The 72,089-nt window shown below is 41.9% G+C and overlaps 1 protein-coding gene across 1 annotated transcript; it reads right to left on the reverse strand.

Annotated features, from left to right (window-relative positions):
- Positions 1-11,904: 11,904 nt before the first annotated feature.
- On the reverse strand, positions 11,905-54,729 carry FAM174B (family with sequence similarity 174 member B). Its single transcript, XM_069982907.1, has 3 exons — positions 54,330-54,729; positions 21,737-21,874; positions 11,905-12,935 (listed from the first exon to the last, which is right to left on the reverse strand). The coding sequence occupies exons 1-3, from the start codon at positions 54,596-54,598 to the stop codon at positions 12,932-12,934; spliced, it is 411 nt and encodes a 136-aa protein (XP_069839008.1). The 5' UTR covers positions 54,599-54,729; the 3' UTR covers positions 11,905-12,931.
- Positions 54,730-72,089: the final 17,360 nt, after the last annotated feature.

A 72,089-nucleotide genomic window follows, 5' to 3' on the forward strand; every position in this document is an offset into this window, starting at 1 on the left:
GAGTAGTCACAAAGCCTTGACTCCTTTATATGTTATTCATGAAGAAGCAATAAAGATTGAAGAATTCTTTACACACTTGTGGAATTGGAAACTTTATTTTGCCTTCACCAAGGATGGAAGGTAATGCTTGAACAGGGCAATTTATGGTGGAGCTGGATAGTGCATATACTTATTATTATAAGCTACAGGTCTTCTATACATAACCTACCTACACCATTTCAGGTTTTGCCCCAGGTAGCAGAAACCTAGAATCGGGCCTGATGGCCTGATAACCCCTCCCAAATTGACAGACAGCAACAATTGTTTATCAAAAATGGCTGCTGATTAACCCCTTAAGGTCAAAGCCAATTTGCGTATTTGCACTTTTGCTTTTTCCAATTTATGTTTAAAAGGCCATAGCGCTTGCATTTTTTCACCTAGAGACCCACATGAGCCCTTATTCTTTGCGAAACCAATTGTACTTTGCAATGACAGGCATTATTTTTCCATAACATATGCTGCGAAACCTGAAAAAAAAAATCATTTGAGCTGTCAAATTGAAAAAAAAAAGGAATTAGTTTTGATTTCGGGGAGTTTTGCACCATTCACCCTATGGTAAAACTGACTTGTTATTCATGTTCCTAAAGTTGTTACGATTACAACGATATATAACATGTATAACTTTTATGTTATCTGATAGCTTGTAAAAAATTCAAACCATTGTTAACAAATATATGTTCCTTAAAATCGCTCTCTTCCCAGGCTTACAGCGCTGTGTGAGGTGTCATTTTTTGCGCCATGACATGTACTTTCTATAGGTACCTTGATTGTGCATATGCAACTTTTTGATCGCTTTTTATTACATTTTTTTCTGGATTTGATGCGACCAAAAATGCGCAATTTTGCACTTTGGGATTTTTTTGCGCTGACGCCATTTACCGTACGAGATCAGGAATGTGATTAATAGTTCGGGCAATTACGCACGCGGCGATAACAAACATGTTTATTTGTTTATTTATTTATATTTATAAAATGGGAAAAGGGGGGTGATTTGGACTTTTATTAGGGGAGGGGATTTTTTTATTAATAAAAAAACATTTTAAATTTTATTTTTACTTTAACTAGAAGTCTGCCTGGGGGACTTGTATATACACAGCATCTCTCATAGAGATCAATGCTGTGTATATACACAGCAAAGATCCATCAGATCAGTGATAGATTGCTTTGGTCTGCTGCAAGCCATAGCAATCCATTGCCGAGCCGGGATCAGCATCATTGCGACACTGAGGCCCGGCACGGGCAGAATAACGGATTTCCCCCCCACGATCGCATTGCGGGGAGGGAGATCCGTCCCACTAGACACCAGACATGTGGATCTAAGCATCTAAGTGCAGCTGTCAGGTTTGACAGCTGCATTTAGATGCTTAATTAGCCGGCGCGGCAACGGGACCCGCGTCGGCTAATAGAGGCGCTCCCCAGCTATACATATCAGCCGGGAGCCCCTCTCTGAACAACCCCCACGGCACCATGATGTATCAGATACGTCATGGGTTGCTAAGGGGTTAAAGATGAGCAAAGCGAATCTGACAATGCCAGATTCCCTGTGAATAGCGCTGTCAATTTGCTTTATTCTGCAAAGAGAATTCACAGCAAATCCTTACCAAATTCAACAAATATGCTGGCTGCACATATTAACTTACAGTACTGTCACTTGACTGGACCCATCCAATCACCTGCAAGCCCCTCTGTGATGTCAGCACCCCTCCCTCAATATAGGGTGATTGGCTTCCTGGAGGCAGGCAGCTAGCTGTGTGTAGTGGAGAGTAGGTTGCAGTAGGAAGTTAGTGCAGAGCAGGGAGAGCAATAGCGATACATAGGGAAAGAGAGGAGAGGCTAGGAGGTTAGTTTGTGAGTTGATTGTGGGTAGATTATGGGTGGTTTTCTGTTGGAGCCTTGCAGCCAGTGTCCAGTACACAAAGTAACTGGGTGCTGGTTGTGCATTATAGCAAGTCACTGGGTGTGCATAACACGTGAATGGGTACTGTGAGGACAATGTTTCACTGAGCTGAGGGGGGCCGGCGGGGGTGATCTTTGCTTAGGGGACAGAAGGTTGCAGGTAGCTGGGGGAGCATGGAGGGGGTGATCCCTTTGGTGGACAGACGGACTGCTGCAGCAGCGGGACGGAATGGAGGAACAGATTATGGCGGAATGGCGGACAGTTTATGAGACGCAACATTGCCAACTTTACAGAGACCTGAATACTCCATGCTGTAGTAAGTGCAGGGAAAATGCACTATAGGTGCATTTCCTATAATAAGTTCCTATTAGTAATTTTTAGCACATTTGTTGGGCAATAATATAATAATTATTTTACCTGGACTTCCCCTTTCAAAACAACCTCTGACATGTCATAGAGACATGTTCAAAGTTGTGGTCGGTGGGAGTTTGGCTGCTTAGACCCCCCCCCTCCCTGATTGTTGGAAGTGTGGTCACCTCTCACATCTCATTTACTACAGTTTATGCCAGTTAGCAGGTATAAATTGTAGTTCCTGGATTTCTAAAGACATCTTAATAAATAATTTTTACCTCACCATGGTCCCCCAGTGTCCTCCTGCAGTGTCTTTGTGTCCCTCACTAAACACTGCTACTTCTAAGACAGAGTTCTCCTGGCAGTAGCAGCCCACTCAGCCGAGCAAAAGTGGGGAATTCCGCAGAGTATACCTATGTCTATGGGAGGCACGCGTGCCTCCTCTCCCTGTGATGAAGAGTGTGCACGGAGCCTTATGGTGCATTTACACAGAGATTTATCTGACACATTTTGGAAGCCAAAGCCAGGAACAGACTGTAAACAGGGAGCAGGTCATGAAGGAAAGACTGAAATTTCTCCTCTTTTCAAATCCAGTCCTGGCTTTGGCTTCCAAAATCTGTCAGATAAACCTTTAAAGTGGTTACCCAGGCTTAGGTCAGTTTTAGAGCTGAACTGTAGTACCACACCCAACCTGGGAACTGGGCTGGTGCTTTTATGGCAAGACAGTAGCTGCTTTTTTTCTAACCTTGGATAACCTCTTTAAGGCCCATGTATGAATTGTCATTGTAAACTCCATTATGAGTATTTTTCCTGATTAAAGGAAACACTTTTTTTAATGATTAGAGCCAGATACTGAAGCATATTTGTGTGTTTTTTAACTGCTTCTAGTCTCTGTATTTTTTTTCAACAGCATTAAAGATGCATTACAGCAAGCCCCAAGGACATAGGAACACTAAACAGGACCGGGCCCTATTCACATCTAGGCATGGTCTGTGGCTTATAAAGAGAGAGGAAGAGGCTGACCATATGACCTATGTAATTACTCAGCATATTAAAGTGTCAACTTAATTCATCTCTGACAGACAACTGTATATATACATACACATTATATACATTATATATATATATATATATATACACATATATATACATATATACACATATATATACATACACACACACACACACACACACATATACACCTACAACACAAAACATTGGAATCAATTAGTCCACAGATGCAATGATAATCAAATGAATGTAGTAGGTTTCTTTTGTGACTCATAAATGAATCATGTTATCTCTATACACAAATAAACACAGATGTACAGTACATGGTTTTGATCAGGAAACAAAAAAGCAACAAGTTATATTTCTAAAGAATGTTTTATTAACAGCTTGAATTGATCATGGTAATACAAAGTATAGCCTCAAAACCTTTCAAATATAATAAAGATATGGTTTCCATATAATCTTTAACATTTGCTTTGGATTGTACTTTACATTCATACATCTGGAAGAAAAGGAGCATCCTTGAATGTACAGATTGTTTACAAAGCAGCAGGGTGGCGCTGCACCAAAGGTCAAAGACGTTTACTGTTCGCATAAATAGGAGGACATACATTTAGAAATAGATTTTAACATATCACTATATACACTTTCTTCTTATATAAATTAAAAAAATAAACCACCTCTATCCCATGAAACTCTATGTAACTCTATAGTTAACTTATATAATAACGCCCACCCTCACCTCTAACAAAACAAGCACACAAGGAAAAAGAAAAATCGGGGAGGAAGGGGGGGGGGGATTTGCTTTGGAGACCCATCCAGCATATCATATAAGCAGCAGACTGAATAAATGGGGTTCTCAGCTATTATAGAACTTGATGTTCATTTCCATTATCCGTACACTGGAGGTTTATCACACTTTGCTCCACCAGGATTTCTGCGTTAGTTACGTTAGTGTCCTTGTGTATCACTGCCTAAAGGTGTTATCCAGCGCTACAAAAACATGGCCACTTTCTTCCAGAGACAGCCCCACTCTTGTCTCCAGCTCGGGCGGGATTTTGCTGCTCAGTTTCATTGAAGTGAATGGAGCTTAAATGGGTTATCCAGCGCTACAAAAACATGCCCACTTTTCCCCCTACTGTTGTCTTCAGTTCAGGTGCAGTTTGCAATTAAGCTCTATTTATTTCAATGGAACTGAGTTTTAAAAGCCCACCCAAACTGGAGACAACACTAGGGGGAAAGTGGCCATGTTTTTGTAGCGCTGGATAACCCCTTTAATTGCAAACCTGAACTAGAGACAAGAGTTGTGTTGTTTCTGAAAGAAAGTGGCCATGTTTTTGTAGCCCTCGATAACCCCTTTAAAGTGCTTGTCTTAGAATTTTGAAAAGCACCCCATTCCAAGCATCTCTGCTTTGTATACTTCTACTGTCAAAGAGGAGAATAAGAAAATATACATACATACACATACATATGCTAAAGGAAAGTATAGAAGCAAGTATTTAACACAGTAATTTGACACTTACTTTTAAGCCCTCTTCCTATTCCCAGTATCTATGTAAAGCTTATTTTGAGATGTGTCCCTACTTCTATGTGTTACACTGCTAAAATGGGGGCTTTTAGGTTTATACATGTAAACTATATAAAAGGAAAATACATCTGTAACAATATCATCGTATTTGTGCTTTGGCTGTAAAGTGGCAAGTCCAAACAATTGGTTCAGTGGAGCAGATTTCTCTAACCCAGATTTAAAAGTAGTATATTGTTACCTCTTGACGCAGAAAATAGGTAGCCTGGAATTGTTTTAAATCCATTGAATTGGCTTAGTTGGTGTCTAAAATTATTGAAAAATTTGTGGCAGAGAGCTTGAATTTTTCGCAATGGATCCACAAGAGATTTTTATAATGGGAAAAAAACTCAAAGTTCATTGACTGTGCTCATGTTGTGCCTCGTGTAATGCATATAAAAACAAACAAAAAAAATCTTTGAGCACCAGTGTCAGCCAGAACACATGAGGTATGTTCACATGATTTTTTTTTTCTTTCAATTTTTTAGTTTTTAAAATGACATCAGTCATTTCCCGATTAGGACGCCCGTCATTACAATGACTGCTATTGGTACAATATTCTAGTTCGGGTGGACTAATTGCCCTTTGGCCATTGAATTTAATATTAAAGAGCTAGAAAAAATAAAAACTGTATGAACTAAATAAGAATGTCCAATGTTTACAAAAGGTTTGGACATGAATAATTGTCATGATCGTTATTTTGAAGTTTGCGCAAACATCATTCCATTGACTTCAATGCATTCCACTGAGGTCAATTAAAATGTTGCAATAACAAACGTTATAATGTTGTACTAGCTCCTTTTTTTTTTTTCAACATAGTGTGAACATTGCCATAGACAATAGAGTAAATCCTCTGGCCTAGTTCCATCCAACCTTTTTAAGCCTATCACAAGGTATGGGCTGTGAAACCCTACACTGGAAATGATTCTGGCACATCACAGTCTAGATGACTGATCACAGATCAAACAGATTACCGCACCTTTCCATCTGGAATGCTAAACTAAAAAGCACTGGCATTCATTTGCTTTCTTGTCTCAAAATAAGCAACACTGTTACTTTAAACACAGACATGCCGTTACAAAACGCACAGGAAGTCTGCAGCCAGCTTGCTTCATTTGCTTAAATGAACTGGTAATTAAAGCACAGATGAGGTCTTGCAGTCATTAAATAGCTAATCAAAAAGGAATGACAAAGTACTTGTACTCTATTTTTAGCTTGTTTTCCCTACAACCACACAAAATGAAACACACCAAAAGAAAAGAAAAAAAAAAAAAACACAGGGTAAGACAACACAGATCACTTAGCAGCAAACAGAAAGAATTACAATCACATCCTTGTGGATATTCGGCAGTGTCACACACTTGCCAGAAAGGAAGAGCATCATCCTTTAGCCCAGCTGTTAACTCTTTCCTAGTACACTGTACATAGACTTTGTGCTACAAAAGGGTTAAACAAGCCTGCAATCAATTTGTAACACAAACAATAGATGTTATAAATAGCATTACTGGGTCAACTATTGCGGGCCAAACGCACTTGTATCATGCCTGCAGTGTAACTAAACTGGCTGTCTGTCTGCAATAAGAATAAATCACTCTAGGGCTGGCACATCAGCGTCACATGACTTGGCATTTTTGCAACAAGTCACACAGCTTTCAGTCTTGCCATTAATTGAAATGTTTCTGTCAACTTCCATTAAGGGGGAACTCCAGAGGAAAAAAAAATTAGAAATCTAATTTAACTTTCAGCCAACTGTTGACTTGAAACCCAATTAATTTCTTTGGAGTACCCCTTTAAGTAGTAGATGTCATTAGCGAAAACTTTTGATATGTCGGAAAGACACATGAAATGTGTCTCAGATACAGAGCGGGGAGAGGAGTATGCAGCAGTGTGGTTGTTTCCTCACTCATTCTACTGGTTGGTCAGGGTCTGAACACTCATCACATGTCAAAAAAATGTTTATTATTGACAGGCGCCCTTTAATAATTGTTCAACAGGATCAGCTCTTCAAGAACACACAGCCAACCATTTTAACAAGTTATGTTGTGTGACTCCTGTTGGATATAGATGGCCCCTACCGCTGTATAACATAGATGTAACCACAACAGTGGGTAGTAAAGAATTACTAGTTAGGAAATAAGGACTTCTGAAGTGACGCCAATACTTTGATGTCAGACGGTATTCAGACCAAGGTGGAAGGAGACTTCTAATACCTTAAGGACCCAATCACACAACCAAGTCATGTATCCATGTACTGACATGTAATATGGCTGTGGGCCAATACTACACTTCTTTATTCAGGCTTTATTTAGTTTTATACAAAACTTTATACAAGGGGTTATCCAGCGCTACAAAAACATGGCCACTTTCCCCCTACTGTTGTCTCCAGTTTGGGTGGGGTTTTGAAACTCTGTTCCATTGAAGTAAATGGAGCTTAATTGCAAACCACACCTGAACTGGAGACAACAGTAGGGGGAAAAGTGGCCATGTTTTTGTAGCGCTGGATAACCCATTTAATGATTGGCTTTTGAGTCCCACTGTCTGTGTACTCTGTGTAGAAGGTGGAGACAGCCCAAGGACTGCCTGGAAAACATGGATACACCTCCTCCACGGAAATCGGCAGACATCGATATTCAAGACAGAGATCATTTAGCTTCGCTCATCTCTAGCCACAATAAACTCTAGCATATTCCACTGAATGTTGTATTGTAGGGTTACTTTGCCCTAAAATAACTGGTTCTGAAAGAGAGGTCAATGCCTCATGGAGGCTTCACAAAGCAAGATAGAGGACTGACAAGCCCATAGAGACTCTATGTGATGCATATACAGCCTTCACTGCCAGGTGCATGCATGAAAGGGATATTCTAGATAGTTTTTTTCTTCTTTTTTTTTTTTTTAGATACGAGTGAATTTACAACATAAACGAAGCAAAGCGCTTTGTTAGCTCAGCAGTCAGCTGCCTTTGAACTCTGTGCCACTCCTCCCCGACTCCCGAGCTAACAAAGCGCTTGGCTTTGTTTATCCTGTAAATTCACTCATATCTCTCTCTCTCTCTATTTATTGTTGGGGCCACAGCGAAAACAAAAACTAAGTGTAAACTCACATATCTGGGTCCCCCAGACCTCCTATCTCAACTGCCAGTTCCCTGCTCAACCAGTTCGCTGGTTGCTACATGCGAGACGGACCATACGGCCAATCAGACTGAGGGGGGAAACCACTGCAGTGAGTGACTGGCTGAACAGGCCATCACTCCCGAGATGTGTGACCAGTGTCATCACAAGACGAGGAGCTCTGAATAACCCAGTTAGAGAGTATGTGTGACTTTTTATTTTTATTGCAGTGCCAGCAACATATAGGAAACAAATAGTATCCAGAAATGCCCTGTAAGTCAGTATTTTCTTGCTCCATTGACACATCAGAAATCACCACAGTAGATATAAAATGTAAAGCTGTAGCTTTAAATTCCATCACAATATATATAAATGTATACATATAATACAGCATAAAATATTATACTTACATATTATCTCCTACATATATTACCCCATTCATACCAACACCCACATTATTGCTTACATTTACAAATAGAACACATTTCACATATTATTGAGCTGATCCTTATTAATTATTACATTAATACTCAAAACTCAGTAGAGAAAAAGAGGAAAACCATTAGCATAGAAGAACTTCATATCCCCAGATAAATTTAAAGGGATTATCCAGGCTTTGAAAAACATGGCTACTTTTCTTCCAGCACCACTCCTGTCCTCAATTTCGGTGGGAGTTTTAAGCTAAATTGTAATACCGCACACAACCTGAAGACAGGGGTGGTGCTGTTTTTGAAAGAAAGTGGCAATGCTATTTCTAATTCTGGATTACACCTGTAAGACACTCATTTTATATTTAAGGCAAAGATCATGTCAACAAAACATAGATAAGTCAAAGTAAATAATTAGCATGAGTAGGCAATAATTCAGTGAGAGCTTTTGCCTACTCATAGCTAAAAAAAAAACATGTAAGACATAGAGCCTTCCCCTAGTCAAATCACATGGTTTTTGAAAAATAAGGCTAATATAATGGCAATGTAGTATTAATAATAGTACAGTGAGAATATTATTCACCAAATGTCAGGTGGCCTTACATACAGGGCTGCTATAAGCCACTGGTGGTCCTGTGTCCATGGCAGCAGTGTGAATATCAGCAAAGTACATTTCAACTAATTTCTTCCAACTAAGGCTATGTTCACACATAGCATTTAATTAGCGCTATTTTACCATGATTGGTAAATTTGCGTCAAGATAACGCTAATTAACCGCTAAGATTTATTTAGATTGCACTCTCAGAACATCCAGGTCTCCCTTCTACATCTGTCTGAATGAACCACATTTCCTTTAATGTTACAGAGTAGGCATTTGGCAAGGCAGAACTCACATGTGAAATACAAAAGTCTACCACTGATTGTTTCAAGATAAGTTATGTAAGGGTCAAGCATCAGTCTGCAGGAAGGTCACATACAGTAGATGAAAGTCTGTGTAATGTTACAGAAGATCAATAATTATACAGGTGGAACAAATACTCCTTTCTTCCACTAACGTGGATGTGTGCCAGACTCCAGCCCTCATGTGAAAGCAATGTGGTAGAATTTTTTTTTTTTTAACTATTTTGAATTCTTGTGGCCCTGAACACCATTTGCACGCAGCCAGTGACTCATCTGCATGACATTTTTTATTTAAAGTTTAATTATCTTTTCAGGTGATAAACTGTCCTGTGTATGTATAAAAGGGGCAGGACTAAAAACCCACTACTGCAAGCCTACCTCACTGTAGCAAACCTTCAGGAATTCCCACACCATCACTGAGCAGTCTAGCATGTGAATCCAGCATTTTCTGTGGCCAGAAAGTCTGCACATTGCACCGGATGTTTCTAGCTCTCCCTGCTTACTCCTCCCCCTCTGCCCCTCCCCCATTTCATAGGCTCTCATGAGCAGTGCAAACCTATCTTCACTTTGTTGTAGACGGCTTTTCAGTGATAATGAACAGATAAAGAAAAGAGGAAGGGAGCAGCTTTAGGAGTACAGATGGAAGCTGTGTTGCCTAATACTCTATTACAGAGTTTCTTTCTGCAAAAGTTGTTTTAAAATGACAGTTACATTTTGAGGATAAATCCCTATTCTGAAAAACAGCAATAGATTAAATAAAACTCACTGTGGAAGGGCCAAGGCACATACATCAATACTTAGAATATCATGATAGTACAGTTATACATCACTATAAAAATACTGCAAGGAACCTGATGCAATCCCACCAGGTATCAAATCTTGTTAAAAAAAAAAAAAACACAATTATTTGAGGCTATGAGGTTAGGTAACCACCTATGGAATCATTGAAGTACTTTGCGTATGTTTCCTAGGTCTTCTTATATGAACACATCCATAAAATCACAGGGGAAAGATAGAAAATCATGCAAGTCATCAGAAGGGTATACAGGCTCTGGATGGATCTGCAGCGTGTGTTTTAGGGTGGGTTCATACTACGGAATTCTCACGGATAAACTCAGCGAAATTCCGTCGGCTGTCCGTGCGCACAGCCGCGCGCCTTTCCGCCAGCTCCATAGACACCATTCTATGGGCCGGCGTATTCCGCTATCTGCCAAAGGAAGTGACATGTCCCTTCTTTCGGCGGATAGCGGAATACGCCGGCCCATAGAATGATGTCTATGGACCCGGTGGAAAGGCGCGTGGCCGTGCGTGCGGACAGCCGACGGAATTCCGCGGACAATATCCACGAGAATTCTGTAGTATGAACCCACCCTTACTTAGATTCCTGACAAAGTACTGCTATCCTGATGGAAATATACACATATTTCTTGTAATAAAAGGTCCATATTGTGAACTAACTCCCACATATCAAAAATAAACAAGGACATTACAAATTGCTTTAATTAAAACTTATTGTTATGGTTCTACAGCTTATCAGAATTTTGTAGTCTGATCTCACAGTTATATTGACTATACCTTGAATGTTAGCTAGTAGATATGAGCAAACCTCGAGCACACTCAGTTCATCCGAACACTCTGAAGAAGTTGGATGCAGCCCTAGGGAGTCTGGGAAAACATGCATACAGCCTATGGGAATATCTATGTTTTCCAACTTCTTCAGCCACCAGTAATCAAATGCAAAGCGTTTGGCTTCAGATGAACCTCAGCTTGCTGGAGGTTTGCTTATCTAACTTATTAGTAAGTTAGAAACAGGACACAGATGGAAGGAAGTATGACTGTAAGCAGTCTTTTGTTTATAGCCTATGACATTAGAGACATCTACGTCTGTTAAGAACAACACTTATTTTTATGGTTGTGAATGTGGAAATGTGTACTGGAAATCCTTACCTAGCACAGTAATATCCTCATCTCCAGACGCTAATCTAGAAAGTGCTGCATTTTAGAGATCACAGCTTCACTCTTACACAAGTGTATAGTTTGTGGTCAGTTCTCCCACCTTTAAAAGTTACTGTTGCATTTGCAGTAATTCTTTGCCACCTGGGACATAGACTTTGTCAACTATGCTTTACTTTACTATTAATAGATAACATATATATTACATACTATATAGTTAACATAGAAAATATTACAATATATTAATGTAAATTATGATTCCATATGCCATAGTGACCTATTCTGATAGGAGGAAATGTGATAAAACAAGTCGGAAAAAAAAAACACATTACTCATCTGATAAATCTCCTGCCAATCGGATGATCCCCACTAAGCTGCCTGTATACGGCTGCAACTAATTACCGTCCACAGTAATGTACAGTGCAAGACCACACCATAGGTATATGGACGGCAACACTCTAGTAACAGGATTTGTCTGGTCAGTAATGTTTTTTTATTATTATTTAAATCACTTTTTCGCCTTTAATTTTTTTTGCTTTTAGGCTGGGTTCACACTGCGTTTTTGCAATCCGTTTAACGGATCAGTTTCTTTTAATGGACAAAAAAAAAAAAAAATAGTGTCAGCAATGTTTGTGTCCGTCAAAAAAAAACGGATCAGTTTTGATCCGTTTTTTTTTTTATAATGGACGTCAATGGAAAAATGGATCAAAACGGATGCACACAACTGCATCCGTTTTTGCAATCCGTTTTTCATCAGTTTTTTCAAAAAACGGATTGCAAAAATGCAGTGTGAACCCAGCCTTATTTCAAAACACCTGTAAATATGTAGGCCTAAATATTATCTGTTCTAAACAGGTTCCAATTCCAAAAATGTGTAAAACAAAAAGGCCACCATTGGCAGCAACTCAATAACAGGATATTAGAGATGATCATTTGGTACACATTCATCCACTTCTGAAAGGTATGTAAAATATCACTAGATGCAAAAACAAAAAATAACACTTTACTTTCATTGAAACCACAGGAAAACGTTCCGGTACCATATGTTATGAACAAATATGTGCATACAGGTCGGTGATGATTATAGTTGGATTAGGCAGAGCAACTATGTGAGGCCAAGATTCATTGAAATGTAGCCAACACCAAATGTAGCCAAATGGTTCTCAGATGTCAGATTTATGGTGATCTCAATTTGTAGACATGTAACTGGAGTGTATATAGTATTATGGTAGTGCTTCATTCCTAGACTCTCTCTTTTAAAATTGTGTAATTTCTTCTTGTGTAGCATCTTACAGGAGCTGATGGTAGATGATGTCAAAGGAACGCGGATGTTTCCAGTCATTTTAATATTGTGTAAGGTCTTCTTAAATGCAGCAGGTCTTTGGTTTGTTTTATAAAAAATATATATTATTACAGACAACCACCCCCGAACACACAGAAGGGAATGATCCAGTTAGACGATAGCCCATGCTTCCTTCCCCACTCTGTCTGAAGTCTTCAGGTATTGTACATAAACGTGGACTTTTAGTTTAAGGAGAAACTCATCTATCCTTGTCTTTTCTTTGCAGATGAAGGTGCATAAAGAAATTATTCTCATCTTTTTTTTCCCCCTTAAGATAAAAAGTTTCCAAACTCTGCTTCGAACTATAATTGTATCCAGATGTCGTAAGATTAGATGTTCTTACCTGCCACGGGGAAAAAAAAATAGATCAAAAGGAGAAGATGTAATAGATTATACAACTCAAAACTGTGTTAATTACTTCGATTGTGGTTGACGTCTAATGGAAGGCCAACAATGACATTCTTCAAGGAAATTATAGGCATGCAAGACATTTTATTAAAACTATTAAAGGAGAAGTCCGGCAAAAATTATTAAAGCATTGTATTGCCCTACAAAAGTTATCCAAATTACCAGTATACACTTATTACAGGAAATGCTTATAAAGTGCTTTTTTCCCTGCACTACTGCATCAAGGCTTCACTTCCTGGGTAACATGGTGATGTCACTTCCTGGATAACATGGTGATGTCATGACCCAACTCCCAGAGCTGTGCGGGCTGTGGCTGCTGATTTTTAAATAGAAGTAATTTACAAACCTGTATAACTTTATAACACCAGTTGATTTGAAAACAAAAATACATTCTCCAGAGTACCCTTTTAAATAATAAAAAAAGTTACAACAAATATTACCCCTAATTTCACATGTTACACATGCGAATATTGTGGAGGAAAATGTCTCCTTCATGCAAACATGGCCTTACAGTGACTTAGTCTGCTGACAATATTTGTTCAATACTTGTTTAGTCACAGTCATATGCCTCTGCATTGCTGATGTCACCCGTTTACATACAGTACACTAAAGCTTCTGGCAATACAAGATTATATATTATACATGTTAGGTTTTGCAGACGTTTCAGTATTTGTCTTTGCAATAGTATATGGAAACAATACAGGGCTCGGTTTTGGAATGAAACAATAGACAATTTAAAGAAAATGTAAAGAAAAACAAAACAAAAACGCACCAATACTCTATTTTAGGTATATTATGTAAATTTTCAAAAAGAAAACTAGTTGCCTAAAAACATTTACTAGCATCATGGGCCAGAATTTAACAAGCTCCTTAACACAACATATGGTGAAATGGTAAAAAGCAGAGAATCCAACAATTCAGCATCATGTGAATTCTTTTATGAGGAGGACATATTTCATGCAACGGAGCAACAAATCATCCCATAGGCCAACAGATGAGTACGAAGAGCTAAAACAGGAGTAAAGGCATGTGGGATTCAGACTGTGATGTTGCATAAGATACGTCCTATATTACAATACATGTCAGCTTTATCCTGTATTTCTCTATTATGTTCATATTTATTGGGTATATGCATATCAAGTGTATGAGGCTGGTAAAAAGATTGGGGGCTGGATACAGTGCTTCAAGGGGCTGGATACAGTGCTTCAAGGGGCTGGATACAGTGCTTCAAACACTACTAGCTCAGTAAGCACTTAGCAGAAACATGCAACAGATGTAGAAGAAATGTATACCACACAGCAATGTAAAAAAGTATGGCATAAACATATAGCAGCAGAAAAACTAGTCATAGTGCTGCAACACTTTTCTTTCCACTTCTCAAAGTGATTGCCAGAATGGGTGGTTTGATGATACTCTGCCATTTTACCAGTGACAAATTACAAAAAGAATGTATGTGGAAGAGACATGTCAATGCTCAATCACAAATATTGCATTCTATTGACTATTTCTCTCATGCTAACATACGCAGAGCAGCCAAAATAATAAAATTGGTGGTGAGCAAACATACAGAAAATTTCTACAAATCTAACAAGTCAGCCATTGACAGGTTTACTTTCAAAGTGCTCTAACGGCACAGGAAATTCAGGTATGATAATAGAACTGTATTCATCCCTATCAAATGTATTTAATGGAGGATAACTAGTAAGCCAGAAACGGGGTATCCATGGGGGCAAAGGTTAGTCTCACATCTTATAAAATAGTAGCACAAACTGCTAAACATGTTAAAGCTGGCTATAATGGAAAGTTGTCACCTCATACGGTGTATCGTAGTTTGCTGTGTGTACAGGGCTACGCAGGTGTCAGAGTGACCATGCTGACCACTATCCACTGCCAAAAGGGGCTACCATACAATGTGATCATTAGAAATTAGCTATCAGGCGATGGAAGAGGAAAAGATCATAGCAAAATGGAAAGAAGGTAATCTGGCAGATGCAGTGTGATGCGGAGGCCAATATTCTGCTGGGAAACCTTGGATCTGTGCAGTCATGTGCAAGAAAAGCAACCAATACATTTTGATCCTTTGTACAACTGATTGAAAACCACTGACTTACAAAAGAAAACCTACAAAAAAATAAAATGATGTGGCCAAACCCATGACCGGTGCAGTAAAACGCACAACATGCAACCAGTATTGAAGTATAGCAGGGGAAAAAAAACAGATGAGTTCACATTCTGCTTTACATTTTGTTCTCCTTCAGAAAATCATGGAATTTTTTTTCTATAGGAAACATGCAATATTCAAACCCTGGATCATATTTAGATATTCTAGCATAATACACAATACATCAGGCTCCTTCCCACCCAAACAGTTGTCTTCATTTGGCAGGAGTCATAACATTTCAATCAACAGTTGAGGCCATCTTGAAGCAATAAATGAAAAATTACAATGATTACTGATACTTAAGAAAACAAGTCATATTTCCTTACATCTACAGTCATCCCAAGTGTTTATAGCGAAGTCTTAGAACCATCTACACAGAATATTATTGCTTAACTTGGCACAGTCCTTCAATATACTTTACTAATGTATCTACCTGCAAATAGCATTAAGATTGCTAGAATAATGATATCAATACATTTTGTGCTGATCCAGTTTATACCTCTAAGGCAGTTCAAGGTAGTTCAAGTAAACTACCACAGCACACTAATATACCATACATCAGGGTACTTTAAACAGATACTATACTAGCATATAAATGCCGTGGTATAACAATTAAAACAGGTATCAATGTAACAGGCACCTCGGAAGCCTCCAGTGATGTCAATGTCAAATAATGGACACTAGTATTAGAGTTCTCTTATGAAAGCGGGCAATGCATCCCACTGTAAACCCTTAAGTTCCACCACCAAAATATCCCTCTAAGGCTAGGTGGAAATGTAATATGGACAGGGCCTAACATGCTTTGCTACTTTGTTTTTACCATACAGAAGGAATCCAATGTACTGTATGTATTGCACACTTACTACTAAGAAGTAGATCTATCTTGCAATATTGTACATCCAATAGATAAAATGTACAGGTTTTTGGGCATCATGTGCAAAGCATAGTCATGTATATAAAGCCTGTGACACACATAGTTTCCCTTTAAAACTGTTGGGCCTAACAGCAGGTTAGTAGAATATAACCTGCAGTTTTGTTGCAATAGGACTGGGGATGCTGAGAAGGTAGTATTTCTTACCTTCATCCTCAGCGCTGTTTTCCCTGAAATCCTTTGTTTTATTAACATGTTAATTAGGTGGTTTGGTGCACTGGGGGTGGTACTACAGCCCTTGGTGCACTGGGGGTGGTACAACAGCCCTTGGTGCACTGATCACCCCAACCACTCCTTCTTCATAAGTATTCAGGCAGTGCTTTTCAGTGACATCACTTCACCCACTTATCGTTGCAGAGCGCCAAAGTAACATTTATAAGTAGGGGCAGGTGGATCATTGCACCAAGGGCTGTAGTACTGTATTTCAGGAAAACAGCATTGAGGGTCAAGGTAAAAAAAATGCCTTCTTCCTCAGCGTCCCCTAAGCACATAACAGCAGGCTAATTTCCCTTTAAATTACAGTGCTTGCTCGTACACATCTACCTGGCTTTGATTGACAGTAGGCCCAGAGGCAATGAATAAGTTGGGCTTACTAACCCTAAACCTTGCTGTGCTGGAAAATGCCCCCTAGGCACTTGAGTCTAATTTACATGTATTAAAAAAAAGGTTTTTATCTTGGCACTGGAGAGGACAAAGCACAAGGGAACCTGTAACCAAAACAATGCTATCTAACCTATCACCATCATGTTATAGAGAAGGAAGAACTGAACAGAATGATATAGATCTTTGTGGAAAAAGATTCAGTATAACTTGTAACATGTTGATTGAAATTCCCGATAATTTGGGGATAAGGAGTCCAGTGGGCGGTGTCACTCAATGAACTGGACTCTTTAGCATGGAAACGGATTTCAATCAATAAATTACAAGTTATGCTGAATCTTTTCACATAAAGATATGTATCAATCCGCTCAGCTCCTTCTGCTTTATAACATGATGCCAATAGCTTAAGTAGCATTTTCATGGTAACAGGTTCTCTTTAAGGCATGCCAGGAATCCTAATGACTAACCTGCCTAGTCATGGGCTCATCTATGCCCCTCTTTCCCTGTGGATAGCCCACGAAGTTTAAAATAATTTTCCAACATAAGAAAAAGGGGGGGTTTATTTTAAAAATAGTGCCACAGTTATCCATAGGCAATGTCTAGCATTGCGGCTTAGACCATTCAGTTGATCATGAATAGAGATGAGCGAACTGGGTTCGGGTTCGAGTCGATCCGAACCCGAACGTTCGGCATTTGATTAGCGGGGGCTGCTGAACTTTGCTAAAGCTCTAAGGTTGTCTGGAAAACATGGATACAGCCAATGACTATATCCATGTTTTCCACATAGCCTTAGGGCTTTATCCAACTTCAGTAGCCACCGCTAATCAAATGCCGAAAGTTTGGGTTCGGATCGACTCGAGCATGCTCGAGGTTCGCTCATCTCTAAACATGAACAACCTTTGTAAAAAGTAGCAAACCCCTATATATATTGCAGTGAAATGATAGAATCAGGTATTTGATCAAATCACTAAGGGATTTGATCAAATCACGGGAAATGATGAAATGACTGCGCCGTTCCATAATTTCCCTAGGAAATTGATCGAATCACTTTCAGGGAAATGATGGAAGGAACTCTATCATTTCTCCCTACAAGATAAAATTCGCTTACCGTATTGCCTCTCTGCTACCCCCAGCCTGTCTGCTCTGCTCCCTGTCCGCCTCCTCTCTGCTCCTTGTTCCACTCATTTTCACTACTACACACCTTCTTGCTCCCCCGGCCCGTCCGCTCCGCTGTATGCCTGCTGGGAGGTGTGCCACTCCGCTCGACCGTCTGCCCCGCCCTGCGACATGCCTCCTGCTCTCTCGGCCTGTCCACCCCAATGCCATATGCCTGCCAGGAGTTCCCACTGTATGCCTGCCACTCCGCTCCCCCTTCCACCTCCAAATGTAGAGCCGGACGACTCCTCAATCGTTCATTACATCACTTCCCTGAAAGGGGTCAGTGATTTGATCAAATCCCTAGGGAAATGATGCAACGGCACGGTCATTTCATCATTTCCCGGGATTTGATCAAATCCCTGGATTCTATCATTTCACTGCAACATATATATTGTTGTTGGAGCACAGAGTCTAGTACCATATGAGTTAATAGTCCACTGACTGACCTTTTCTACATGATTATTCTATTTTATATATCCAGTAAATACAAAGGCATTTGCACATTTTAAGCTTCATTGACTAACACATATGAACGCCTCATACAAATTCTGACCTCCAACACTCGCATAGCCCAAGCTTGGGTTTCACAAAGATCAATAGAATATTCTCTTTTCCACACTGATCAAAAAAGACATCTTTTTTTACCTCTACAAGCTTCTCCCATAGTCAGATAAAGCTGTGTTACATCTGAAGGAGAGGTCATTCTCCAGGAGGACATTCTTCTCAGCTGTTTACTAAGGGCATCACAGTGAATGGATGCTCCTCATGAATCTACCATGACTGCGGGTCTCCGAGGACAAATCCTGCAAAGTATTAGTCTTTAAAGTGAATGCACCACCTAGATATTTTTTTACTGATTGGAACCAGATGCTGAAACCTGTTCTTTGTTTCTAACCTGATTCTAATTTCTGATAGTAAATTTTATTTATTTTTAGTGCATTATTTAGTGAGGCGGCCATCTTGCCTAGAATATGTATTACAGCATTTGGAGATATGATTACAGCAAACTTTGTGGATCTAAGCACAATAGTCTGTAGCAGACCCTAATAAGTTGTATGGGAAAGGTTTCTAGACATGACTGTGACCCACAGTGTTGGAGGAAGGACATGGAGCTGACCATCACCTATTGTGAATGATGATAGACCCTGTGCTATCTATATACTAGTGTTGATAAGTACATACTTTTTACAGTGGATACAAGTGTATAATTTATGTACCTAAAAAACTGATTAAAAAAAAACTATAGAAGAATATGGAAAATTTAATTGTATGCCATATTCCAATGCTGCTAGGAGAGGATACGAAGTGTCACAGTTACCCCTACCCGTGCCTGCCATGAGAGGCAGGACTGGCCTAGTGACCCCAGCCGAGCTCCGGGATGTCTGGTACTGCACACATCACGACCCGGCTGATGGACTGGCTTCTTACCCAGTCAATGACTGGGGCGGGACACTGCTTTAGTCACTGATTGGCTGAGCGGACAGGCATTCCCCCACCCAAGTTGTGACGTCCGACTGGGGTCCGGGGCCAGTCCCACCACTCACCGCGGGGAGTGGTAAGTTTGTACTCCTGATTAAATTTCCGCCCTGCCCTGCAAGATTATTAAATTGTCCGGACTTCTCCTTTAAAAGGTGTGTCAGGAAAGGGAAAGGGAAACATCAAAATCATGTATAACACAAAAATGATAGCAAATTTACATAACAATCAAACCAAACCACCTATTTTGCATTTTTGATAGACAATACAGTTATAGGTGATTGCAGCAAAGACATGTATTATTTGGGGTGTCAGTGTTTCCTTTTCTTTTTCTTCTTTCTTAGTGCATTGTATTTTTTACACATTTTTGTTTATTTCTTACTAAGAAATATTTACAAAATAACGTCATTAGAATCTCTGGGGACAAACAGTTTATTTTTATTAGTACAACTCTCTATAGCAACATCTACATCTGTAAAAGCCACTATAAACTGCGAGAACGCTCTCAGAGAGAGCTGATACGGATCTACTAAGAAATAGTATTTCTGCCATTAGGAGGGTACCTGGTGATCAATAGCCCAATAGACACAAACAATACTAAATCTCTTATGTCTTCTTTCCAGGGTCAGAGACTATGATAATTTAGAAAGAGAAATAGAACGGTAAACCACTCACCATACCTATCTGACAAGGGGTGTTCAGGGTTGGAGCCAAAAAAAAACACACTTAAAAGGTGTTTTGGCCAAAAGTATTTTTTTTATATGTTATTACTTTTGGAAAGTTATACAAAATTCCTAATGTACATTCATTATGGGAAATTCACATATAGTGTTATTTCCCTTAATTTCAGCATTTTATGATCTACTAAATTAAAGTGACTCTGTACTTACAATCTGACCCCCCAAACCACTTGAACCTTCAGATAGCTGCTTTTAAACCAAAATCTGTCCTGGGGTCCAGTCGGCAGGTGATGCAGTTATTGTCCTAAAAAAACAACTTTTGAACTGGCAGCCCTGTGCCTAAAGGTCGGGGCTTAGATTGTGTATGCGTTAGGCTGGCACACCCTCTCTGTCCCTCCTCCCGGCTTCCTCATCATTAGGAATGCTCCAGGCAGATTGTCTCCTATTCCTCAGCTGTGTGAATACTGAACATGGGCTGGACCGTTAAGACACCTGTGCAATGTTCAGACAGGAGAAAATGTTCCAGTGGCATTCCTAATGATGAAGAGGGTGGGGAGGAGGGACGGAGGGGTGGTGCAAAGTTAGGACACAGATACTCTAAGCCCTGGCCGTTGGGCATGAGACTGCAAGTTTAAAAGTTGTTTTTTTTAGGACAATAACTTCATTACCTGCCGAACGGACCCCAGGACAGATCTTGGATTAAAAGCAGCTATCCAAAGGTACAAGTGGTTTGGGGGGGTCAGATTGTGGGTACAGAATCCCTTTAAAGGGAAATAGCCCTATATGTGCATTTCCCATAATTAATGTACATTAAGAATTTGTCTAACTTTCCATAAGTAATAACATATTAAAAAGTACTTTTGTACACTAGTAAACATATGGAGGAGTCAATAAAATGGCTCCAGCGAGATACACAATACACAGTCACAAAAGTACAACAGGAATTTTTAGTATCCACAGAAGTTGTCTCAGTAATGAGGTCTAATGTTCTTCATGATGATTGTGCTACTCATGGTGTGTTTGGGTATGTGCACACTACGGAATCCAGGCGGATCCCCCATAGACTACGCTCTATGCATAGGCAGATTCGGCCATCTGGCCAAAGAACAAACAGGTTAATTCTTCGGGTGGACGGCTGTGCATAGAATGGAGTCTATGGGGACAGCGGGAATTCAAGTGGGAGCGCGGTGGGGGGGGGGGGGGGGGGGGGGTTCGAGCGACAGAATCCGTGGTGGGTGATCTGTCCGAATTCCGTTTTGTACACATACCCTTACAGAGAAATAAGAGTGCAGGATCAGTGGGTGGAGACTTTCTGCCAATATCATTTACACACAAAAAAGCAGAGATTCTGCTCTCCCACTTCTCTGCAGAACAACCTAAGAAGCAACACTAGCATGAAGAACATTAAGGAGCAGTACTAAGCAGTGTAAAGCTGGGTATTTTGCACTTGTGGTGAGAAAGCTACTGTGAATACTATCTGAAATAAACACAGGACTGTGTTCAAATTCCTTCTTAGTACGTAATCAAACTAATAATTGAAAAATAATCAAAAAGTGGCCTAAATATATACATTAAATTAAAAAATGCGGAAAGAAACAGAAAACACCACAAACAATAAATAAAAACACAACGTTTGCAGCATCAAAATATATTTTCAGCTGACCCACAAGATGAACTCTCAATCAAATACATTAATACATGGCATGCCAAATAGCAACTGGATATTGTACCTGTATCTATATTTCACATCAAACACTGTGGAGTCTTCATCCTCAAAATTGTCCTCATTGAGAGGAGCCATTTCTACTCGCTCAGCTGGAGTTGTTATGATGTCATATTTACGGGTTTTCCGTATCCTCTTTCCAGACCTAGGAACAGAAAAAGTAAACATTTTAGTAAGTAAGACAAACTAATGTTTCACGAACAGTCCTTTTTAAAGGGGTACTGTAGAGAAAAATCTAGGTAAAAATCCAGGGGGGACGGGGAGTGGCGGGAACGTAACAGTGAAGCGATACTTAACTGTCCCGCAGCAACACCAGCTAATTGTGAGCCTACAGTCTCCTGTAACTCCTAGTTCCTGTGTCATCATGACATAGGATCAACCTGCTTAGCCAGCCCGCAACTATATGGGTGTTTTGGCTGAGCAGGCATTTCTGAGCGGGGATGTGACCTCACAGGACTGGGAGATACAGGAGATTGGAGTGCTGGCACTGTGAAGGCACTGGGATGGGCAAGTATAATTTCCTTATTATGTTACCACCACCCCCTGCCCTTCCTGGATTTTTACCTTTATATCTTGCAACAGTTACTCCTATCAGGGCAAGACACATTTCACACAAAGGTCGGTGGGGCAGGAAGCAGCCTAAGATACCCGGCCGATCCTATACAGCCAGGAGCACAAAATATGTCTGCTCTGTGTGCCTGTATAAGGCAAGAACAGACAAACTTGCTTAGAAAAATTATTAAAGGGGTTATCTGGTGTAAGATTTAAATATATTGCTGCTCATATATAGAAAACAAAAAAAAGAGCCTTTACTTACCTCTCCGTGCTCCCCTGGTTCCTCCTCTGATCCCACTGATTTTCTATATAACAGCAGCAGTATATTAAAAGTTAACACCAAATAACCCCTTTAATGTGCACAATTATTTATACTATAATATAATTATAATAATATTATTATTATTAATGCCCCTAAAGTGAATACAACTTATGTCAACAAGTTTTGTTGTTAGTATATTGAAATCAATGACCAATTTGGTTAACATTCATCATATGAAATCACAATATATGTAACAATAAAGGCATGTCCAGGAAGGGAAAACTAGAGGCAACAAGCTAGATGTGTTGAAATCAGCTTCCCCTGAAATAATGTACAGTTCTGGACAAATCAATTTGTTGCATTGAAGAATGTTGCATGCAATGTTTTTTAATTGGATGCCACCACACCTGAGAAAGCCGGGCTTCTTTATGTCCAAAATTAGCTGTCGATGCAATGTTGTTTGAAATTTGTGATACACATATATAAATAAAGAAATGGAGAACACCATTCTGAGTAGTTTTTTTTATGTATAACAGATAAAGCTTTACTGCTGAATACAAGATTGGCAAAAAAAAGAAACAGGAGGGAATAGTTAACACACTTGCACAACAGGCTCTGTATCTCCGTCCTCTCGAAATTAGGTCATAAAAATGTCAGGCCATTTAAGAAAAATCAAATGCTCTTAAACCCAGTGTTAAGTAGTCACACAGCGTGTGTAAATCAAGCATATAAAAGATGTTCCCTTGGGCAACTGGATTAAATATTGTCCTGCTCGTGACAATCTGTTTATTGCTATGTCCGTCTCTCCTTACTAGGAAGATTACAGGAGACGTAAAACTTCCAAGGTTGTTATCACGAGCAACGGAGATGAATCTATAGCTAGAATTTCAAAGGCAAAAACCTACAACTTGTTTCCTTCCCTAATAGGAAAATCATGACTACCAGAAGTCGAGAGACAAAATGATGGTAAATGTTCTCCATTGGGGTGCACATGGAAAAGGACTAGGTTTTCTAGGAAATGCAACTGTTAAGTTAAACATTTACTGGCACATCATAGACTATCTGGTGTGCAGCTCGAATGTCCCTGAGATAGGAGGAAAATGCTGGCTGTGATTAAAAAAAAAATATATATATATATATATATATATATATATATATATATATATATATATATATATAGAGCCTTCAATTTTTTATTAAGAGAGTCATATTCACAGTAAGCAAACTGGATGCACAGCACAGGGCTATTTTAGTACAGTAAAAAATAAAATAAAAAGGACTATTCAATCTACACTCACCGGCCACTTTATTAGGTACACCTGTCCAACTGCACGTTACCACTTAATTTCTAATCAGCCAATCACATGGCGGCAAGTGCATTTAGGCATGTAGACATGGTCAAGACAATCTCCTGCAGTTCAAACCGAGCATCAGTATGGGGAAGAAAGGTGATTTGAGTGCCTTTGAACGTGGCATGGTTGTTGGTGCCAGAAGGGCTGGTCTAAGTATTTCAGAAACTGCTGATCTACTGGGATTTTCACGCACAACCATCTCTAGGGTTTACAGAGAATGGTCTGAAAAAGAATAAACATCCAGTGAGCAGCAGTTCTGTGGGCGGAAATGCCTTGTTGATGCCAGAGGTCAGGAGAATGGGCAGACTGGTTCGAGCTGATAGAAAGGCAACAGTGACTCAAATAGCCAACCGTTACAACCAAGGTAGGCAGAAGAGCATCTCTGAACGCACAGTACGTCCAACTTTGAGGCAGATGGGCTACAGCAGCAGAAGACCACACCGGGTGCCACTCCTTTCAGCTAAGAACAGGAAACTGAGGCTACAATTTGCACAAGCTCATCGAAATTGGACAGTAGAAGATTGGAAAAACATTGCCTGGTCTGAGGAGTCTCGATTTCTGCTTGAACATGACAATGAGTTCACTGTAAAAGGGGGTCCAACCCGTTACTAGCATGGTGTACCTAATAAAGTGGCCGGTGAGTGTACCTTCTGATATACGTTGTCTCATCTACATTGTAAATTACATTATGTTTGTATGTTTGATTGGGAAAAATCAAATTAGTTTTTTACTTTTTTAATAGTGCACTTTAAAACTTTTTTTTTATTTTTTCAAATCAGTTTAAAGAAGTACTGTCAATCTTTTTTTTTATTGCATGATGGACATTTAGTATTAAGCAATCAGTGTTGCTCCTAGATTTGTCCAAATATGAAATCTAGTCAAAAAGTAAATAAATAAATAAAACTGTAGTTATACTCTTTAGAAGAAGACAGGTTGGTTTTCTTTTTATCAATAAAATTCCTACCATTATAATTAATAGTATAAGCAAATGTAAGAAACTTTGTAATATATCTTATCAGAGAGAAACTATTCTTTCACTTATGAGGCTCCTCCAAACTCCCACCATTTTTTTTATCCAGGGTAAAACAGGGTAAAACAGTTATGTCTTCCAGTTTTGTCTTTCAAAACTCACTAAGTAGCTCGCTAAGGGATCAGGATTCATTTCTACAAGCATACAAGTCTATAGAGAGGAGGGAGATGGGAATGACGAGAGCCTAAAGCAATCAGAACTTACTGTATTAGGCTGTGTTCACACATCCATAACATACAGCTGGCATACGGACCGTATATCACAGACTGAACTCTTCACCTCTTACAGGACAACTAGCATCATAATTTATAACGTGCTTCTGTCAGTTCAACAGTACTGAGTTTAAACTGTCCCGGAGCTTAATGTATCATAATAAAGTAGGAGTTCAGTCTGTGATATAGGTCTCACCCAAAGGCTTGGTTTACTGCTTTGACTGCTTGATATTGTTCTATAATGTCTTCCATGCTTAGATTATAGTAAAAAATAAATAAATAAATAAATAAGAGGGCAGGATCCCTTCTTCTAAATGTGTGTAGTGTATGAGAGCCATTATAGCTCAGTGAAACCTGAAAATTAGAGATGATGGCTTCAATGGAGAAACGAAAAAAAAAAAAAAAATCCATATGGTATTCTGAAAAGTTACCTGAAATGAGAGGTACGCTTTAATGTAAGCCATCATTCTGCTGCATCAGGAATAGCTACATATATTCATACATAGACATTTCTAAAGCTGTTTCACAGCTACTACTAAAAACAAAGAGTACTTTACACAGATAACTCGCACTAGTAGGACAATGCAATACACAGATGTGCAAAAGGAAGCAGAAGAAAACATAGGATGTTCACACTGAAAAGCCTTAGCAACGTGTCCATACCCTTAAACCAGACATGTATATTGGGCACACATGCTTAGCACTCACAACCTTTACTATTTATTGGCACCTTCTAGGTAACAGTCTCCTGACACATGAACGATCTACAAAACTTAGTTAAGACTTCACAGGGAAAAAAAAAAAAGTTACAACATTAAACTAATCCAAAATTTTCAATGAAAATGAAAAGTTTGCACAAACTTTGCCATGAACAAAGCTGTTTTTTTTATTTTATTTCTAGAGCATTTTGTAGTTTACTTATTCTGGATTCAATGCAACTTTTTCCACTCTAACCCATTTCCATCATTACAGTCTACAGTGTGAAATTTTAACCCGGGGGTGTTTTGCTGAATTTTGAGTCATATGTAGCTTTTCACAGTAATCTGTAAAGTGTCATGTGGTGAAATAAACATAGGCAACAAAGGAAATAATAAATATCTACTGACTGGTCTTTTTGTGCCATTTTTGTATTGAACTTATTTTTACATCCAGATTAAAAGCGGAAAATGAAACGGCACTGTCAGTAAAAAGAAATTAGAGGTAGAGAAAAATGATGCCATGTGTGATACATTACCCAGTAATTATACAGTATAACACATAGAAACTGAACAGTGACTTCAAGGCTAAAGCCGAATTACAATTTTGTTGCAGTATTTTGCTTCTTTCTCACCTTAGGCTACGTTCACACAGAGCAAAAGGGGCGGATTACGCGAAGAAATATTTCCGCCTGAAATCCACTGATGCTGAATTCCGAGCAGAATATAAGCAGAATGTAAGCAGAATCCCTGCGTATTCCGCTAGGAAAGTGTTCAGCTCGTAATCAGCTCTTGACAAATTCAGCGCGGAATACTCGAGGAATCCGCACTGAATCCGCATGCATTCAGCGCTGAAATTCAGCGAGTATTTGGCGAGTAAACTAGACTATACCAGAATATATACTAGAATCCTTCTCCCCCCCTTTTTTCCCCATTTCCGCGCTGATTCAGCGCGTAATTTCCGCTTGTATTGCGCTTGTATTCCGCGCTGAATACGCGCGTATTCCGCGCTGAAACAGAAAATCAGAGCCCCATTGGTTTGTATAGGCTTCTGCTAGCGGAAGAATGAACATGTTCATTCTTCTGGGGGAAAGCGGATTAGTTCAGTGTGGAAATTCCACTGTGTGAACTGCAGAGCAGAATTTCCATTCAACACAATGGAAATTAGCTCTGCACCTATTTTAACGGCTGAAATTTCAGCGCTGATTCAGCGCAGAAATTCAGCTTCTTTTGCTCTGTGTGAACGAGCCCTTACAGTAAGCTACAAACATAAGTGTGTGTCATAAAAAAATGACCGCTCGCTTAATTTAGACATTAAAAGGGAATGTTCCACTAGGTACATAGCTTGGTGTTTTTTACATGAACGTACCGGTGTCGGCTCGGGGATGCCAGTGCCGCGGTCCCACACTGAGCACCATCCGGGCATGAAGTACGGGAGGCAGGCCTACCGGCCCCCACTGTGAGGGTTTCCCCTCTTCGACATGGCTACATTAAACTCAATGGAGCTGCGTCACAGAGGAACGGGGAGATCACACTGGGGGCCGGCAGGATTATCACTGTGTAGTAAAGAAAATAATCATAAACCGATTGTGGTCTTTAAACAAATATAACAGCGATGCATGCTGACGTCTGTAAGGAAAGTAATAACTTTTAAACTTGTGTCCATGCTCCCCTGGTATCCTGCAGCTTCTACCCCAAGTTTTCTGCTCCCCTTAGCCGCCTCTGATACTTCAGGCCCTGTACCTGTAATGACAGGCCGCTCAGCCAATCACTTGCCAATGGGCTGTCCCATCTCAGACAGAGATTGGCTGAGTGGCCTGTTACTGAAGAGATGGGGCCAGAACTGTCAGAAGTGGCTGCAGGAAGCAGAAAAAGCAAGGAAAAGGAACCAGGACACTGTAGAGTCTGGACAGGTAAGTATAAACTATGGGGGAGATTTATCAAAGGGTGTAAATTTTAGACTGGTGCAAACTGCCAACAGGAACCAATCACAGCTCATCTTTCCTTTCAGCACTGCCTAAAGCTGAGCTGTGATTGGTTGCTGTGGGCAGTTTGCACCAGTCTAAATTTTACACCCTTTGATAAATCTCCCCCTATGTGTGCAGAATGGATATGCAGAATGAACAGAATTGTAAGAGGATTAGAGATGAGCGAACCTCAAGCATGCTCGAGTCCATCTGAACCAGATTGTTCGGCATTTGATTAGCGGTGGCTGCTGAAGTTGGATAAAGCCCTAAGGCTATGTGGAAATCATGGATATAGTCATTGGCTGTATCCATGTTTTCCAGACAACCTTAGGGCTTTATCCAACTTCAGCAGCCACCGCTAATCAAATGCCAAACGATTGGGTTCAGATGGACTCGAGCATGCTTGAGGTTCGCTCATCTCTAATCCTCTTACAATTCTGTTCATTCTGCATATCCATTCTGCACACATAGGGGGAGTTTTATCAAAGGGTGTAAAATTTAGACTGGTGCAAACTGCCCACAGCAACCAAAATTTTACACCCTTTGATACATCTCCCCCTATGTGTGCAGAATGGATATGCAGAATGAACAGAATTGTAAGAGGATTAGAGATGAGCGAACCTCAATCATACTCGAGTCCATCCGAACCCAATCGTTTGGCATTTAATTAGCTGGGGCTGCTGAAGTTGGATAAAGCCCTAAGGTTGTCTGGAAAACATGGATACAGCCAATGACTATATCCATGATTTCCACATAGCCTTAGGGCTTTATCCAACTTCAGCAGCCACCGCTAATCAAATGCCGAACAATCTGGTTCAGATGGACTCGAGCATGCTCCAGGTTCGCTCATCTCTAAAGAGGATCAATAAATATAACACTTTATTATATCTTCATAAAAAAAGAGGAGAAATGGCAAATATATAACAGAACAATGCTGAAAACAGAGTGACTTTTCCCATCACTATAGGCAGTGCATGCTGGGCAAATTGTAAATGGGATCTTAAAAAAATCACGCACCATCTTCCTCTATCCAGATCTAGCAGCTCCTACAAACAACCCCACATACTGTACACGAGCAGCCATGATACTAAGCATATAACTTTGTATAGAAATCATTGTATAAAAGGTAATGTGCCGTTTTTGATTGGGATGGCTTACTGGTTACTGTAAAAAAAAAAAGTAAGGAAACAAATTTATTTCTGGACATCTTTCAAATGATATAATAAATATTAGAAGTCCAAACCTGGGGAACAGCAGTCATTTTCCCCTCTTGGGTGCTGGGATCTAAAGATGTTGACGGTAATTTAAAAGGTGGCACTCTGGCACTTTAAAACTTTTTATAAAGTGCTGCCCTTATATACAACATAATAAATATCTTATTCTTACGTCATCACGCTCTCTCATGACTCGTGCAGTGTCTACGGGTCTCTAGCTGACCCTACGGCGGCAGCAGCGGTCAGCTGAGGACTCAGAGACACTAAAAAAGAACATGGGGAGAGTGTGGTGAGGTAAGAATATCTTATCTGTTATGCTAATATTGTGGAGCACTAGGGACATGACAACCACAAGTGCACCGATCTGTCCCTTGGCACACAGCTGATATTCAGTAGGAGAGGCAGGCCAGCTCGGGGCAGAAAAGCACACTTAAACAACTTATAAGCGTAGGTATTAAACTTAATATCACAAATAACAGCGTCAAAGTTGAAGGTAAAAAAAAATTAGGTTTCTATTATACAGGGTGATTTTTAACGATTAATGACTAATGATAGCAAACGAGATTGTTTATCGTTAACCTGAAACCGTTCACCATATTACACAGAGCGATAGTTGTTAGTTACGATTGTTACTATGATCGTTATTGCGATTGTTACTATGATCGTTTACTCCTTCTGATCCCAGCAAAACAATGAACAATGTGCAATTATACTGAACGATTAGTGAACAATGTCGACTGATCGTTGCCTTCTATTCCACAGTACGATTATCGACCGTGGTATAGGGCCTTAAAATGTATGAAAAAGTTTTTTTAGGGTCTTTTTTATATATATATATATATATGGTCCTTGGATTGATTTATAAAATTCATATGAAAATTCAATAATAAAATTGTGAAAGATTTTTTTAAAGCTGGTAAATTTTTCCCCAAAACTAGTTCCGACTCCAACTTCAAAGCCCTGGTACCAAGAGGTAAAATCGGGGTTGGGTAACCCTTTACAGGGCGAGTGCTCCAGATTACCCCAAGCGAGGAGGATTAGCCGACATACTGCATACCAGGAGGCATAATATTATGACATTGCTGCCTACTTGATAACACCGCAACCTTCTGATCAAATCAGTGAGAATCGGTACCAGAGATCATCAAGGATGGGTGAGATTGCTGGTTTATATATTTCACTTTCCATTGATGTCTGCTGTGGTATATGATGGCATTACTGTATTGTAGATTATGAGCAGTGGTGATGGCTCCATAGTGGTCAAAGTGCCCACAATTGTGTCATTGGGAATATTTTATATGGACAATTAAAAGTTAAATTTTTGATGTTTACCCCTGTGAATATATTAATGTCTTCCCAAGAACTGGTGGAGCCTCATAGGTAGAAAAGCCTGCTGTAACAGAAATAATGGTTGGTGAAATATAGCTCAGCCTGTTATAGTTCTCTTGTGACGCCAGTGCTAACTCGGAATACAGGTGTGATGGTATACCTGCTTGTTGTGTGTGGCTGGCTATACCCTTCCCCAATGGTCGGTGACCTGTCGGGTTGTGATGGGTCCCTTGGGCACTTATCACGGTGGTCCGAAGTGCAGTTATGACCCACCCGGACTGTCGGTAGCGGTACTGACAGTAGAGTAGCGTAGCAGTGCTGACTTAGTTGCATGCTGAGAAGAGTAGAGAGAGTTCAGAGGAGTAGGTCATGATTGTTTCAACCCAATGAAGTACTGGAGAAGGAAGGAGGAGGAAGAAGAAAAAGAAAGAACAAAATACTTCTGCCCATGTTTTGACCTTTGTGGCTATACCACCTTTTGCCCTGCAGTGTCGAGTTACCTGTCCTATCAGGGTGACACAAGCCTCAGTCCTAGTTACCAAAGTTGAGCAAAGTGTCCGAGGGTGTCCCGGTATCACCTGCGTCTGCTCTAAGATACTGTCCTGCACTTGCAAATGTTCACGGCGTTGGTTTGGGTGATCCCTGACATCTCTGTAGGTGTTTAGCACTGCATCGTGAGGATAAGTTTTGCCTCAGAAAAGAAAGTTTATCTGTTCTTCATAAGAGTACACTACAGCTGGTCTATACTGGACAGGGAACCTAGCAGAGCCATGCTCCTGGCTAAGCTCAGCAGGGATGCCTGATCTGTGTGTCTTGCTCCTCAGAGAAATAAGAACTAACTAACTAAGTGTGGGTCTACACTTCCTATCCCCATGTGACAACTTCCTACAGGGTGTGTAACAGCTCCTGTGAGTGGTGGTGAAGAGAAAGCGAGAGGAAAGGAGGATAGAGATAGGTAGAGAAGAGCAGCAACTCTCATTGGTTTCATAACAGGGGAGGTAGGGACAAGACACAACAGTGAGCCCTAAAGCCGAGCCCACCCACTGTCCCTACCTACTTGCCTCAAACTGCCTAGGTAGCTGTGGACAACCACGAAGGCGGTCCCTGCTCTGGTGCAAGTGAAACACAGAACAAGACAGACAAGCAAACATAAAAGATAGTCAGCAAGCCAAAGTCAAAACCAAATGGGCAATGCAGTAAAAAAAAAAAAAAAAAAATCAGTAAACAATCGGATAGTCAAAGGTCAGGCGGGAGGTCAGATAACAGGTTGAGCAGAGGAAATAGGAAAGGGAATCGCAGAAATAGACAGGGGGAGCTGGGATCAGGGTATGAACCTTAATAGCCAGTGCTGAGAGACTGGCTCAGCTTTCTTTTATGAGGACCAAGAGCCCGGCCCGGATCCCCATTGGAACGGCGCTCTGATCCTCCACGTACTGGACAGGCAGAGGAACAAGTCAGTCAAGAGACCTGCTCAGCTGAAGTAATCAAGTCCTGCAGAGCTCTGTGTAACTCCTGTATTGCTGGACGCTGAGAAGCAATCAGATGTGTTACACAAAAGCAAAAACCAGGCCCAGTTCACACAAGGCTACTGCACATTCCTGACAATCATACAATACAGTAACCCTTACATGAATACAGCTGCGCAACATACATACATACATGAATATACATAATACTGACATCTAGTGGCAAACTTATACATGACTTCATCACCACTTTACATATATATATAAAAATGTATAGATATTCCAATTGTATATGCAAAGAAAACAATAACACAAACGGCGCTGCATGTGCAGGTCAAAACACACTTTGGAGAAACATGCATATGTGTGCAAATGCACGCTCATCTGAGTGGGTCGTACACAATTAGGCACGACTCTAATAAGCGCTCTGGATCAACGGGGGATGCTGCGTTCCGATTCTCCAAAGTGGATCCTCGGTGTCAATCACAATAGTGGTAAAAGGAAGAGGTTGGTGGGATTCGTCTGGCGCGAACACCCCTTTTGGAACACCGGCCACGTTCCCCTGTTCCTTCTCTGAATGAAGAGAACTCCTGGCACTGGAGTTAAGTCAAATTCAGGCTTTTTTTTTAATGCAACGCGTTTCGAGGGTGCAATCCCCTCTTCATCAGGCATCATGGAGGGGATTACACCCTCGAAACGCGTTGCATCAATTAAAAGCCTGAATTTGTTTCACACCAGTGCCAGGAGTTCTCTTCATTCAGAGAAAGAACAGGGGAACCTGGCCTGTGTTCCAAAAGGGGTGTTTGCGCCAGACGAATCCCACCAACCTCTTCCTTCTACCACTATTGTACATATTCCAATTGGATTTTAAACCTATAGCAATTTGTCTAAGCATCTACTCAGACACTAAGACAATATGCATAAAAATCTTTTTCTTACGTGCCAACTTTGATGCCAAAAAAAGCCAGGCCCTGGAGAGAAGGAAATGTACACTGTTCTGTGTTTTATTAAGCTGTACTGGTAATAACACTATGGTAATAACACTAGCAGTCCACTTGGTTACTTACAGCCTGTTTAGATTTCATTACTGAGCTCTCATCCAGACTGGGACTACAGTAAAAGGAGGTGTTAAAACCTCCATACAAAGGCTGTATATGCTACTATCAATAACTACCAATAAGGTTTCTGTTATCTTTAGCTATCACTTCTTTTGTGCACATCACTTCTTTCATGAATGTTCTCCGCAGTGTGTAATAGGAGTCTAGTGAGATTTTAGCTTTCCACATGCTGGTAAAACCTATCCAATTTTATATACGAGAAAGCTGCAAACAGTTCTAACGCTCTTTAACACAATTGGTTTCATTTATCAAAATTTCCTCAAAAATGGTCTTACAGCCCAAAGCAGCAAGAGACCATGTCCAATATACTGATCTCATCGGAAGAACGGTACATAAAATGATTCGTTGCCGAGAACAAAACTGCTATTTTTTTTCAAGATCAACCATATTAGCAGCAAGCATCACAGTTCTCCTTGAACGCTGCCAGTATTAAGGGTAATTTGTCTTCATGAGACAACATATTGATAAGGCTGCCTTCACACACTACAGCCGTTTGGTTTTTAACTATACAACTACCACACAAAAAAAAAAAAAAAAAATTGACATTTGTATATGCTGTTTTTGCTATTGAGACGTTCCAGGAGATACACTGAAGGTGAGTGCTATGGCTGTGTGTACATTACTTCACTGGGAAACATTTTTATTCACTGAAAGTGACAAAAAAAAAACTTTTATATGGAATGACTACCTTGAAAATACAGTGGATATAAAACAGATTGTCTAGGGTTATTTTCAGTATACAAAGACGGCTCTTTGGTTCGATGAAACTGTAAGAATTTTCAATGGACACGCTGTGAAATTTCGTATCAGGAAATAGGAAATATGGATAGTTTTCCGGACCCATAAGGTTATATTAGGCATGGACACCCTTCATTTTTTTTTTTTTCTGAAGGGTGTTCATTTTGAAAATGGGCATGGGAAAAATAGAGCAGGTCCAATTCTGGACAACTCTGACTACACATCCAGAAACTAGCTAGATTTCCGGATGTATTGGTAGGCCCCATCCCAGGCCGGGAAAGTGCCAGGCCGTGCTTAGCTGTCACATGCTGGACCCCACTTAGCCACCATGTACTGCTACTGGCCACTGTTACTGTATGCACCTGTAAGCCGTGCAGCAGGGGAGTATGGCTTTTTATTTTCAGTTTTTACTATCAGTTAATACTGATGAATTCCTGAAGCTTCCTGAAACACTTCTTGATCACTATTTCCGGACAGCAGAAATGGACACAGACATGTGGCTAAACTAGTTAAAGCAAAATGTACCACCCGCTCTGCTGTAGTGCACACATCTTTGCGGCACGGTCCTTTTTTGAAAACCCAACCGTTCCTGCGATCTGCGCCCATAAAGAAACCAGCACAGACTATGGTACCCAGGCAACGTCTTTCAAAAATGGAGCGCTCCACTCCAATTTTTTTTTTTTTTTTTGAGTAAGTGAAATAGTACATTAGCTTTAAGGTACAGGTACATTCTGTGTTCCCAGGCTTTAAAACTACAAATCAGTACATATACTGTGCAAGGAGCAGGATGGGCCGTCGGTTGTCACACAGTTTCTTATCACTCCTGTCTCTTTAATCAGTAGTTTATATAGTCTGACGTTCCGATGGGGTCTTTTAATGACTTCTTGGTGTACTCCGGATGTTAGGTCTGCCTACAGTATTTCAGAAGGAAGGATTTCTTTGCCTAGAAGCACTGACCACAAAATCTAGCTGCAATAACAGTGTCCAAAGGCCTTATTATTCCCATAGCTTATACAGCTATTACTAAATACTTTGCATCCAATTGGCACTCTCACTTCTCACAGCTTGGATTGCAAACACAATCAAGTTCATTTGCTAGATATGCCTTGGTTACATGGCATTTATAGGAAACAGCCTACAACATTTGCCTTGTGAAGCAGAAAGGGAAGGAAGGACAAATAACTATGAAGAAAATCAGTTTTTCATCTTTCAAACTAGATTGGCTTGTAATTAGGCATAATAATCAATAGTGACCCTCTGAGCTAAAAGCCACTCTAAAAAAGGAAAATCTTAATATAAAAAGGAACAGTCTTCCTGTATGATTTTGTTCTCTTACTAAAACAATATGTTAAGTGTTATAAATCTACCTGTTCAGACCTAGGGGTGGTCCTCGGTGTGCAGGGTATGACCGAGGCCACGCTTTGGCCATGATCTTTGCTTATTTTGTGTTGCCTTGCTTTGAGGCTGAACTCAGTCCGAGTTTTGTTAATTGGTTTCATCTGACATATCCGCTGAGTTTTTCTCGCAACTTAGGCCATGTTCACACAACGCAAGTTAAGTATTAATCACGGACGTTGTTGCCGATTTTCAACAAAGGTTGTGATTAATATGGTGATTACTTTGTGCTGCAGCTAGAGGGAATCCCAAAGGGAGTGTATACACACAGTATAAACTCTGTCCGGGATTGCTAGTGGCCACGCAAAAAACTGACATTCATTGCTATTCATTGAAGAGAACCCGTCAGTTCACACAATGGAGCGTGCAGCTCCGGCCGCACGCTCCATTGTGTGTAGTGGTGAATTCGGATGCGGGCGCACACTGATGCGCCTGCATCCAAATTCAGCAGAAGTAAACATCATACGGCAGATACAGGTCATAGAATAGCCGGTGTTACACGTAGTGTGAACATGGCCTTAAAATGTACCTTTCGTCAGAACTTTCAAAATCTAAATCAACAGTAGATGTGAAATAAAACAAGTTTGCAATTTACATTTATTATTATTATTATTATTTTTGTTGTTATCATGCTGTAAAACAAAGCTGAACTTACCAGAAATCCAGGTCCAGTCTCATGAAGGCAGATTTTCTGACTTGTGCTGGTTGTAAAAAAACAGACTAAAGCACAGGAATTCCGGCCAGTAGAGAGAGTCATGGCTCAAAGTGTCCATCAGTCACATGACTGCCTTCTCTCTGTGAGCGCTCAGATGGCCTGGAGTACACAGGATTTCCTGTTTTCTGACTTTTTTTCCCCCTCAAAGAGTCAGAAAACAGGAAGTGCCGTGATCTCCATAAGAAAAAAAAAATAATGAATGTAAATTGCAAATTTTCTTTATATCACATCTACTTTTGGTTTAGATTTTGAAAGTTATAACGACAGTGACACTTTACTGTATTCCTAGGAAAATATTCAATTCTACCCTAAGAAATGGCACCGTGTTCCTAGATCTATAACAGAAAACACCTATGAAGTTCTATGTGCCCCAAATAATAATCATGAATCACTCAAAATGTCAACAATTATAACAAAGCTTTAACCCATAGCTGCACCAGGACGTTACTGAACGTCCTCGTGCCGCTATGGGAGTTCAGAGGGGGGTCGCGCGGCGACCCCCCTCTGAACTGCCGCGATCCCGGGTGCTGCATGTAGCCCGGGATCGCGGCTATTAGTGGGCACGGTCCGATCGCCGTGCCCGCTAATCAAGTACTTAGAAGCAGCTGTCAAAGTTGACAGCTGCTTCTAAATACTTGCTAATCTCCATACCTGGTGGTCTAGTGGGGGAATCGCCCCCCTGCGGCGCGATTGCGGGGGGGCTATCCCCGCATCCATCCCGGGCCGGGGTCTGCGCCGTAATGGCGCTGATCCCGGCTCGGCATTCTATTGCTTTTGGCTGCAGCAGCCAAAAGCAATAGAACACCGATCTCATGGATTCATGCAGTATAACTATACAGGGGGGCTTCTAGTATATGTGTAAAGTAAAAGAAAAATGTATTTTTAATAACACAAAATCCCCTCCCCTAATAAAAGTCTGAATCACCCCCCTTTCCCCATTTTATAAATAAAAATAAATAAATTAATAAATAAACAAACATGTTTGCTATCGCCACGTGCGTAATCGCCCGAACTATTAATCACATTCCTGATCTCACACGGTAAACGGCGTCAGCGCAAAAAAATCCCAAAGTGCAAAATTGCACATTTTTGGTTGCATCAAATCCAGAATAATTGTAATAAAAAGCGATCAAAAAGTCATATATGCGCAATCAAGGTACCGATAGAAAGATCACATCATGGCGCAAAAAATGACACCTCACACAGACCCATAGACCAAAGGATAAAAGCGCTATAAGCCTGGGAATGGAGAGATTTTAAGGAACATATATTTTCTTTAAAAGGTTTTAATTTTTTACAAGCCATCAAATCAAATAAAAGTTATACATGTTACATATCGTTGTAATTGTAACAACTTAAGGAACATATATAATGAGTCAGTTTTACCCCAGGGCGAACGGAGTAAAAACAACCCCCCCCCCCCCCCCCCCCAAATAAAAAAAAATACAATTTTTGTTTTCAATTTCACCACACATATAATTTTTTTCTGGTTTCCCAGCACATTTTTGGCAAAAATTACATCTGCCATAGCAAAGTATAATTAGTTGCACAAAAAATAAGGGCTCATTTGGGTCTCTAGGTGGAAAAATGCAGGCGCTATGGCCTTATATACACGAGGAGGGAAAAACGAAAACGCAAAAATGAAAACTGGCTGTGTCCCCTAAGGGTTAATAAATCCATCACAAAATAACACATAAAAACAAGACCTGGGAGGTGAGAGACCCCACTACTGGGACAGAAATAGCATGATAATCATTTAAAGTGCATGTGCATATATTCTGTATAGCATGCATTTATGCTGTGGGAGTTTACTATGAGGTTTACATATATGCACATGCACTTTAAATGATTATCATGCTATTTCTGTTTCAGTAGTGGGGTCTTCCACCTCCCAGGTCTTGTTTTATGTGTTATTTTGTGATGGATTTAATAAAGCTTTTGTTATAACTTTTGACGCTAAGTTTTGTTTTGCTTATCTCTGTGACTGACAGATCTTACAGCAATTCAGTTCCTCATTGTCAGCTGTGTATGCTCGGGAATCAGAAGGCTGCTCCAATTAGATTCTGGATCAGGCTCCTGGTTCCCTATAAGTTGTACCAGTGAATTGCTGGTTATTCAGTATAGCTTCCCTATCCTGCATTCCCGCTCTCCTGCATCTGTGTGTTACCTCTGTTTTTCTGTCCCTATTGCATTGTCTATCCTTACCTGCCGCCTGCCCTGACTTTTTGCCTGATTGAAATGCAGACAAATGGTTCCACACCTCAAAAATGTTTTTTTTTTTTCATTCTGAATAACATGTAAAACAAATGAAACAAACACTTAGAAAGCTGCATATGTCATATTATAAGTTAATGTAGAGTATAGCAATCAGCATGTGGAGTATAATGTATAGTAAGTGCAAAAAAATGAAACATTTTCAACAGGCTAGAAAAGAGAAGCAGGGCTGCTGTCAGAGGTCTGTGTGGTAACCAATCAGGAAGTGAGAATCACAGAGCTGTGCAGGAGGACAGTGACAGAAACTTTTCTACACAGCAGTGCAGGCACATTATAGCAGCAGTGTGTATAGCTGAGCGTTAGTGTAGGCACATTATAGCAGAAATGGAGATGATGGGAAACAAAAGAGCTCACAGATTGCAGAGAGGAATGAGCAGGACATATATGGGCAAAGTTTAGCAGCACTCTCTGTCTGGGGAGAGAGGGGTTACAGCTATGAAGAGATTACCTCCACAGTCCTGTCCCCTGATGTAAGCCCCAGTCTGAAGGGCATCTGCTATGATTTGGAAGGTGAAGGAGACTTCCTGGGCCAGAGTACAGTGCTGTAGACCCCGCTATGCAGACCATGCACCTCCCTAACTTTCCCTCCCACCCAGTACAGGGAGCTCTTAAACCAAAGCAATGCTCTTAAACCAAATTACAATTTTGAAAAACTTTGGGCTCTTCTTGCAAAACACTCTTAATCCAAGTTACTCTTAAACCAAGGTAACACTGTATATGTATAGTGAACAGTTATTAGGAACCCTCTATTTATACAAGTATCAAGGAATATCGGGTTTGAGTTATGAAGTTGAAGTCAAAGCCAGTAGAAATATATATTAAAGCTAATGTATCATCAATACATTCGCTAGTTTTACACATGGATAGACCAGCGCTGGCGTGGAGAAGCTGGTGCTGGCCCGCCCCCAGTGGGAAGAAACCCCCGTCTCTGTATGATGCGGCTCCATTGATTCTAATGGAGCCGTGTCAGAGGGGCGGGGGTTTCCTCCCACAAGGGGCGGGCCAGTCTGCCTCCAGTGCTTCCCCCCTGGCCGCTGAACTTTCTCATCACTTACTGGTCTTGTCTTGACACAAGGAAGCACCAATCACCTGGGATTGATTAATCCTGCCACTGCCTTGTGTTGAGAGGAGACCCAGAAATTATGAGCGGCCACCATAACGACAGCAGTAGCAGGGATACAAACCAACCTGGCCACCACCCCTTTAATTGAAGGCAATGTAGACAATAACTCCACAAGTTAGATTCCTATTAGACAAAGCGATTTTTAATGGTTACGATTGCTAACAAGGGCTTGTGGGAACATCCTGAAACTGTTCACCACAACACACATAACTAGATGTTACTTGTGATTGTTAATACAATCGTTTACTCCTACTGATCCCAGCAGAAGAATGAACAATGTGTACATTTAGCAAACAATTAGCAAACAACTAGTGAACAATTAACAATGATTATAGGGTCAGCTTAAAGTGTAAATGTCATTTTTCAGAAATAAATATCAACAAAAATGACTTTACGAAAGTCAGTAATAGGTTTTTATTAATCAAAAGAGTTTTCTTCTGCACTCAGAAAGCTGTTTACCTACCCGAAGAAGCAGGATTTCTGTGTTAAAGTGTCACTGTTGTGAATTTTTTTTTTTTTTTTTTTTTGCAGAAATCAATAGTACAGGCGATTTTAAGAAACTTTGTAATTGGGTTTATTAGCCGAAAAATGCAGTTTTATCATGAAAAAGCAGTTTGAAGCTCTCCCCCTGTCTTCATTGTTCTCCTATGGAGAGAGCTAAATAAAAGACCAAATCAGGACAACAAAGAGTTAATCTACAAATACGTCACCCTCTATCTCCTCTGACAGTCACCACTGACCTCTCTGAGCTCTGATTACAGCGTTCACCCAGCTCCTGCCTGTAATCCCTTTGTTCTCAGCTTTCTGATGTCGGCTAACTCCCTCCCTCCTTCCTCCCCCCCCCCCTCCCCTCTCCCTAGAACAGACTGGGTACATCTAATGCAACAAGTCACAATTTCCTGATTTTCTGCAGTGGATGGAAAAGAGGAGGGAGGGGGGGACCTGGGAAAAGGCTTTTTGAATGCAGATACTGGCATATTTGGCTAATAAACCCAATTACAAAGTTTCTTAAAACCGCATGGACTATTGATTTCTGAAAAAAATAAATAAATAAATAAAATACGACAATGACTCTTTAATTATGCTCTATAGAGAGGGGAGGGGCTGAGGGGGAGGAGTGAACTCGGAGTGGAATAAAGTCAGAACTGCAAAACACTACATCCTGCAATCTTCTCTCACCAAGCTCCCAGATAAGCACTGACCTTCCTGACCTCTGAATCCGGCGGTTTATGTGCCCAGACAGTCTGCAAATTGTACAGCTTTTTGTCTGTTCTCCCTGCTCACTCATCCCCTTCAACCCCGCCCCCTTCATAAGTTATAATGTACTCAGCAAACCCGTCTTTACTTTGCATACTGATAATGAGCAGATAAGAAGTGTGTGTGTCGGGGTGTGTCTGGGCTCTGAGAAAACAGCTTTGTATAGAGGATTTTTTTTTTGCCTAATAAAACCTATTACAGAAGTTCGTAAAATCGCAATAAAAATTATTATAAAAAGATGCCATTGTTGCCTGCATAAACATGAAACAAAATTCAAATGATATAACAATTTTCCGCACAATAATCGTCCTTTGTAATAGGGCCCTTAGTCTACAGCTTTCAAGGAAATTCTCAGTTTAGAATCTTGAATGAAAAATAAATTAAAAATAAAATTGAAAAAATAAAATGCCAAATCCCTAATACTGGAAAGGTTAGAATTTAACTAGTGGTGATACTGGGAGCGGAGAATCCCAAAGCAAACAGCACCAAGATTAAAGTCGTCAGAAACAGTGACAGTACGTTAGATTCTGCTGTCACAGGCCCATCTGCTCTAGCTGATTGATGATTTCTATATTAATTTTGCTTGAGTTTAGATAAGACGCTTGTGTTCTTTCCCCTATAGCTTTCATTCCAATTGGCAAAGCAGAATGTAGTGAGATTTGTTCCTGAGGCTCAGTTATTATTCTTAGTTTAAGTAATCCATGATGTTGCTGTAACAGAGGTCTCCGACAAGACTGGCGCACAAAGCAAGGAGGCCTCACATCCTGTGACGTCACTACAATTACTGTTTAGAAAGAAAAACACAGGATAAAAACAGAGCTACTTTAACCCTCCTTGGTCTGACAGGCTGAGGGGTTTGCCAGACTCTAGAAAGTAGCCAGGTCTACATAGAAGTGCAGGAAGTAGGATAGAAACCAATTATCTCTACTGTACACAAAGACTAGAGTTCCCATTGTCCTTCTTATCAGGGAAAGATAGAAACAGTAACCATAAGTGCCAGGGCTTTATTACACAGGGCGATTATTTGCCGAATCGGGCAGAATCGTGTAATAAAGACAGAGTAGTTGATCATTGTTGTCTTTCAAAAAGTTTGAAAATGTAATGGGGAAGCGGGGAAGTAAAAAAATCATTACGGGCAGGGGGTGAGGGAAAATTTAAAAAAAGCTATAGTCACCTGTCCCGCTGCCCATGCAGAGTCCAACTCCTTGACCCTGCTGGCTGTCTTCTGCACTCCCCGCCAGCTAAGTCATGACCCAGCTGTCGGATTCCCCACTCAGCCAGTTGCTGCAGTCACTTATTGGCTAAGCGGGCTAAATCCCACCCGACTGACGTTAAACCTGGGTCGTGACACTACCCATAATCCGGGAGATGACAGCCAGTGGGGTCTGGGAGCTGCGTGATGCGGTGCAGAGTGGCAGTGAGAGCAGTAAGCATAGTGTCTTTTTTATTTTATTTTCACCACCTGCCCTTAATGATTCCCCATTCACTCCCGCCCCTTTGTCACATGACCTGGACGATCGCCCAATGCAAGTCTATGCGCTTGTTCCACCGAACCGTCATGATAAAATGGTGATAAAATTTTTGAAGATTGTACTTCTCCTGATCAGTTGTGGTCTGTGCACTCAGACCACAACCGGTCAAACCTTGTGATAATCCCTGACATATAAGTTTTTGACAGGTACTCTTTAAAGGAGAAGTCCGGTGAAAATATTTGTTAAAGTATTGTATTGCCCTCCAAAAGTTATACAAATCACCAATATACACTTATGGAAATGCACATAAAGTGCTTTTTTTCCCTGCACTTACTACTGCATCAAGGCTTCACTTTCTGGATAAAATGGTGATGTCACGACCCGACTCCCAGAGCTGTGCGGGCTGTGGCTGCTGGAGAGGATGATGGCAGGGGGACACTGAGCATCCCTCTGACTTCTCCTTTAAGGATTCAAATACAGATTCTTACATTTGTGTCACTGTCGTTATAACTTTCAAAATCTAAATCAACAATAGATGTGATATAAAGCAAGTTTGCAATTTACATTATTATCATCATCATTTAGTCATCATGCTTTAAAATAAAGCTATAATTGAAATCCAGGCCTCCTGAAGGCAGCCTTTTATTCTTGTGATGGTTTCAGGAACTTCTCCCAGTTTCCCAGGATTGGATCCAGCTTCACTGCTTTTTTACTGCAATTTTATTTTTACCACAAATCAATTCATCATGATATTATCTATCCTGTACTATGAACACCACGCTAGTGTTGCCATAGTTACAGTGAGCTGAGTGTTTATGTGAATAAAAGGCGCCCAGTGACGGAGAGCCTGCAGATAACGTGGTCTCTAAGGGTCCCGACTGCTGGACTCGCACTTGTCCCAACTTCGGGGTACTTTAGCTTTACCTTTTATACTAGTATTTTGGGTGCTATACTATTGGTAACCGCGAATGCGGTAACATACAACTAACTACCCTATTCCAGTGTATATACCTGCGCTTTGCACTTTAGAAGATCGCTGTTGGGTCCTAAAGTCCTTTAAGGATCCTTATTGTTTTATGCACCTACTCCACACGCTGTGTGGATGATCCTGTGTGGAGCTTCAGTATTGGATCTATGCTTGATATAGTGTTGTGCCTATGTTTTGCACAACACAATAAGGTGAGTGCATTGAGAGAGTACCTCTGCACGTTAATTCTACTTACTACTACAATATTGCACTAGGAAGCGCCTTTTTTCCTTCTTTCTCTTTTGCTATGTGAATAGAAGCAACAGAAGAGATAGTTATTGGACGCTGTGTATAGCCAGCTGTACCCTCAGGGAGGACTTTGCATGATACCGGACTGGATTGGAAAATGTGCATGATACTGATTGAGATTTTTCTTTTGGTCAAAGCACTATGAACCAGATATGCAAGGTGCAAAGATATGCACTGAAAACATGGAATTGAAGGTGCAGGGCAAGAACTGGTAAACGTAAAACCATTATAAAATCTACACACATTCACAGAAGCACCTCTGCTAGATTGCACTACTACTCCCCACAGAACTCCTGGAACTGCTCAAGCATGAAGAAACATTTTATTAAGTAATGATAAGAAATGTTTGTTTTCATGACAATGTTACAATGTACAACAGCTGCAAAATGCGGCTGCACCTTCTCTTAATCATCTACTGGTGAGGTCCCTGTCCAAACGCTAAGAGCAATTTCATGCTTTGTTGTCCTACAAATGAGCTCTGAACAGAAATAAAATACTCAATCCTCCGGGATTATAAACAAGACTCACAGAATGTGAAAGCCACCACTTACATTTCCTAATATAAGAAAACAAAACAAAGGGCAATGTAAATGTATCTGTAACATACTCTTCAGTTGGACATTTCTCTTCCTACCTTAAGGGCCTTTTGCACAGGCCGATCATTGGGCAAATGAGCCTTCCTAGGCCTCACGACTGATTCTAGAAACAGCAATCTGGACGGTGATATCATACGATATACATCTTTTCCTAACATAAATGGTGGCTCAGTGGTTAGCACTGTGTTCCTGCAGTGATTGGGTCCTGGGTTTAAATTTGACCAGATAGTTTCCAGAATCATAGTCTATACAGAAAACGGCAACAAGGTATTTTCATGGGCAATAGCTCCATTGGCCCCAGAAACCACAAATTAAAGGGGTTATCCAGGCTTAGAAGAATAGGTCTACTTTGTTCTAAAAACAGCATGACTCTAGCACAACTCCATGTCTCAACGATCGCAATAACAATTTTTCTCACAAATTTTCTAACAATTTATTCGTCTAAACGCTGATCATTATAAAAACCAAATTGTTGCTTCAAAATCGTTAAACGATCCATTGGGCGAATTATCGCTTCGTGTAAATGAAGCATTAGTTGCAGCCGTTCATCGCCGCCGGATGTCATCTTCTGCGGCAAACCAGATACATTACATACCTGGCTCCTGCAGCAGCAATTTCACGGCATGAGTGACTGCCCAATCAACCAGTCAGCGACTGCCCAATCAACCAGTCAGTGACTGGGGTGGTGTTCCGCCCCAGTCACTGATTGGCTGGGCAGGCAATCACACAGCTGAGGTCGCATGTGCATGGGACTTCTCCTTTAATTGCAAAACACCACACAAATAACAGCACCTCAAATTAAAGCCACATAAATGTTTTATATAGGTTGAGTACAGGAAACACCACTATTTGAGTTGCACAAAAAGTGAATGAATGGTTGCTACATGTGTGGTTCCCACAGTGAAGCATGGAGGAGTATGTGTTATAGTGTGGGCGTGCTTTGCTGGTGACACTGGCGATTTATGTAAAATGTAAGGCATGACTACCAGAGCAGTCTGCAGTGACACGCCGTCCCATCTGGTTTGCACCTAAGCCCCTATTCCCCAAGCGGATAAGTGCAGGGGGGCCACAGCGATGTGCAGGGGGGCTGCCCGGGTGATCGCTAGATCATCCGGCCAGCCCATAGAGGATAGCTTCGATCTGCTACCGCCACTCCTAATTTACGGGGCGACGGCAGCAGATCACTGCCATCCTGGTAGTTTGTCTTTCAACAATTGCAATGATCAGCCAACATTGTTCATGACGGCTGATCATTGCCTTCTATTACACAAGACCATTATCGGCCGTTACACAAGACGATATTGGCCGATAATTGTCTCGTGTAATATTGCCTTTAGTGGAGTCATCTTTTGTTTTTCAACAGCACAATGACTCCAAACACATTTCTTGGCTTGGTAGGAGCTATTTGACCAAGATAAGTGATGGAGGATTGCATCAGATGATATCGCCTTCACAATCACCTGGAACGAAAGCCAATTGAGATGACTTGAGATGATCTGGACTGCAGCGTAAAGAAAAAGCAGACAAAAGTGTTCAGCAGCTCTGGGAACTTCTTCAAGTCTGCTGGAAAAACATTCTAGGTAACTAAGTAATGAAGCGACTTAGAGAATGACAAGTAAGAAAAAGCTAAAACTGGCAAGTATTAAACAAAAATGCAGGTTACCATTTACTACTGCATATGGCCCACCACAACAAAACCACGTATGTTTTTAACCTTATACAGCCTGTGCAATAAAACACATATGCACAGAGAAAAAGATGCACATCGTCAAAAGAAAGTACATAGATTATAGTGTAATGGTAAATCGGCCACAGAGAATTCCAGTCTTTTTTTTTTTTTTGGGGGGGGGGGGGGTCTCAAACAGATGGTCTCAGGAGGCTATATTGTATAATAATGCAATAAAATAATAACGAAATTGGTTCAAAAAGAATCTCCCTCTATTTTCTGAACACCTGCAGATCAAGATGCAGCTGCAGTACGCATAGGTTATCCAGCTGTCTTTTCAAAGAAGGTTACGTTATCCTCTCCCAATGTGTTATCCATATGGCGGTTCAGATTTCATTCCTGTATATGGAGTAAGGGATGCACAATCTGCAGCCTATGACTCATATATAGTAATAGAAATTTTATAATCCTAAAACATGAGATTGAGTAAATGAAATAAGAAATAGTAAAAAAAAAAAAAAAAAAAAACACTACAGAGTTGTAGTTTTAGGCTATGTTTTCACACAGTATTTTTTCTCAGTATTTTTCAACCAAAACCAGGAGTGAATTGAAAAACACAGAAAGGCTATGTTCACTCACCGTTGAAATTCAGTGGATAGTCGTCATTTAATGGTAAATAACGGCTGTTTTTTTTAAAAAAATAATGGTAATTATTTTCCATTAAATGACGGCCATCCACTAAATTTCAACAGTGAGTGAACATAGCCTTGGGCAAAAATACTGTGTGAACATAGCCTTAGGTTGGATTTACATACTGTATTTTGGGCCAGAATTGAAAATCATTCGTTGAATGATATGATTTTTTTAAGCAGCCAGTAAAGTTAGTTATTGGACGCACATCTCTCAGTATATGTGATCTTAAAAATATTTGTGAACTGATTCATCTACCAAAAATGACTCCTTACCCCAGATAGGTAGCTCAAAAATCTTTGCCACTAGGTGTCTCTTCTCTGCGCCTGTTGTCAAAGGGAATCCATCTTTATTAACAAAGACAGAACACAGAAAGTGGGCAACACTTAGCATGTGCTATGCACAGAAAGGAAGAGGGTAAAAAAAAACAAAAAAAAAAAAACATGACCCCCCCAAGCTGTGTGCATGCAGGAAGAGGCTTTTTCATCTGGACTCTGGACCTACCCTGTCCATGAAAAGTAAGCAGCAGATCAATGGCTATAAAAGGTAAATCAACACTTCCCTTTCATCTCAGCAGCAGCAGTTCAATGCTTAATCTAACCTCAACCTTGCTGTTTTGCGGTTACTTTTATTTCTGTTCATTCCAGAGCATTTCTCCCAGAATATATAGAATAAGTGCTGTGACAAAGTAGTAACTGTGGAAAAAGTAGATAACAGCATAAAACAGGCAGTGTAATAATGAAAAAAAAAAAATTCTGTTTGTTCCAGCATGGCAACTTAACAACTTTTGTTAAGTTGCCATACTGGAATAAACAGATTTTTTTTCAATTATTACAGTGCCTGTTGGATGCTGTTATTTATTTTTTCCTATGTTTATGGTCTCACACAGGACACTGGGACTAGTAACTAGGTCATCCCAGATCCCACTACTATGTTTTTTATACACTGAAGTAAGAACTTGTTTAATTTCTCTGCACCAGAAGGGATTTGCCGGACACTAGACCGCCTTCTGGTCACCTCACAATGAACACTTTACTGCCTGGTGTCATGTTGCAATATACAAAGCTTTTAATGGAAAAGGAAACCAATCTTCATAAACTGAATTTGAAGTTCAAGATCTCTTGGCCACAGGGGATACAAAGAGTATCTCTCCTTCTGACTGTGAGCACACAGTATTCCAAGACTCTTAATGTGCCTCTGAAAATTCTTGTTTACTTAAAAGGGGTACTTCAGAGGGGGGGGGGGGGGAATCTAATCAACTGGAGTCAGAAAGTTATACAGATTTGTAATTTACTTCTATTTAGAAATCTCAAGCATTCCAATACTTATCAGCTGTTGTATGTGCTGCAGGAAGTGGCGTATTCTTTCCACCTATTTCTGTGTCAGGAACTGTCAAGAGCAGTAGGAAATCCCTATAGAAAACCTCTACTGCTTTAGACAGTTCTTGACATGGGCAGAGGCGGTAGCAGAGAGCACCATGTCATACTGGAAAGATTACGCTATATTTTTCCCTTCAGAGCACCCTTTTAATATCTGAGCACCACTAAATTAAAAGCTATGTGAATAACCTGAGAAATGCCGCTGGAAGCAGATGATAAATACACTACATAATAGCAGAAAAAGTTACAGTATTCAGAATGTGTCTCATGACAGAAGACAAATAAAAGCATCAGACAGAAGGCACAAGTCACAGAGTAACTTTACCCAACAGATGTTCTGACTCCATGTAGCATTAAATCACTAGATTTATTTACGGTGAATAGAGGCAATCGTAGCTCATTCAGCTTACATGTAATGTAATATCAGCCCAGTAATCCCCATCCGCAGAGCACAATACACACAGTGTCACCTATCCATCCTAGGGATAAAGGAAGTAATGCTGAAAGATTGCGTCTGGATGGTAAATACAAGCTTTTAAAGGGGTATTTCAGGAAAAACACAGGATAGGGGAAAAGTAGGCGATTGCGCGGGGTGCGGGATGCGGATGTCCTAATCCTGAACCCCCCCCCCCCCCCCCCCCCGGCGATCTCAGTATCGGACCCCATTGGCTTTGTTATGAATAGAGCCCTAGGTCGGCACATGACCCCGTGGCTCTATTCATTCCTATGGAGCGTCGGAATGAATAGAGCCGTAGGTCGCGTGCCGACCCAGGGCTCTATTCATAAAGTCAACGGGGTTTGATACTGATATCGCCAGGGAGTTCAGGGGTCCGACCCCGCGCGATCTTGTACTTTTCCCCTATCCTGTAGATAGTGGAGAAGTAAATTTTCCCCGGTATACTCCTTTTTACCCTATTTCTCTAAATTGTATGAGCGTATGGCTTCATTCGCATGTCTGTACGTGTTATAGGGCCATGATCACCATTCACCAATGGATGGGTCCGTGCATTGCCAATGACTACGGGTCCCGCCCCCAGTGCACCAAATCACCTCATTTACATATTGATTAATGAGAAAATTTAGAGAAAAAAATGGAGGATGAAGATTAGAAAATTATCTTCATTCTTAGGTTCCCACAAGGCAGAGAAAACTAAGGGCAGGTTAGAGAGTCTTCTAGTCTGCTGTTAGTCTCTCTGTCTGAGGAGGGAAGACAAAGCATCACTGGGCAGGCACTGTCATTAATACGTGTCCACAGGTCTGAAAGCCAACTCCTCACATCACCGAGTGCTAACAGATCTAAAACAGATCATCCTTTTAAGAATAGGCTGACACTTTAATAATACACTTCAAATGAAACTAAAGGGTTAATCTAGAGAATACACTGTATATAGGAATGTACAGATGGCTGTATTGTTTCCCATCTCAGCCCCTGCAGCCATCATCTCCAGCACTTAGGGACTGAACTGTAATAAACTCTACATAGGGAAGTTTATACACTTCCAGTGATCTTTCCTTTTAACCCTGACTTCATACAACTATCGTGGGACTACTACTGCTAAAGGTCCAGAAACCAGCTAATATAATGATGTAACATATACTCTTTCAGTATTAAAGGGGTGCCCTGGCTATTAAAAAGTTCATTCTGATGCGGCTGTATAGAACATAATAAATACAAAGGGGGAGATTTATCAAAGATGGTGTAAAGTGAAACTGGCTCAGTTGCCCCTAGCAACCAATCAGATTCCACCTTTCATTTTCAAAAGAGTCTGTGAGAAATGAAAGGTGGAATCTGATTGGTTGCTAGGGGCAACTGAGCCAGTGTCACTTCACACTATCTTTGATAAATCTCCCCCCTTATTCTTACATGCCTACACTGCCCCCGGGGTCCTCCTGCAGTATCTTTAGGTACTCCGCTGACCGGAGACAACAACACTTATTTCTGCAGTGACAGCCCGCGCAGCCAATCACGGGCCACAGCACTGTCCAGCTTCAGTCGGTGATTGCTGAGCAGGTTGTCACTGCCGAGACAAGTCCATTTTAGAAGTGGCAGTGGGGGAGTTCAGCAAGGAACCTAAAGACATGACAGAAGGACCCTGGGACAGTGTGATAGGCGAGAATAGGCTGGTTAATATGTTCTGTGCAGCCCCAGCTCTATATCACATTTTTTAAATGGTCGGAGTACCCCTTTAAAAGCAACTCTGTACCCACAATCTGTCCCCCCCAAACCACTTGTACCTTCAGATAGCTGCTTTTAATCCAAGATCTGTCCTGCAGTCCGTTTGGCAGCTCAGCCCATCAGTGAGTGGAGCGGCATCCTGCCCCAGTCACTGACTAGCTGAGCAACCAATCCATCAGCCAGATCGTGACGTCGGCTTTGGTGGAGATCCCAAAGTCCGGAGCGGCAAGGAGAGAGGTGAGTGTGGCCGGACTTGGCGTATAAGTACGTAATTCATCTCCATAAAATGTCGAAAAACTCTGTAAAAAATCATCCATCCATACAGCCTAGATTATACTCCAGAGCTGTATTCACTATTCAGCAAAATCTCCCATCGGCTACTGCTGGCACAGTGTATGAACAAAACTTGATCTGCACTCGGAGGGCGCTGCAGAGTAATCTCCATGATAAACTATCCTCCTGGCACATGGGAGTTCAGCTCAGCTTGTTGCTCTGGGGTAGAATACTGGATTTACAAGTAATAAGAGTAATAAAGTAATGGGGGGGATTGATTAGGACCTGTTAGTTTTCCCCTTTAAGCACTGATAAATTCCCCTAATGTTTTTATAAATTTACTCCACTTTAAGGGTCTGTTCACACTGCAGAACATGTGTAGTTTTTAGTGTTCTGCGGACCTGTCAGACTGTTCAGCAACGTTTGACAGGTCCCCTCAACATTTGTAGTGATTCAGCACCAAAAACCTGCCTGGTATATACATACGTCTATCCTAAGATAATAAGAAGGGAAATACTGAAAGGGCAGACTAGATGGACCCGGTGGTCTTTTTCTGCCAACAATCTTCTATGATTCTAAAACAGATCAAGTGTATATACAATCAGTTGCAGAAAATCTGCAGATATAGCGTATATCTATAAATGGAAGGTAAAATAATTTTTCACCCTGGTAGCGGGTATAACAGCTGCTATGGGGCACCAGAATTAAAGGGGGTCTCTCTCCGCTCAGAAGAGAGGACAATCACTGCTGATGATGGAGAAACTGTACAGGAAAAGCGGAGAGATAATAATTATAATAATAATCATCATTTATATAGCGCCAACAGATTCCCGAATCCGCAGGAACCTGAGGAAGATGCCAGAATACTTCAGGATTTTCACTTCCAGAACTTTTACTCTTTAGCTGGTGAAGGAATGTGTTTCAGCAAATGTTATATGGCTCCAAGTATTAGTGCCCCAGCGATATTTATAGGGCGTTACTATGGGGCACCAGTATTGCTAGTTGGGTTAGTTCTATAAATGGGATTTTTATGCTATAAATGATTATTCTGATCAGTGCAGAATATACAGAATAATCACTCATTTCTGGATCTGGATGCCTTTATTCACATTGTCCAGGATACAACAAGCTGCCCACCAGGTCTAGCTACATGCGTATAAGTGGCAGTATATACTAACAGAGCAGTCCTAGCTGACAAATGCTTGCCACAAAGTTACCAGCCAGCTGCAATAGTCCTCACACCCCTCCACATGCTACATATGCTAGAATACACTGACTATACCCAGCTGCAATAGTCCTCACACCCCTCACATGCTGGAATACACTGACTACACCCAGCTGCAATAGTCCTCACACCGCTCACATGCTGGAATACACTGACTGTACCCAGCTGCAATAGTCCTCACACCCCTCACATGCTGGAATACACTGACTATACCCAGCTGCAATAGTCCTCACACCCCTCCACATGCTGAAATACACTGACTATACCCAGCTGCAATAGTCCTCACACACCTCCAAATGCTCCATATGCTAGAACACACTGTCTATACCCAGCTGCAATAGTCCTCACACCCCTCCCAAGCTACATATGCTGGAATACACCAACTATACCCGATCACAGCTGCAATAGTCCTCACACCCCACACATGCTGGAATACACTGACTATACCCAGCTGCAATACTCCTCACATGCTGGAATACACTGACTGTACCCAGCTGCAATAGTCCTCACACCCCTCACATGCTGGAATACACTGACTGTACCCAGCTGCAATAGTCCTCACACCCCTCACATGCTGGAATACACTGACTGTACCCAGCTGCAATAGTCCTCACACCCCTCACATGCTGGAATACACTGACTGTACCCAGCTGCAATAGTCCTCACACCCCTCACATGCTGGAATACACTGACTGTACCCAGCTGCAATAGTCCTCACACCCCTCACATGCTGGAATACACTGACTATACCCAGCTGCAAGAGTCCTCACACCCCTCACATGCTGGAATACACTGACTGTACCCAGCTGCAATAGTCCTCACACCCCTCACATGCTGGAATACACTGACTGTACCCAGCTGCAATAGTCCTCACACCCCTCACATGCTGGAATACACTGACTGTACCCAGCTGCAATAGTCCTCACACCCCTCACATGCTGGAATACACTGACTATACCCAGCTGCAAGAGTCCTCACACCCCTCACATGCTGGAATACACTGACTGTACCCAGCTGCAATAGTCCTCACACCCCTCACATGCTGGAATACACTGACTGTACGCAGCTGCAATAGTCCTCACACCCCTCACATGCTAGAATACACTGACTGTACCCAGCTGTATAGTCCTCACACCCCTCACCTACTGGAATACACTGACTGTACCCAGCTGCAATAGTCCTCACACCCCTCACATGCTGGAATACACTGACTGTACCCAGCTGCAATAGTCCTCACACCCCTCACATGCTGGAATACACTGACTGTACCCAGCTGCAATAGTCCTCACACCCCTCACATGCTGGAATACACTGACTGTACCCAGCTGCAATAGTCCTCACACCCCTCACATGCTGGAATACACTGACTATACCCAGCTGCAAGAGTCCTCACACCCCTCACATGCTGGAATACACTGACTGTACCCAGCTGCAATAGTCCTCACACCCCTCACATGCTGGAATACACTGACTGTACCCAGCTGCAATAGTCCTCACACCCCTCACATGCTGGAATACACTGACTGTACCCAGCTGCAATAGTCCTCACACCCCTCACATGCTGGAATACACTGACTATACCCAGCTGCAAGAGTCCTCACACCCCTCACATGCTGGAATACACTGACTGTACCCAGCTGCAATAGTCCTCACACCCCTCACATGCTAGAATACACTGACTGTACCCAGCTGTATAGTCCTCACACCCCTCACCTACTGGAATACACTGACTGTACCCAGCTGCAATAGTCCTCACACCCCTCACATGCTGGAATACACTGACTGTACCCAGCTGCAATAGTCCTCACACCCCTCACATGCTGGAATACACTGACTGTACCCAGCTGCAATAGTCCTCACACCCCTCACATGCTGGAATACACTGACTGTACCCAGCTGCAATAGTCCTCACACCCCTCACATGCTGGAATACACTGACTATACCCAGCTGCAAGAGTCCTCACACCCCTCACATGCTGGAATACACTGACTGTACGCAGCTGCAATAGTCCTCACACCCCTCACATGCTAGAATACACTGACTGTACCCAGCTGTATAGTCCTCACACCCCTCACCTACTGGAATACACTGACTGTACCCAGCTGCAATAGTCCTCACACCCCTCACATGCTGGAATACACTGACTGTACCCAGCTGCAATAGTCCTCACACCCCTCACATGCTGGAATACACTGACTGTACCCAGCTGCAATAGTCCTCACACCCCTCACATGCTGGAATACACTGACTGTACCCAGCTGCAATAGTCCTCACACCCCTCACATGCTGGAATACACTGACTATACCCAGCTGCAAGAGTCCTCACACCCCTCACATGCTGGAATACACTGACTGTACCCAGCTGCAATAGTCCTCACACCCCTCACATGCTGGAATACACTGACTGTACCCAGCTGCAATAGTCCTCACACCCCTCACATGCTGGAATACACTGACTGTACCCAGCTGCAATAGTCCTCACACCCCTCACATGCTGGAATACACTGACTATACCCAGCTGCAAGAGTCCTCACACCCCTCACATGCTGGAATACACTGACTGTACGCAGCTGCAATAGTCCTCACACCCCTCACATGCTAGAATACACTGACTGTACCCAGCTGTATAGTCCTCACACCCCTCACCTACTGGAATACACTGACTGTACCCAGCTGCAATAGTCCTCACACCCCTCACATGCTGGAATACACTGACTGTACCCAGCTGCAATAGTCCTCACACCCCTCACATGCTGGAATACACTGACTGTACCCAGCTGCAATAGTCCTCACACCCCTCACATGCTGGAATACACTGACTGTACCCAGCTGCAATAGTCCTCACACCCCTCACATGCTGGAATACACTGACTATACCCAGCTGCAAGAGTCCTCACACCCCTCACATGCTGGAATACACTGACTGTACCCAGCTGCAATAGTCCTCACACCCCTCACATGCTAGAATACACTGACTGTACCCAGCTGTATAGTCCTCACACCCCTCACCTACTGGAATACACTGACTGTACCCAGCTGTATAGTCCTCACACCCCTCACCTACTGGAATACACTGACTGTACCCAGCTGCAATAGTCCTCACACCCCTCACATGCTGGAATACACTGACTACACCCTGAGTACCTGAATATCTTGACGATGAGGCAGGCGATGAGGAAGGTGCTGAAGCCGCACACGAAGATGAAGACGCTCTTGATGGTGGGCATGTACTGCCCGATGTTGCTGAAGCGGGTCACCCTGGCGGTGTCATTGTCCGGTGTGCCCGGGGGCTGCACGGTGCTGTTGCTGGGCACCGGGGACAGGGATTCCTCCAGCTCCCGCCGGTACACCGCGCTGCTCAGGGCGGCACACAGCAGCAGGCACCCCATGCTGCTCAGCAGGACCGAGCGCATCTTCTGCCGCCTCTACTACCGCAGCACAACGGCCAATGTGCACGGGGAGCAGCGTCCTCCGGTGCTGCTGCTGCTGCAGGGTCTGCCCGCTGTGCGCTCCCGGCTGCCGGATCCTGCTCTCCGCTGGAGCTCCGCTCTCACACTGCAGGAAACGCGAGCTGGAACCCGGAAGGGTTTTACACCACGTTGCAGTGAATCATTTGATGAGGGGCACAGGGGAGGGCGGGGGAGAGAGGGCACAGGGGAGGGCGGGGGAGAGTGGGCACACACAGGAGAGTGTCACCAGCACTCTGCTCACCATGACCCCCTGTGCCATCCCTCAGGGACCATCACACTGGTACTATTTATAGCACTACTGCTACTGCACTTATCCCAAGGACAGGCTCCAGCTTCTTCTTCTGGTGATCCTCTCCCCAATACAGTAGTAGTAGTAATAATAATAATAATAATAATAATAATAATAATAATAATAATAATAATAATAATGTATTATTATTATTATTATAAATATTATTACTGTTTCTTTATATAATCATTATTATTTTTTTTTCGTTGTTTCATAGCCTCCACTTTCCTGTGTATTATTTTGTGGGTATTAGTTATTATAACCTCTTGGCTGATTTGGGAAAAACAGAAAAGCACACAGCAAGAACACGTTTGACAGATACATCGCAGAAGCATGGCTTCACATGCGGCAGATATGTTGCAGAGATTTCTGTGACTGATGCTGCGTTTACACAGAACCATAATTCGCCCGATCGTACGATTAACGATTCCGAAATAACGATTCGTTTTTTATAACGATCAGCGTTTAGACGAAACGATATATCGTATGAAAAAATTGCATTGCGATCGCTTAAGCCTATCTCACACATAGGTTAAAGATTTGAGAACATGTTCAAAGATCAAAATGAACGATTACTCGCTCATCGCTTGATCGTTCGCTGCGTTTACATGGAACAATTATTGCTCAAATGCGATCGTTATCGTGCAAATTCGAGCGATAATCGTTCCGTGTAAACGCAGCTTGATCCAATGAAATAAATGGGTTTTCCAGAAATCCATGTGCCTGCTGTACAACACAATTCTGCAACAAATCTGCCCCATCTGCACATACAGCGATTCAGAGATGTATCAAACCCTGTGCAAAGTAACATTAGAGCAATCGCCCATTACCAACCAGATTGCTGGTCAGCCAATCGCAGCTGAGCAGCTGATGACGTGGCCGCGTCATCAGCCGCTCAGCCGCGATTGGCTGAGCACAGTTATGCTCAGCCAATTGCGGCTGAGCTTCGGATGACGCTGCAGAGGGCGGCCGGCACTCGGGAAGATCCGCCAGCCGCCCGAAGAAGACGTCACTGCTGAGGATCGGAGACCGTGGTCGGCACGTGACAGGTATGTATAGCGCACCACACTTCCGGGTACACGGGTGGGGGTGGTGGGACCCGGGGAAGGGGGCCATTCACAGACATAGCATACATTACAAAGTTGTATAACTTTGTAATGTGTGTTATTCTGTGAATAATTTTTTAGCGCCGGACAACCCCTTTAATCTAAATTGGGTTTGTAGAAATCTATACACATGCTGTGTTTAAAAAAAAAATCTGCCAGATGTGTACATAAAGCGTCCCTGTCATCCTGCTGCTTATTCCCATTGGAAGATGGGTTACGATGGATACATCCAAGCCAGGTAAATACATGTGGTGAGATGTATCTATATTTATCCAAACCTGAAAAGGTGTGAAACAGCCGTCTGAAACCTCTCAAAGTAAACCTATTTTACTTTTATGATACTTTCCCCCTATTGGATTACATTGAATTGAATGAATAAATGCTACACAGCTCACTTTTTTTTAATAGCTGAAGAAAAAGGTGACATTTATAATGTAATTTGGCCATTTTACATGTGTCTTTTGTGCAGTTTTGATTATTTTGGTGCACAGATGTGTTACAATACTTAAAAGACCCCAAAAAGCACAAAATGCTCTGTAAAACAACAACACACATAAAAATGGCCCAAAAGGCAAATAAAAATCTTGAAAATTAGACACTTATTTTGCTTGTAATTACAAGCATATTTTTGAGCCTCAAAATACACAGCTTTAGGCCATGTTCACATGGCGTAAGAGACTGGCCGTTCCGTGACCCGGCCAGGTCACAGAGCGGCCGGTCTCTGCAAAGATCATCCCGGCCGGTACTGCAGTACCGGCCGGATGATCTTTATGGCCGTAGAGTTCTAACGCGCACGCATCTGAACTTCTGAACATGCAGCATGTCTTTTCGTACAAAGTACAGCTGTTGTTGCCGATTGCAACAATGGCCGTACTTTTATGCTGTGTGAACATAGCCTTAACCTATGTTCCCACAATGTTTTTTTAGGTAAAATAACAGTCGTTACATTATAATGGAGGCTGTGAATAATGGTCATTTTGCCTAAAAAGATGATGTGGGAATACAGCCTTAGGCTATGTTTGCACACATCGACAAAATGGTGGCTGTTTTTAGTGAACGGCCGTCACTTAACAGCAAACAACATCTGTTATTTTCTGTTAAATGACGGACATCCACTAAAAACGGTCGTCATTTTGATGGTGTGTGAACATAGCCTCAGGCTGTTAAAGGGTACTACATGCGTGGTATACACATTGAGCCCCTTATTCTTTCACTTTAAATATAATGGACATAACATAGTACCTCAAAAATTGCCTGGCAGTGCGAGGGTTAAGTAGTACAACATATAGGAATCAGACAGACATGCCGTAATAATTCACACATAATAATACAGGCTTTATATATATATATATATATATATATATATAAAACAATTGTACTAAGACAAATGAGTGAATGTTCTGGAGACAGACGTCTTCATTTATATATGGTTTATGACATAGTTCTGAAACATAAAGCATTAAACAATCAGCTACATGACACAGCTAATAAAACATGTTCGAAAATAGCACACTTGTCCTTTCATGTGGCTGCGCCATATTTTCTTGTTGGTGAAATCCTAGTTATTTTTAATACACTTGCATCACGCATACATTGTTGCCTGAGAATTAGGAATTCTCCCTAAAGGGCACACAGAGAAATAACACGCTTATTTTAGGAACATGTTCTATAAATTAGATTTAGCTTTAATAAAAGTTGATGGCCTATCCAAAGGATTACATATCAGTGTTAGACTAGCCCGAAATCCTGGCAGCCCTGCCGATCAGCAGTAAGGAAAGAGCTGCAGCTAGTTTAGTGTTTACTAGCATAGTTTTTACTAGTTGGATACAACCCTAGGGGGTCCTGTAAACATGGATACAGCCGATGGCTTTATCCATGCTTATGACTGTATCCATGTTTTCCAGGACTGCATCCAACTGTAGGACTGCATCCAACTTTGTCAGCTTCCGATATTCAAATACTGAACCGAACTTAAACTTAAAGTGACTCTGTACCCACAATCTGCCCCCCCCCCCAAAAAAAAAAATAAAAAAAATAAATCTATATTCACACAGCTGATGAATAAGACAACGTGCCTGGATCATTCCTAATGATGAGGAGGGCGGGGAGGAGGGACAGAGAGGTTGTGCCAGCCTAATGCACACACAATCTAAGCCACGGCCGTTGGGCACAGGGCTGCCAGTTTAAAAGTTGTTTTTTAGGACAATAACTGCATCACCTGCCGAACGGACCCCAGGACAGATCCTGGATTAAAAGCAGCTATCCGAAGGTACAAGCGGTTTGGGGGGTCAGATTGTGGGTACAGAGTCACTTTAAAGTGGCTGCAGCAATCAAACAAGTGCTCCAGCCCCTTCAAACAGCTGGTCATCCGATCAAACAGCTCCAAGTCTTAAAGAGGCCCAATCGCAATTTTTTTTTTTTTAAGAAATTAAAAGGGGCTTTGGTCACAATCAGTTTTGCAATACACTTGTTTTATTTATTTATTTATTTATTTATTTTTCCTCTGTTTAAAGCAACATTATACATACGGCCAAACTGTGGTCCATTCTCCGATATTTGGACTTTTCTGTGTTTACAAAAAGAGACCAAGTCCCAGTCATTTGCACGCTCATGCAAGGAAAGACACCTGTCCATTTTGCAGGTTAAATAACAACTCAATTAAAGGAGAAGTTCGGTCACTTAAATACTTGACTGGCGGCAGGGGAAGGGGAGAACATAGCAATGAAGCATTGCTTACCTCTTCCCGTGCCTGCAGTGAACATCGTGTCTGGCCCCGGGAACGCCCACCTGAAGGGATTTTCCTGAGTTTTGATGACACCATGGCTTAAAGAAAAATGTCTGTCCCAGCTGATGGACAGCTCACACAGCCAATCGGTGACTGCAGCGATGTCCCGCCCCAGTAACTGACTGGCTGAGTGGGCTGTCTATAAACCAAGTTGTGATGTTGGCAGCACAGGGGATCCCGGAGGCTGGCAGGGGTCCCAAAATAGTAATCCAGCACTAAAGAGGCACGGCAGAGGTGAGTCTGACTGGTTTGTTATGTTCCCCCCTGTAATCTAGGCTAAGCGTATTCTCTCTGGTATCTGCTGTGTGTTTCTCTGACCCTTGCCTGTTCCCTCTCTATCCTGTCTGCCGCCTGCCCTGACTTATAGCCTGTTCTCATTTACTCAACTTGTCTGACGATTTTGTACTTTTGCTGCCCGCCATTACCGACCCGGAATGTTGACCTTGGATTTATTGTGTTTGTTTGTCTGTTGCTGTTCTGTGTTTCACCCTATTGAGTATAGCGATTGCCATTGTGGTTGTCTGCAGTCCCTATACCTCCTAGAACAGTCTTGTGGCAAGTAGGCGGGTACAGTGGGTGGGGTCAGCTTAGTGCTCACTGTCTGTGTCTTGTCAGACTGCCTTTTGCCATACCTAACGCTGACATTCAGTCAGTATAATGTCACTGTTTGGTTACAGAGGTTTTGGGGCTGTGTGACAGGAGAACTGACCATACAATGTGAGCACCCCCAGGACTCTCTTTAGAGATGAGCGGACCATCGGATTTTTGGTCCGACGGCATCAGCGCTCTCTCATTATGCCTTTGATCCCGGCCGCATACTTGCGCTCCCGCGAATATGCGGCCAGGATATTCCAGGGAATTCAACAGGGATTCCCTGGAATATCCTGGCCGCGTATTTCCGTGAGCGCAAGTATGCTGCCGGGATCAAAGGGATGATGAGAAAGTGAACCGCTTTCGGACCAAAAGTCCGAGCAGTTCGCTCATCTCTAATTCTCTGCTACCTGCGCGCCATGAGGACTTGTCCTGTTCCATGTGCACTCCGGAATGGCTGTCAACCATTACCAAGCCATGTCTGTGAGTGAGCAAAGGACTGAGACTTCCTGTGTTTGGTCTCTTTTTTTTTTTGAACAGAGAAAAGACCAAATATTGGCACAAAGGGAGCATGGGCCACAGTTTGACAGGAAGGGAGACACCTAGTGGCCATATGTATAACATTGATTTAAGTATAGAAAATTAAAGGACAACTCCCACAAAAATTTTTTTTTGCTCATTTAACACACATTACAAAGTTATATAACTTTGTAATGTGGTTAAATACCCGGCCTGGCCCCCTTCCCCCACTTTCGGACCCCCGACCCCCCACCCCGGAAGTTAAGGAATGTATACATTACCTATTACGATCGTCACGGTCCTCTTCTCCGGGGCGGCATCTGGTGACGACGACGTCAGAGCCGAGGGGCGGTCCGGGTCTTCTTCCTCCTCGGTGTCTTCATGCAAAGTGAATGGGGATGAAAAGGCTGCTGGTGCACATGCGCACCAGCAGCCTTTTCATTGGCTGGAGCGCATCACATGGCTTCCAGCTTGCTCAGCCCTGATTGGCTGAGCTTGCTGGAAGCCATGTGATGCGCTCCAGCCAATGAAAAGGCTGCCGGTGCGCAAGCGCACTGGCAGCCTTTTCCATCCCCTGGACCCGGAAGTCGGAGACATCGCTGGATGGCGGACGGCGGCGACGGAGAGGCGGACGGCGGGCGAATCGAGTGGCGATCGTCACCGGAGAGATGGTGAGTATGGTGTCTGTGTGTGTCTGTGTTTTTTTTTTTTTGGGGTCCCGCGGGAGTTGTCCTTTAACCCCTATTGATTTCCTTTTAAAAAAAAAATTGCAACAGTGCCTCTTTAAAGGTCAGATTACCTCTTTAGAGGGGTTGTTTAGGGAATAATTTTATGTCTGTCTCTATGCGTCGCGTTATGGTAAAGTGGTGACAAAATATAAAAAATGAAAAAAAAAGAAAGCAGGTTGAACCTGTCTCTTGACATCCTGCTGATCTTGTTTAGTTGGCAAATAGTGGTTTTAACACCTTAGGTGCACATCCTTTTAGTTTAAACTGTACGTGTGATTTAGAAAAACTTTTCATTTGTTTCCGGGAAATGTCAAAAGTTTTGATATACCTGGATATTACTGGTGAGAGGCAGATTGATCAGGAGGGGAGAAGTGTGCGGTGATGCGCTTCACTTCCCTCCTGTCAATCATCTCCATCTAGCAGCCCCAGAGACTTATAATGGAGCAACTAAACAGGGAGTGAAATGAACTACCATATGCTTCTCCCCACTTGTTCTCCTTATTGGTGGGGGTCTCAGCAGTAAGACCTCAATCAATCAAAACTATTCACATGTCCGGGTGACATGACAAAGGTATTTTAAGGTTTGAAATAGATATTTGAAATGCCTTCAGTGTAAATTTGAATATATTTATTTTGGGTGGACTTTATGCATATTAGTGTTAAAATGAATGTCAGACTCCTAATCTGTCCAATCTTTTCACCAAATATCAGACAACTACAAATTTCTTTACAGTAATGTGGGGGAACTCGCAACTGTTTCAGTACATTTCTAGCTCAAAGCAGTAGTTGTAACTTCTAGAGTCCTCACTAGCACTCACCTTTTACTAAACTGAACACATGTACCTTTGACATTTGCATAAAGGTTTTTTTTGAATGTCATAAAGTGATGGAATATTAATAGAATATGCCTCCACTTTACAATCATTGAAGCGTTTGATCTCAATAGTACTAATAATACTCGATACTAGTAAGACTCAAGGAGGATCAAGGCTAATTTGGTGCTGTGGTCCCTTCATGGTCTTTCTGTACACGCAGACTGCAGCACAGCTGATACAATGGGTTCATCTGCCATTCCCTGCACACCTAGATGGCTGAGAGTTGTGCTGTTAAGGAAAAAGTTCTGTGGTTCCTCCAGAATCAGTTGGGGCCTCTGAGGTCAGGGCAGCACCTACAATAAGAAGAGGAAAGCAACTCACCTCAGCAGCTTGTAGTGTCTCTAAGTGAGAAACACTGTGGCAAACAGCCATGGGTTCTTTCCCTCACCTTGCCTGGTCTACTGATCAGCATGACAACCTTAGCCAACCCACTCACCAGCCGCTAAAGTAAATTACAAATGTCTGCTCTCCACTCTACGATACCCTTCTTAACACATACATGGAAAATTGTAAGAGCGCTTACCATTGCTTTACCTTACTGTACCTGTGGATTCTATAGACTCCAGAACCAGTCTAGAGTATTGGAGGTGAGCTTTGTCCATGACTACTGCTGCTGCCACTCACAAAATTTCTACTCCACACTGATGAGGGGCAACACCCTGAAACAGCTGTCTGTGGATGGATACCTGGCTTTGGTATTTCTCTTGTCATATCCTTACTTGTCATATCCTAACTTGTGAATTAAGTTGGATATTGACTAAAATGGCCACTTAATATAGTGGTTTCGGTGATCTCCTTACAGGAGCCATCCCTTGGCTAGGTCCTTAAGGGAAGGGATATCTGGCTGATCTTGTGTTTAAATACTCTTAAATGAGGCTCCACAGACTTTTTTTTTTTTGCACTCACAAAATTTGGTAGAGCACTTCTGCTCGTCCCTGGAGGGTGCCGAAGGCATGGTGGTTATTGACCATTTGCTAACAGTTCAGCATTGCTAGCCTCTCAGGGTGGGGTGAGTGCCACCTAACAGGCCATACACCTTCAATAGCTCAATGTTCAATGGCTGTCTCTCTTGATCTCTCCATACGCACCAATGTTAACACCATAGCATATGTAATGGCTATAGCGGGGTGAGCTGCTGCAGCTTCTTTCTCTGAGAAAAATAGGGTTGAACATGAATCTTTCCTGCATCTGCATTAGACATAACCCAACAGCAGACAACACACATGATAAAAGCATGCAATAGCACAGTGAACCGACAAATATGAAGAACACCAATGTTTAACTTTGTGATTTTCCGCTTGTCATTACTTTGCATTCTCTTGCAAACTCTGAGGTATATAGCACTTCCTAATGATGCACAGGGTGGTCCCACTGTACCAAGACTCTGCTTCTGTCTCTTGGGGAAATGATCTATCACACGTCTCCTATCTGCCATACCCAATAACTGGTTAGCACTCAACATGTCCAAACTCTGTAAACTGGTGGTTAGGTCAACGCATCCAAAAACTTGACTGGTGAGGCCTTAAAACTTTTTAGAAACCCTAAAGTCTCTTATTGCAGTTTGGGAAAATGTTAATGTAAAAATGTTAACAAATACAGGTGAGAAAATATACTTTGTGGTAACATATAGCATCTCTGTTTATTAAAGAAAGGGAAACAAATTATTCCATTTGGGTTGTCAGGAACAATATTACCTATAGAAGGTAAATCCTTGTTTGCACAGTTCTCAGAGGTGTACTGCTATCACATCATTGTTTTGTCATAGAGGTTAAAGGGGTACTCCTGCAAAAATGTTTTTCTTTCAAATCAACTAGTGTCAGAAAGTTATATAGATTTGTATTTTACTTCTATAAAAAAAATCTCAAGTCTTTCAGTACTTATCAGCAAAGAGCGGTGTGTCAGGCTACAAGGAATACACCACTTCCTGTAGGGCATACAGCAGCTGATAAGTACTGGATAACTGGAGATTTTTAAATAGACGTAAATTACAAATCTATATAACTTTCTAAAAGCTATTGATTTAAAAGTGGAAAAATGACGGAGTACATTTTAGGGTTATAAAATGAATTGGATTTTTGTTGTTATTCATTTATATTAGGTATTATAAAATCCTGTTTATTTTGAGTGTTTAGCCTAAGAGTTTAATACTTTCAGTGATTAACATGCAATGCTATTTGCCATCTGCATGGCTGAAATTATATTAAACATTTGTGCTGTGTATCTAAAGTAACACTTATATGTGAAAGCTTGACTTTATGTCGCTCAATAACTTGTCATGTGCCCTTGAGCATCAGTTACAGCACAAGTCGCCTTATTGTCTACTGAGCCATGGCATCCCACTCTTCTTAAAGAGCAGCCTTCAGGTCATTGAGGTTATGGGGCACAGAGTTACTAATCCAATAGGTTTTCTATGCAATTCAAGTCTGAAGAAAGTGCAGGCTTCTCCATGTGAGGTCCCCCATTCCCCGGCAGCCGTTCCTTAATGATGCGACCTCAATGAGCTTTATGAACATTGTCATCCATAAAGATGATAGTAGACCTGTGTTGTTCATGCAGAGGCACAATGACTGGATTATTGATGTTATTGAAGTAGTATGGGCTTGTCACTGTACCATTCACAAAGTGTATTGACCACACCTGCCCACTCTGTAACCCCACCACCAAGCACCACCTAACAAGCTCCTCAAGTTCTCAAGTAGAGAAAAGTTGGACAAAAAGTACTGAAACACAGAACTGTTGGACGCGTGCATTCAAAAGTTTAGAGAAGGTCCCATTAAATTTTCCTGTAAAGGGTTGAGTGCATTTTAGGTTCATCCTGAAGTTTCACCCACAAGCTAAATATCCCTAACTTGTGAGCAGTGTGTGTATTACATGCATATCCAATCTATTAGGCACAGGCCATTGTTTACTAAACCAGTTCTTTAAAAATCTGTTAGCAGGATTGCTAAGTAGTATGAATGTTATTTATCAGTCTCAAGATGTGTCCACCCTATAATTCTTCTAGGTTTTGTGTCCACCAGCAACTACCACCTGTGCCCTGCACTCTTTATTCACTGCTATGTTCAGGGAGGGGGAACATTCTCTATATAATTTTCTAGTATTCTAATCTCAAGTATCAGACATCTCACCATGATCACTCTTTTTTACTAAATACTATGCAGATTACCACCTACTAGGGTGGTGCCTTTCTCCCTCAGGCTTAATTTTCCATGACCACCTACAGTAACCTCGTCCCTTGTAATAGAAGGCAACGATCAGCCAAGATGAACTTTCATGTTGAAAGACAAACGACTTACATAGCAGCGATCTGCTGGCGTCTCTCCATGGAATAGGAACAGCGGCAGCAGACCACCGCCATCCTCTATCCTCTATCGATCACCTGGGCAGCCCCCCCGTAGCTCCCCGCGGGCCCCCTGCACTTACCCACTCTCTGCCGCCATGTGTAATAGCAGCGGCAGCAAGCGAGGAACAAGAAGCAAACGAGCACTGACAGTGCTCGTTTGCTCCTCCAGTCTACTTGGCGCTAAACAGGCCCCCTTTCTCCGCAGACCACCTGGCTCTCCAATGTGGCTGAAACGACTCTGACTCAGTTTATGGTACTGCTGCTCCTGCACATGCTACTTACTGTTCTCCTAATGGTGGCCAAACTGCTTCCCTCTGCTAGTGGTGTGGTGCTCCCCATGATGTCTACAAGCTGTCTGACAAACAACTTCAACTTTAGGAGAATTAAAATACAAACCAAGGACAGCATTGCCGAATCTGAGGGTTCTGTGGTCCCTTTGGGGCACAGACTCCAAGTGTGATCAGAGACTAGAGATGAGCTAATGGCCCTTCTAAACAAAGCACTTTGTTTCATCAGCAGGTAGCTCATCAGTTGTTGTGTTGAATATATTATATCATGGTTAATTTTTAATAGTTTTAGAACTTTTCTATCTTGTTTAGCTGTGGGTCCTGATTAGAGATGAGTGAATCGCCGTTTTAAACATAAGCGCTACATTTGATCGGCAAGTAGCTTATCACCCGGCTGCCTTTTAACTCTATTCTGCTTCCTGCCACTCCTCCCTGGGTGCTGGGAAAAGCTGAATCCAATCCTTGTAACCTAGGAGAAGTTTCCCAGGACTGGATCCAGCTTCTCCCAGCGGCAGCGGCAGGGAGCAGAACAGAGTTAAAAGGCAGTCGGGTGATAAGCTACTTGCCGATCAAACGTAGCGCTTATGTTTAGACCAGCGATTCACTCATCTCTAATCAGGACCCACAGCTAAAGAAGATAGAAAAGTTCTAAAACTATTAAAAATAACCATGATATGATATATTCAGCACAACAAAATATTTTGAATAATAGTTTTGACTTTGAGGGTCATGTAGACCCTCTTACATTAGGACACAGGTAGAAAACTCTTTAAGGTTATTATGTCTGCGTACTCTATAAAAGTCTGAAATGTGCAGCAATATTGTATACACAGTAAATTATACCACTGAGTCACTATGGTGACAGCATTGTGAATAGGCCACATGGAAAATGAAGAGCACAATCTGCCATTTATGTTATTGGTGAATGCCAGCTACAAAGGTGCCCAAAGGAGGGCCAACATACAACAGTTGAACAGCTCACTTCCAACATGAATCAATGGGTTACCAGTGTCTAAAGCAACTGATCAGCGAACCTTACTGTGCCTGGGGCTCTAAAGCAGACGGACGGTCACTTTTTCTTGGGTAATGAAGCTGAAACAGCAGTGGCACTGTCCCGATGATTGGCTGAGCAGTCTGTGACTTAAAATAGTGCCATGAGTGTAGGAGTTTTTTTACAAGGGCTGCACAGACATCGCTAACGATGTCCATGAAGCCCTTGCTGCCCAATTATCGGGCAGTGTATGGGCTCAGTAAGTGAGCACCGATCTAGCAGATCAGCACTCGCTTACAGAAAGTCCCATTCCATAGGACGATTATCGTTCAGATAATCGCTAACGATAAACGATCTCAAAAGACCACTATTGCGAACGACCTGAAATCGTTTACCCAATTACACAGAGCGATAATCGTTAGTTATGTTCGTTCTTGCGGTCATCTTGTCGTCGCTATTGCGTTCATCGCTACTGCGAACGACGTCTTATTCCACACGAACAATTCGTGAATGAGCAACGATAAAAATAGGTCCAGGTCTCATTAAGCGATCAACGATTTCTCGTTCGTCGTTTAATCATTGAATGCTATTCAACTGAACGATTACTGCTCCGTTTCGAACGATTTAACGATTATCCGAAGGATAATCGTCCCGTGGAATAGGGCCCTTAGACTACAACTATGTAAACTAGTACAAAAAATCTAGTTCTCGTGCATTTATTTACTGCTCCAGCATTGTCCATAAGCAGATTGATATTGTCTATGGTGCAAGCTCATGATATATTTCTTTTATTCAAGCTTTGCAGTTTACATTACATTTATGAAGGTAAGGCTAGATTTTTAGTGATTTTCTCTTTTGGCATAGGTAGGTGGATAGTAATGTTTTGACATAGGAAGAAACAGAGGAAACATATACAATGCCTCATGCCTCCCCCAATCTGAATTCCAAAAGACATGTTTGTTATTGCTATATACATTGGACTGTTTACATGTACGGATTATTTTAAAAGGACTGTGCAATATTTACTTCCCAATGCCTCATACAACCTAACGGAATGCTGAATGAAAACAAATACTAGAATGCCATTCCGTTTATTTCCTTTTCTAAATCTTCAAAGACCTCTCTAGGCATAGCTTGTTTGTAATTCAATACGTTCTCTCCTGAATGGGCCGCAGAGTTCCCACTAATGCATTGCAGACCCCCTAGAAGGGGAAGGCATTCGCCTGCATATGTTTTATGCTACAGGTAAGTTGTAGACTAATAACCCACTTCCACATGTATTTGCATTTGTCATTCACCAATTGTCTTTGATTTAGCTGTTTTAGTTTCTATCCCACATGTTCTTAAAACAGAATACAGCTACTTATTTCAGTCTAGCTATATATTTCGGGTACGTTCACATCCGATTGATATGCTGCATATGACGGGTGCTGGCTGCTGTCCCCATCAATAACCAGTATTGTCACTATCTGATCTTGGTCGTTTACTCTCCTAGATGCTGTGGTAGTAAGTAGTAACTGCAGCATCTAAGTGGTTAGAAGCTGCACGCTAGCTCCCTCAGTCCTCTTATCACAAAACACTGGATAACCCCTTTAATAATGGAGCTTACACTGGCACCATAAGGACACTATGGGGGAGATTTATCAAACTGGTGTAAAGTGAAACTGGCTCAGTTGCCCCTAGCAACCAATCAGAGTCCACTTTCCTTTCCTTACAGACTCTTTGGAAGATAAAAGGTGGAATCTGATTGGTTGCTAGGGGCAACTGAGCCAGTTTCACTTCACACCATGTTTGATAAATCTCCCCCATTCAGTCTTTCAAAAGCAAAAACAGCATTTGCATACAAGCCATTACAAAAAAAAAAAAAAAAATAGGTCCCAATCGTTTTCTTGAAAGATGATTTCACAAACTCAAAGGATTATAAAATATATTTCTGAAGGTGTACGCCAGGAATGGGGAATCTTCGTCGCTCCAGCTGTTGCAAAACTACAATTCCCATCATGCCTGGACAGCCATGATGGGAATTATAGTTTTGCAACAACTGGAGGGACGAAGGTTCCCCATCCCTGGTGTACGTCATACCTCTTATCTGTCTGCCCATTTAGGGCCAGTTCACACTGAGCAAGATCGGTGAAGATTTCCGCCGCGGAATCCCGCCGCGCTCAGTGTGCTGTTGAAAGTGAATGAGAGGGTGCACGCTCGTCCGCTGCCGCCACTCTCCGCTTAGAGACCTAACATGTTCATTCTTTGAGCGGAGAAGAGAGGGAGCGGACGAGCGTGCGCCCTCTCCATTCACTCAAAGCAGGATACTGAGCACAGCGGGATTCCGCAGCGGAGAGCTCCGCCACGGAATTGCGCCGTGTTTGCTCAGTGTGAACTGGCCCTAATGAAGCAAACTTCAATTTGATACTGTTTTTACAATGTCCTCACTAGATGTCATCAAACCTGCATTGTTCAAAGTTCAGTATAAGGACATACCAAACCAAACTATTTAATGAATCAATAGAAAAGTTTGTTCTGTGTACAATATCCTAATCCTCTTCTCCTGTTTCCTCCAATGATTCATTGTTTTTTTTAACCCACATAGATTCATTGTTTTCTACCTCACCTGTCCTCCCCACACACATGAATGTTTGACATGGCTGATCTTTCATGTGTTTCATATGGGGAGGGGTAACAAAGGGATCAAGCTGTGAAAATCTATCACCACCAACATCATCTCTTCGTGGAAAGTCAGGAGGCCCCCAACATAGGTTAGAACAACTTTAGTGTAAAATCTATTGGGAGGAGGGCCTTAACTACTTTGTGGGGAGAACAAAGGAAGCCCAAACTATTGTGTGGGAGCCCAAAGAAGGCCTGCCTAAACCTAACAAGGGCACTGTCATTGTTTGGGGGCAGTTTTACTGTATAAAGCATCCAGGGGGCATTATTAGCAAGCAAGCACTATCGATAGGGGTTTGTATAGGGGCGAGAAGCTGTTTTGCTGTAAATTCTGTAGAGATGAATCATGGCTGGAAGACGTCCTCATGAAAATCTGGGTTGTAGAATGGTATTATTTGATGTATCAGCCAAATGTGTGCCCAAAAGTCCGTTTTACTTTTACTATATGTTTGAGTTATAATAATTTATGTACGACATGGAGAGAAAGGAGCAGCTGCACATCCCACCTATGGCTGATACTAATGCCGCTAGACCTATTTTAAAAACCAATGCCAGGATGTTGGCATATAATTTGATCAAACCATATTGCTCCGTGTACCATGTGCAGGTCCCCTGGGTTACAGGGGTCCCTACGCTAACTCCATGTGTCGGTCAGCGACTGCCAACCCTGCAAAGCGAGCACATGCAGGGAAGGGAGGCCATGGAATGGCCCTGCAACCCCAACGTCACAGGACCAAACCCAAAATGCCCCACCAAAACCTAGCCGGCACCACCGGCGGGGAAAGCTGCCCCCAAACAACATAAGTATGAATATGGTATTGCACTCACCATTACTGCTGCAGACAGAATGGGAAAGACATAATGACATGTGATCACAGGTATATCCTGCCAATTTGGGTCATGTGGGTCTTATGTCTTTCCCATTCTGTCTGCAGCAGCAGTGGTAAGTGCAATACCATATTCATACTTGTGTTGTTTGGGGGCAGCCTTCCCCGCCGGTGGTGACGGCTGGGTTTTGGTGGGGCATTTTGGGTTTGGTCCTGTGACATTGGGGTTGCAGGGCCATTCAATGGCCTCCCTTCCCTGCATGTGCACGCTTTGCGGGGTTGGCGGTCGCTGACCGACACAGTGTGGCGTTAGCGTGGGGACCCGTGTAAACCAGGGTTTGATCAAATTATATACCAACATCCTGGAGTTGGTTTTTAAAATAGGCCTAGCGGCATTAGTATCAGCCATAGGTGGGATGTGCAGCTGCTCCTTTCTATCTATGTCATATTTTATAATAATTTATGTGCATGTTGGCTTTTATGATGAAATTTTTTTCATACATATTCATATATATTGCTTGTATATATGATGTACCTTAGAGATGAGCACAGCTGCATGGTGACCCAGATGTTTCGCCATTTGATTACTAGTGGCTGAATAAGAAGCTGGATGCAGCCTATGGCTATGTTCACACAGCGTAAGTAAATTATTAATCATGGCCGTTGTTGCCAATTGGCAACACGGCACATAGTATACACTGCAGCCGGGTCCCCTAGTGGCTCTGCAAAAAACTGGCATGTCAGTTTTCTGCGGCCGCTATTTAATGAATACCGGCCGTTGAAAACCTGTCGGTACGCACAATAGAGCATGTGGCTCCGGCTGCATGCTCCATTGAGTGCAGCGGCGAATTCGCCCGCATCCAAATTCAACTACAGGTAAGATCGGCCGGCTGGTACTGCAGTACCAGTCAGGATGATCTTCTCTGACACCGGCCGTTTCGAACATGGCCTATGGCTGTATCCATGTTTTCTAGACAGCCTAAGGGCTGCATCCACCTTCTACAGCCCTCTGTAATCAAATGCCAAGACTTCTGGGTTCAGATGGGCTCGAGTTGCGCTCATCTCTAGTGTACATCCATCACAGCCATGATGCGAACAGAGCCTTGTGTATTTAACTTAAAGGCAATGTCCACACAGTAGATCCCACTTTAAAGAGGTACATGTCGCACAATGCAGACCTCTAATTCGTGTAGCAGAGTAATAATGTTAGTCAATGAGATGATAAACACAGGCATATTTTGGCCTTTGTGGTGGCTTTCAATTAAACACATTTGGGTCTGTTGTTTCGAGGCAAGTGACTGTCCATATTCATGAATAAGCCAAATGGTAGTCATAGAGGTTTCTGATAGTCCATACATCATAGGTACATGAAGGATCTGTGTCGGTAAACATGAAACATATGTTTTGCAAATACAACAGTGTCTATAATAATACACTTGTGTTAGCCATAAAGCAGTCTCCAGGGTCTGCTGGTAGGAAGCATGACAAGAACTTGCAGTGTCACAGTAGCTGCAGGACCACAGGTTGCGTAAACCTAAGGAATCTTAATTATAGCGATCATCATCTGATTTAACAAGTATCCCAAGGTGTTCTCATAATATGTTCCAGGACTCGAATGCCTGTAATGTGTCCCAACTATTTCCCCCTGTAACATCCCGTATACTAAAAACATCCCTGTGCAACCTGAGCTTATGTTTGCTGAAAATCACCTCCTGCCACAAGCCTTCTGGGGAAAAAGCAGTTGAACTAGTTTATGGAGAGCCCAACCTCGTAAAGCAAATAAAGACTATAGCAGAGAGACGTGGATGGAATGGTGCAGCCAATGTTCGGTGTAATAATAAAGAATAAATCCCCTTATGGCTCAATTAAGTTCAACAACAGATGGATCTGAAGACATTATTACAAGCAATGTAAATGGCAGAGAGAAACAATTCTTTATGTGGGTTACCTAGAGGGCCTGCATTCGATTCAGTTCAGCGATAGAGCATGAGGTATTTGTAAAATCGCGTAAGCTTCAGAAGTTGAGCAATTTGCTGTGACTGTGGAAGCATAAAACATCTTCAGCAGCTAGGGAGAAGATGGGTCAAATGTCAATGTACCTATTACATAGAGCTGGTATCAAAGATGACTGTTAAGTAAATGTATTCATAGCACATGGGTCACAGATCCTAGAGTCAATATTTGTTAAACAATACATGTCATTCTTTTAGTTTTAAGCACTGTTCACACTAGTGTAATTGCTTCCATTCATGATGGACCTATGATAGCTCCAGTATTTAAGGGGGTACTTTGGCAAAATTTTTTCCTTTCAAATCAACTGGTGTCAGAAAGTTATATAGATTTGTAATTTACTTCTATTTAAAAATCTCCAGTCTTCCAGTTCTTATCAGCTGCTGTATGTCCTACAGGAAGTGGCGTATTCTTTCCAGTCT

Source organism: Dendropsophus ebraccatus, chromosome 1 (assembly GCF_027789765.1).
Source record: "Dendropsophus ebraccatus isolate aDenEbr1 chromosome 1, aDenEbr1.pat, whole genome shotgun sequence".
Lineage (NCBI taxonomy): Eukaryota > Metazoa > Chordata > Amphibia > Anura > Hylidae > Dendropsophus > Dendropsophus ebraccatus.

What these genes read in the sequence shown, in the direction of transcription:
- FAM174B (XM_069982907.1), bottom strand. Translation starts at nt 54,598, where the DNA reads ATGCGCTCGGTCCTGCTGAGCAGCATGGGGTGCCTGCTGCTGTGTGCC. An exon ending in CTCATCGTCAAGATATTCAG is followed by an intron (nt 21,875 to 54,329) that starts GTACTCAGGGTG and finishes TTCTGTTCCTAG; the next exon opens with GTCTGGAAAGAGGATACGGA.